This window comes from Arvicanthis niloticus, chromosome 4 (genome assembly GCF_011762505.2).
Source record: "Arvicanthis niloticus isolate mArvNil1 chromosome 4, mArvNil1.pat.X, whole genome shotgun sequence".
NCBI classification, from domain to species: Eukaryota; Metazoa; Chordata; class Mammalia; order Rodentia; family Muridae; genus Arvicanthis; species Arvicanthis niloticus.
Genome location: NC_047661.1, coordinates 100977888 through 101049976, shown reverse-complemented (window position 1 = coordinate 101049976; position 72089 = coordinate 100977888). Strand labels below are relative to the sequence as shown.

Here is a 72089-nt window from a genome sequence, read left to right as displayed (position 1 = left end):
ATGGCAACCGACAACAAAAAGAGAGACCTTGTCTCAAAGAAGGTGAAAGATGAGGACTAAAACTCAACATTGTCATGTGACTTCCACAGGCATGACATATCTCTCTCTCTCTCTCTCTCTCTCTCACACACACACACACACACACACACATACACACATCTCTGTACATGAGTACACATGGTATCTTCTATAAGATTTATTTATAAGCCAACAGCTTTTGTGTCTGTAACGCCAGTACTGGAGAGGCTAAGCCAGCAGGGTTTCTATGAATTTGAGGCCAGCCTGGGCAACATGGCAAATATCAGACAATCCGGGCTACAGTCTAAGACCCTGTCTCAAAAACTAAATAATAAAAAATTAAAATATGTTATTTATAGTATGACCATTAGCGTAGTCCAGGTGCTACATGTCTTATGAACACGTTGCCAGGTAATCTCTTCAGACAGAGGGCAAACTCCAAGCCTCTTAGTTTCCTCACAGTCGTATCTCTTGCTCTGTTTTATTAGTCTCCTATTAGTCCAGCTGCAATAAAACAAAAGACGTTATCACCTGAAGTCAGGTGGCAAGCCTCTTGGTAGAATGATTCAAGTAGAAAGAAAAAAAGACATCCAAAGTGCTTAAATATTGAAAAACTAACCTGCTGAGTTGATTTTTGTTACACACACACACACACAGAGTTTCAGGGCTGATCTCTTTGGGGTTTGACAACCAATAGGTGGATTATTTTCTGGGAGAGGTTAATTCTCCTTCCTTTGTGTATATCCATGGAAGAATATATGTATGTAACAATAATAAGCAAAAAAAAAAAAAAAAAAAAAAAAAAAAAAAAAAAAAAAGGGAGCTATCAGCCTTGGGGTGGGAGGGTCTGGGTGGGGATACTGAAGGGAAGGTACCCAGGAAAGACAAAGGGAAGAACAGTACAATTCTGTTGCAGATAATTTTTACTGGAACAATTTATATCACTTTTGTGTTAGCAGAAATCTACAACTGCAAGTACAAGTAACCTATGAAAATGTAAGTCTTTGAAAAAACTACTGAAAACCACAAAACGCTAAACAGGGCCTTTTTTTTTTTTTTTTTTAAAGAAAATGATGACATGATTTTCCATTTTGATTGTGCTATAGGACTATCTTTAGAATCTGTGGGGTTTGAGGGGGGAGTTGTTTCGTTTTTTCATTTGTAACATTCTAATATTTTTATTTCCAAAATAAATCTGATAAAGATCACAAACCAGGAACAGAGTGTGAAAGCACCTATAACCTGCCACCTCTATTTGGCTCCAGAGAGTACAATGATATTTCTCCCTAAAGGACTGATTGGATACACTGTTGATTTGAAGCAAGCTCTTTAAGAATCTCACTTAGGTATTTAACTAACTAATTTATTTATAGTGATGTAGATTTTTAGACTTAGGTATTAGATAAGGTTTATTGGATTTACATACTTGATTTTTATTTAGATTTATTTAAATATCTAAATGATTTATCTGGGTGTCTATGAAGATAGTTTATTCATTTCTGGATCGTCCTTGTGCAGTGCAGTTTCTCAGGAGCCATTTCTCCCTCACTCTGCCTCGTTTATCTCCATTTCCCAGTTTCCTTCATGAAAATCAGTAGATTAATTACACCTGAGGAGAACACTGGCTGACGATAAATGCATAGACCTTGGTAGGTTTTCTCCTATCAATTTACTAGATTTTCCCAGGAAATACTGATTTAAAACAAAACAAACAAAGAAAAATAACTTTAAAATACTGTGTTTGGGCTGGAGAGATGGTTCAGTGGTTAAGAGCACTGACTGCTCTTCCAGAGGTCCTGAGTTCAATTCCCAGCAACCACAAGGTGGCTCACAACCATCTGCAATGGGGTCTGAAGCCCTCTTCTGGTGTGCCTGAAGAGAGCAATGCTGTACTCATATACATAAGATAAATAAATCATTAAAGAAAAGATTTTTTTTTTTTTAAGAAACGAAAATATGGGCTGGAGAGGTGGCTCAGGGGTTAAGAGCACTGACTGTTCTTCCAGAAGTCCTGAGTCCAATTCCCAGCAACCACATGGTGGCTCACAACCATCTGTAATGGGATCTGATGCCCTCTTCTGGTGTGTCTGAAGACAACTATAATTGTACTCATATACATAAAATAAAGAAATCTTTAAAAAAAAAAAAAAAAGAAACGAAAATATTGTGTTTTGCTACAAGCCTGTATTTTCCACTACATTCTTTTCTCCAAAACCCTCAGGGTTTGAGTTGGATTGAGCAGCTCCAGAAGCGTTGGCCCAGAAGGGCTATAACTGTGAAACTTTGTTTCATGAAAAAAATTAGTAATGCAGACTGTCGTGGGGGTGAAGCTGAAGCAGGGCTCTGTGGAGAATAGACAGAAAAGTATGACACTGAGGAAGAGAGAGAAACTAAGGAAAAATCAGAAAAACGTTCAGAGAACTGGGAGATTTTCCCAGTGAGGAAACATCCCTTAGACTTCCTTGGTGTAGGGTTTTATAGGGATATGGCTGTAACTGGACAAAGGCTGAGGTATCATCTGTTGAGATAAGCTATTTCTCTGAAGTATCATGGGCTAAGCCAATGGAGGACCTGCACACCCCCACCCTAGTTCAACCAGGGAGATAATCTCATGCTGTTTGTGTGCTGTGCCCCAGTTAGAGTGGGTGAAGCCTCCTTCTTCATCCCTGACTCTGGTTTCTTTAGTCTTGATCTTGATTATCAGCTAGACATTACTAGTTGCTGCCTACTGCTCCCATCTATCTTGCAGGTATTCCAGTTACAGCCAACTATGCTAACCTTTTCTTGCTCTCACAGTCACCAAGTAGCGACAGTGCTGCTAGTTCACTAGAAGCCATCCTCACATCTAACCTGATCTATTATAATTAGCTGTTTTGAGGAGAGGATACATGAAAGCATACAACAGCCTTGCACTAGGGGGCTCCGGGATAGGGAGACAGCTGCCAGTCCATCACTGGCCAGGAGCTCTGTCTTCCTATTCTCTGTCTAGTTTGGTTATATTATTCCATCTACAAGGCCTTATGCTTGTCTTCCCTCATCTTTCAGACCTTCCTGTGTGTTCTGCTTTAGTTTCTGTGCTAAACACCACGACCAAAAGCAACTTGGAATGAAAGGTTTACTTTATCTGACACTTTCAGGTCCATCACTGAGGAAAGTCAGTGATGATACTCTAGGCAGTCATCTGACCGTCACAGCATCTCCAGCTTCCCAGGGCCTGTGTGGCAATTGAGATTTCACTTTCACCAATGACCTCTTTGTTCTCTCTGCAGGGACTTTTACCCTGCCACACGCTAATCCCAAGGCTGCCACTGCACTTCAGACCTTTCCGTGTTAGCTTTCATCTTTCTTTTAATCCCAGCCTCTGTTATCACCACTTGCAACTTGCAGTTTTCACTTCCTTACTGTCTACAGAAAACTCTGTCTTGCCTCACCAGTAGGATCCATTGACCTACCCAGTTGCATTAGACTGAGGAGTTTGAGTGAATTGTCTCTCCAGCCAGACAAGTTTGGAAAGGTGGATTTGAAGAAATGCACTTCCTAAGGACTCTGGTGACTGCTGGTCACATAGGTTTCATTTGTAAACTTTGGGGGCATGTACAGCTCTGGCCTGGGGGAGAGCTGGACAATGGGAATTACACATGCTTAGGGACCATCACTTGCCACAACACACAGTACCTGGCCCTGGTTTGGGAACTAGTTTGTCATGTGAGTGGACACCAGTGGCAGTTACAACACAAGTTATGGACTCGAGCTCAAGGTTGGGTCGGTCTTAGTAGGATTCTGTTAGTTCACCCTTTTTGAGTTATATAGGAGTAACTAAACCTCCTAACATGGCTATGGGGAAAAACATGGATGACTACTTGATGCCACATACTTTAAACCTGCTTTTGTGGTTAATGTTTTATTTGTTACATTAGAGAAAAAGAGGTGGACTGTTCTGATAACCTACCCAGCATGCAGAAGACCCTCAATTAATCCCCAATTACACTATCCCCACCTCCACAAAACAACAACAACAACAAAAACCCTACAGAAAGAAAAAGAGCAAGACTGGGTTAAGAATAAAGTGTGACTTGGTGTGGTAGTGCACACCATTTGGGAGACAACGTCATGTAGATCTCTGTGATTCTGGGGCCAGCCTCATCTATCTAGATAACAAGTTTCAGGATAGCCAGAGCCACATAATAGAAAGACCCTGCCTTGAGAATAAATAAATAAAAATAAGGCGAGGAGGAGTTAATTCATCCAACTGCTCTTACTAAAAGCAAAAACCAAACAACAAAAACCAAACCAAACAAAAAGCTGTCATTGCCAGTAGAAACATTTGGTTTTCTTATATGATACAACAAGGTTCAGGCATGCCTCTGTGTGTGTGGTGTGTGTGTGTGTGTGTGTGTGTGTGTGTGTGTGTGTGTGTGTGTGTGTGTTTAGGGGTCCTTGTGCATGTGTATTCAGTACCTGCAGAGCCCAGAAAAGGGCACTATGTCTTCTTGAGCTTGAGTTACAGGCAGTTGGGACTTGCCCTGTGTGGGTGCTGGGAACTCAACTCTTCTTCTTGCAAAAGCAGTACACATTGTAAACCACTGAGCCATCTCTCTGTGTACCATTGGCAGGTTTCTAACAGCTGACTTTACATGGGGCAGAGGGAGGAGTTCTAGGTACTATGTAAACTGATTAGTAACTTTTCTTACCATCAGTAAAGAGCTTTATTCTCATATTGTCCTTGCTGTTTCTAGATAAGGGAATACTATGCTGTCTAAAGGACAGTGGGTTAGTCCAACAGTCATTTACTAGTTTAGACTTGCTATAGTCTACAGAGTTGCATCCGCAGAGACAATGTCACTTCACAGAGATGTTACACAGGAATGCTTTTTAAAACTACTGTCTACTGCTTTGTAAGCACTCAAATAAATAAATAAATAACAAAAGCAGTGGGACAGTGGGTGTTTTGTCCATTTCTTGTCTTTGTGTTAACTCATTGTTTGTTCAATATAATTAGCTGAAAGTTTATTCCCTCCCACAGAATGTGTTGAGTAGCAATTTCACAATCCAGAGAGAGATGGAGCTGGCAAAGGCAAGCTGTGATAGACCCTTGAGGACACACTACCAATTATAGGGGGGAAAAAAATCCCCTGATGGTGTTTACTCAGGGCTCTGAAGTACCATAAACAACCGGTGCATAATTAAAATTTCAGCTACTTGGGGAAGAGAACAAAATTTCTTTTTCTTTCAAATTAGAAGGTGTAGGAATTTACACCAAATCGAATGTTGCTTTGCCTTTGAGACAGAAAACAAATTAAATTTCACTATGAAGAAAGGAATTATGTGTTGATACTTCTGTATTTTCCCTCAGGCATTTGACCTTTTCCCTCACTGGACTAAAATTATAAACTACATCTTTGGTTTGTTTGTTTGTTTGTTTGTTTGTTTTGTTTTTTCTAGTTACAGAACTTTACCAGGTTTTCTCAAGAGATAAAAATGAATGAATTACACTGTACATCTTCCTGTCCCTCTGAATCTTACAAATTAAGGTCTCCTTTCCTTCTCTAAATGCCCTTCCAGAAGATTCCAGCCTGTGGCGATGATTGAAATAATTGCCCTTGTTTTAAAAGTGCAGGACTACTCTTCAGATAGATGTTCACACTGTTCTGCTCTGATTCAATTACTTACCCGCTCTGGCCCCCAAAGATTACTGTAGAATTTAAGTTAGAACCAACTGACTGTGAAACCGGTCAGTTCTTAGAAGCTATCCTGTTGGCATGCAAAGGGTTAAGTCAGTAGCCCCAAAGCTTGGCTCAGAAGTGTGAAGAGTAATACCACTCTGTACCAGAAAGTGGGTTTTAGGAGGGAAAACGTTGTAACACCTGGATCTCCACCTGCCTGCTGAGGGCAGTGAGGAACCCCAACCAGGCCACAGAAGTTTTGCCTGTCAAAAGACACCAAGCCAACCCTTACTCTCTGTAAAATAGATGTTCAAAACTGGATCTACATTTCTTGCTTTTCCATATTCTCCACCTTGACTACCTCCTCGTCTGTCTTGGCAGCCACTCCAGATGAGAGCTCAGTCACACTTTTGCTAGGACAGATGTTTTCAGGTATTTGTATCTAGCAAGGTATCTTAGGAGGACAGAGTCCATCTCGGAGGTTTCTTTCTTCACCGGATTCTATTATCTGTCAAGTGCTTTTATGTTTTCAAGTAGTATCCGTAATTCGATAAGTTCCTTTGAGAGAGACTGACACAGCCACCGGACCTCCTCCCTATCTCCCAAAGCCTGAGCATTGGCTTAAGATAAAAACCCTTTTGGTCTGACACCCAAGAGAGTGGGAGAGAAGGTTAAATTTTAGACCAGGAAGGAAGTGAAGATCTAACAAGTTGAACCAGGTGCTGGTGGAGAGAGCAGCCTGCCTGAGCAGCTTTTCCTGTGTGTGGCTGGCAGTTTTCTCGAATAGTGTTGCAGGACTTGCTAAAGAATTCATTTGACCAAGCCCTTTGGGAGAAATAAATTAACCGAATTCACCCACTTGCTGCTTTTGACTTGCCGTGGGGCTTTGTTACCACCTTGGTTCTCTATGATTCCTCTTTTGAATACCAGCCCCCACCCAAAGCAGTGTTCCTCTCTGCCTTTTCCCACATCCCTGGCAAGATAACTTTCCTAAACAACTTACTCAGCCTGAAGGGATTCTCCCCTCCTGGTTTCTATTTTCCTCTTCTGCACACATGCGCCATCATTATTAAAATTCCTCTCTGGAAAGCTGTCGTTTGTATGATAGGCGTGCCACCTTTGAAACTTTCTCTTTAACGATGGAATAAAAGGCTGGGGGATGGTATGAGAGAATCAAAGGATCTGCTGCTTATCTTTCTTTGTGGGTTGAAGAGAAGACACAACACAGCTCCCTGCAGCATGGAGGTTGCCCCAAGTCCCACTGACACACTGAACCTCTGTGCCTGTCTTTATTCGCTAAAGTATTGCAAGAAAAACTGCTTTTTGTTTTTGCGCCACTATATCAATATTGTCATTGTTAATACTGATCATACTACAGAAAAATGAGGGGATTACTTATATTCCTCATTGTTTAACTTTCTCTGCTCATAATTTTCTGAAATCATTAAAATGGGTTGACGTAAAATAACACGAAAAACTTAATAAACATATTTTATCTTTTAGTTAGGTAGTCGATTTGTATTTTGTCTACAGAGCGGACAGCCTGGAGTTTCTATGAAATGAATTATTACAGCCTTCCCATACACACCTAACATTTATACTATCAATTCTGTAGAAAACCACTGACATTTAAGTTGTAAAACATGTATAGTGTGACTGTAAGATTTTTTTTATGTTGTGTTGTTTATAAAAACATTTTAAAATGCAGCTGCATGTAAGAATAATGTTCTAACGAATTCTTTGGTAATCTCATATAACTTTTTTTGTTGTCTTTTCTTTTTAATCACAGTGACATTCCAGTCATATGGCCTATTGACGTCATAGCTGAGAAGAATCTTCATCATAGGAGCTCTGAGGAATAGCAATGTATTTCTTTGAGTTATCTCAAATCTGCTTGTTGGATTTCAGTCACTGTGTTGGTGGGGTTCGGTTAACCTGACAATGAAGCACAAGGAGAAATTTTGTTAAGGATTTCAATAAACCAGAATTTGAAAAAAAAAAAAAAAAAACCCACACATATCAAAAAGAAAACCAAACAACAAAACCATGTGTTTCGTTTGAGTTCTAATACCATGGTGCAGAAAAGCAACAGGAAGTGTACACAAATGTACAAATGTGCAATCTTTCAAGCCAAACCGAGTCTCCCCAAAGTTAAGAAGACTAGCAAATACAATGATAAGAAATCACTTCCATTTTGTCTTTTTGGTGAGGAGGGAAGACCATAAATATATAAATAAAAATTAACTGAGAACTCCTCAAGCGGTCTGTTGAGCAATGGCTTAAAAGTATGGTCTTCGTTTTATGACATTTGGGTAATAAGTGCCCCTCACTGGCTCAACCCTCAGCTCTGACAAATGGACTAGCGCATTTCATCTTATAAAACCAACCTGCAGTCTCTGCAAGGTAGATGTCTAACAGGAGGATACGGGTTTTAGTGGGGTTGAGTGACATGCCATTCATTGAAAGGCGGGACTATTTCTCGAGATGTACAGCACCTCCATGATGGCTGTGGGCGCATGAGCAGGCCTCAGCGGTCACACCATTGCTGCTCTCTTCACACAGGAATGTAACTTCAGTGTGACTACTGAAGTGGAGACAAAGAAAAAGCAAAGTGCAAGAGCTCCTGAGTCTCAGACTCTGGGCTTGGTCTGATGTCTTTGATGAGTGATGAAATATAGTTGAGTCTATGGTCCTTTTTTTAAAGAGAGAGCGAGACATCTGTAGAGGAAAGCATGGAAAATATGATCAGCTTCTGGATTATTCTTGTAAAATATAGCTGATGTCTTTCTCAGACAGCCACAGTGGTCATGACCTGTACATTCTTTTCAAAATACATCATTGTGTCTAGTGTTAGGATGTCGATGCAAAAATAGATAGCACTTGCTGTGCCAAATTAAGGGTCCCCTTAGATATCTCTTCAGCGTATTGGTAAACAACACTACAGTCTGTGAGTGGAATGTGCATTCCCCATCGCCAGGATTTGTGGGAAATAAGTTCAGAAGCTGATGTCATCGCAGCACAAGTAGGCGTCCAGTTCCTCTGAGTTCTCCTTTAGTTCTCCTGTATGATTTACGACGCTCCTGCCATAAACTGTGTGTTTATGTTTTTCTAAAGAAGTGGGAGACACTGGAGTGGGGAGCTTCATGTATAATCCCTCTTTGTGTTGATATGTTCAAAGTGTAAAAATAGTCCTCAAATTTACAAAACTACTAAGAGGGAAGAAGAATGGGGAGAAACCATTTTTGTTTTTGCATAGAGACAGGGTTTTACTATACAACCGTGGCTGGCCTGGAACCTTTTACAAAGACAAGCCCGACCTCAAACTCAGAGGTTGGCGTGCATCTGTTTCCCAAAGTGTTGGCACTAAAGATGTGCACCAGCCTACCCAGCAAACAAACAAAAGGAAATTATTAGATAATGAATGTAGAAAGAATGAAAATTAGGAATCACCACCTTTTAAATGACCAATACAAGGCCTAGTAAAGGAGCATAAAAGGCTCCTCCAATCTTGGAGTGGTTAAAATACTGTCAAGAAAGAGATCCTTGTCAGCGTCAACCAAAGTATTGGGGAAAGAGGGTGCCAGTGCATGTGGTTGTAGGCATACACCCACCCCCACCCCCCACACACCCACACCCACACACACCATCTTAGTCCCTGGGAGGCTCAAGAAGTAAGAAAATCTCAACAATGGACACATCTTGTGCTCAGACTTAAGCTTTATTTTGTTTTTATTGGCCTGTTTTTTCATTTTTTGAGACAGGATTTCACTATGTAGACCAGGCTAGCCTCAAGTACAAATAAATTGCCAATAAGTCTAGTTATGTCAAAATGCAAAGTCAAAAAACCACGAGAGCTAAAGAGGTAAAATTGGGTTTGGAATAACAAAATACAAACCCATGTAACTTATGAGTTAAAGAAGTAACCACCGGGGCAAGAGAGATGGCTCAGTGATCAGGGGCACTAGCCGCTCTTCCAGAGGACCTTAGGGCAGCCCACAACCCTCTGTAATTCCAGTCCCAGGGGATCTGACGCCCTCTTCTGGCCACTGAGGACACTGCACATATGTGGCGAACAGACATACATGTAAGCAAAGCAACCATACACACAAATTTTTAAAAAAAAACATTGTTACCATATTTTTAAAAAGATTCTGAAACCATAGAAATAAAAGGATCTGGGTTGTTGGATGTACAGAGATTTGTGTACATCACAGAACACAACCTTACAAGTAAATCGCCAATTAGTTATTTTAAAATTTGAAGTTAAAAAGAAAGACATGAGAACAATACCCAGCAGTGGTGATGCACACCTTTAATCTCTGAAGTTGGGAGGCAAAGGTAGGTGGATTTTTGAGTTCTAGGCAGCCTGGTCTATAGAGTGAGTTCCAGGACAGCCAGGGCTACACAGAGAGACCTGTCTCAAAAAAAAAAAAAAAAAAAAAAAAAAAAAAAAAAAAAAAAAAAAAAACAAAAAAAAAAAAAAAAACAAAAAAAAAAACCAAACAAACAAAAAAAACCAACCAAACAAAAAAAAACAACCAAACAAAAAAAACCAAACAAACGAACAAATAAGACATGAAAACAAAGAGACCTAGAACACAATAGAAAGTTGATATTTAAAAATGCATGAAATAAATTCACATATCCAAATCGGCAGGTTATATTGTGATTACATTAGAAGAATTACAAAAATTTAAATATTTATGTTGCTAAAATTCCTCCCCAGAGCGAGAGTGGAAAACAATATCTACCCCTCCTCCAAGGTTCCAACTACAAACCATGGCAAGAGCTCATCAGAGTCCAGTGAATTTACTGGGCTTTCTCACAGAGCCTAGATGAGGAGTAACTTACAGGGAGTGTGGACGCTCCTCCCCAGTCAGCCATGCCTGGGAAAAGTTACCAAGCAGGGATGAGAGTTATCCCCTAGTTGCACAGATGGAGCCCAGTTCTAGATTCCTGGGCCTCCATCTATCCCATTGTCTTCCCCAGGTCACATGCAGTGGTGCCAGGTGGGAGGGAACATCTGGCAAGGGTCTCATGCCTTTCTGCCCCTCTATATGGGGGCACACATGACAACACCCAGTTGGGATGAACTTTTCAAAGTTGGGGGGACAACAGCTGGATGCCCCGAGATGGCAGTTTCTTGGCTCGAGAGACAGTTACTCATGGCAACTCAGAAAATAAGAACGTATGCCTTCTGCAACAGTGCAGACAGATATGGGGGAAATTATGATAACCAAAACAAGACAAATACAGCATGATCTCATATGTGGAAGCTGAAAGCGTTAAGCTCGCAGAAGCAGACAGTGTTCAGAATGGCAGCAGACAGACAGACAACTATGGACAGATGGTAAATGATGTAGAAAAGCATGTCAAATGTTAACACTCAGAGAATCGTAGGCATGTCCTCTGACAGCTGGATGCTTGTTGAGCTGTGAATTTTCCTGAGTGTTCTGTGAAGGTGTGAACATTGAGAAATACTTTCTAAGCACTGTGTGCTAGGAAAATCAGGCTCTCCTTCTCCAAGGAAATTTTTCGTTCTGTCAAAGATGCATGATCAAATTGCTGCAGCGTGTGCTAACAGATGCATACATTCAGACATAAAAGTGTGCAGAATGAGAAGAGAATTTTACCAGTCAAATATTATATCCATTTATTATGTAAAATATACACAACAGGAAAAACTTGGAGAATTATTACATGTCACAATGATTGCTGTTAGTAACACTTCATTGAAGTTGGCTTTCACTGTTTATATCATGCAGGCATGCTATCGTGTGTGTGTGTGTGTGTGTGTGTGTGTGTGTGTGTGTGTGTGTCCAGACATGCATCCCTCATCTCTCCAGTGCTGGCTTTGCCCCCTTCACTCACATCCTCGTGGAGTTCTTTCTTGGCTGCTAACTTTCATTTTAATGGTTCACTGTATCCATTTGCTTCCCTCCAATGTTGAAATTTTCTAATATTTTCAACTATTCTTCATTCTTTTTTTTCTAGCAGCTTGACAACTGTTATTAATGTTTTTTTCTTGAGGACAAGTTTGTTGATCAGAGAGTACAGCTATCATATGCACATCTTTTGTCTTACAGAGTGACTTCTTTTTTTTGAGATTATATATATATATATATATACATATATATATATGTATATATATATATATATAGTTAATCAAAGGCTTTATAAGTTTGATAATGCTCAATAACAATATGCCCATACAATCAGCAGATCAGCAGTGTAACTCAATACCCAACCTAGATATATCAACTATCTTAGACTGGCAGAGACACCGGAACATCCGCCTCCATGTTCCCCCCCCACCCCCCCATCACCTAGCTCCTCTTCTCCTTCTCTTTCTCTTCTCCTTACTCCTCCCACCTTAGCTACTCCTACATATCACCCTTCCTGTTAAAATAAAATTTTCTCTCAAAATGCAATTAGAGCATAACTATACCAATTTGTGTCTGTAAGGTACAAGATAGATCTAATACCCAGTCCATCATTTTGTTGACTAACCAGAACCTCTGTCATCTCTTCTACCTAAAAGACTTAGTTCTGAACCTGGCTTTTTTTTTTTTTTTCTTGGCTTTAGAATGAATGTCAGCTGAAAACCATCCTCTCAAATCTTTTTTCTCAAAGTAAATAGTCGGGATTGGCTATGAGACTATAAGTCTTCAACCCTGTCAGAAATCCAGAATGGCTAAGTTCACTGACATTATGGGAAGCACAAAGCATAGCTTCTAAAACTTAGCCAATTTATAGAGACCGCTGAACACCTGGACAGTCCCTATACTACAAAACATTGGAGCATCTGATCTTCAGCCTTCTGGCCCAGGATCATCTGACAGACCTAGTGATGCAGAATTATAAAGGGCTGATTACTCTGTCTTGGCAGATATAATCAGTCGACTATTCTGCAAGTGTGTCCTTTTCTGGACAGTAATTTGTCTGTAGATGGAAAGAGGCAATTCTTGTCTAGTGGCTGTCTCACCACAACTGGAATAACTCCAAAGATGCTCAATTTCTTCTTAGAATCCAAGACAGGAAGCTGTCAGGAGCAGACAGGTCTCTAATCAAAATGAACATTAATACAGAAATGTTTGTAACGTCAATTCTGTGGACTTCTGACATTTTGAAAACCAACTATCCATGTAAGGCAATCTGGGCTGTTGTCTGTTAACTCCTCTGAGCTATTTCTAAATAAAATATAGAATACACTCTGACAATAAACTCAGAGCATGAATTTGCTATAGGCCCTTAACTCACAGGCTAACCATCTCAAATCACTTAGAAAAGTTAAAGAAGGACTGAGTCTAAGCCTTGTATTCCTAAATGTGTTATACAGGCACAATGCCTATGAGAGTAACAATATTAATCTCACTTTTATATCAAATACGAAACTCATGCCAATGGAAACCTTAAATTTGAAATCGAAGTAAATTTTGTACCATTTAAGAAATTATAACTTCATCTTAATAACAATTATACATATTTCTACCAATAGGTTATGGCTATGCAATAAATCCTAGCTAATCCTCCCTGTTCTAACAAAGCCACTACTTTTCCCTAGAAAGACAGCCCAATATTAACCACCTCAGTCCCCAAGCCCAGGGAATAGGGGCACTGACACTTCATTAACTTCTTCAAGCTGATTATGGGTGTTGAGATATTAGAAGAGGGGCAAGGGGAAGAATAAATTGATAAGCCTCTGATGCTGTGTCTTCACTGCACCCAGCTGGAATTCCAGGACATCAGAGGTTCAAGCAGGTGTGCTCAGCTTGCTTGATGAGTAGATATACCAAGGCTGTGTTTTCTGCAATATACAATTCTCAAAACAAATTTTAGTATCAAGATAATGTTTTGTTTGAATTCTGGAATCTAGCCTTCTGGCAGCCTGCCTCTGTCATGTCTAATCCATATAATTCTGGGAGTTTCAATGAGGGTGTGCTCCCACCATCCTCCCATTCCCCCTCCCTGCTCTCAAATTCCCCAACACTAGGGAATCCAAACTTTCAGGCACCAAGGCCCTCCACTTACACTGATGCCTGGCAAGGTCACCCTCAACTACCTATACAGGTGGAGCCATGAGTCCCTCCCTTTGTGTTCTCAGGCTGGAGGTTTTAGAATGGCTACTGCAGCTTTTTTCTTAGGGCCATTTGCTTGAAAAATTGTTTTCCAGCCTTTTACTCTAAGGTAGAGTCTGTCTTTGTCACTGAGGTGGGTTTCCTGTATGCAGCAAAATGCTGGGTCCTGTTTACATATCCAGTCAAGTAGCCTATGTCTTTTAATTGGGGAATTGAGTCCATTGATGTTAAGAGATATTAAGGAACAGTGATTGTTGCTTCCTGTTATTTTTGTTATTAGAGGTGGAATTATCTTTGTGTGGCTATCTTCTTTTGGATTTGTTGGAAGAGGATTATTTTCTTGCTCTTTCTAGGGTATAATTTTCCTCCTTGTATTGGAGCTTTCCAGCTATTATCCTTTGTAATGCTGGGTTTGTGGAAAGCTATTGTGTAAATTTGGTTTTGTTGTGGAATATCTTGGTTTCTCCATCTATGCTAATTGAGAGTTTTGCTGAGTCTAGTAGCCTGGGCTGGCATTTGTGTTCTCTTAGGGTCTGTATGACATCTGTCCAGCATCTTCTAGCTTTTATATTATCTGGTGAGAAGTCTGGTGTAATTCTGATAGGTCTGCCTTTATATGTTACTTGGCCTTTCTCCCTTATTGCATTTAATATTCTTTCTTTGTTTTGTTCACTTGGTGTTTTAATTATTATGTGATGGGAGGAATTTCTTTTCTGGTCTAGTACCTTTGGGTACTGCCTCCTTTGGGTAAGCCTATGGTGAATTTTCTTGATAGATGATTGACATCGCTGGTCCAACCTTGTAAGTGGTGAGACCTCTGCGCTGTCAGAAAGCAAGGCTAAGCAAGACACGGAGAGCAAGCCAGTGAGCAGCACTCCCCCATGACCTCTACCTCAGTTCCTGTCTTGAATTCCTGACCTGACTTTTCCAGATGATGTCTGCAAACTGTAAGATGCAATGAACCCTTTCCTCTCCAAGCTGCTTCTGGTTATTGGTGTTTTGTCACAGCAATAGAAGCCCTAAGACATTTGTCTAGAATGAGTGAGGTCCTAGTTCATTCACCAGTACAGAAAAAACAAACTTTAATTGTTTAAACTCTAAAAGAAAATTTTGATTTAAAATGGATCTAAAAGGAAACATTGTATTATTTTTTTCTTGTTTAATTATTTTCCATATAGCTTTCTCCCACAGAGTAGGTTTTATCATTTCTATATTAAATTGGAAATGCTTCTCTGTGTTCGTGGAAGTAAATGGAAAGATAAATTACCCAATAGATTAACAGTTACAAAAAAAATTTACCTCATCCTCTTGAGGAAAAAAAAAAGAAATCAAGGTTTAGAAAAGTTTAAAGGGGAGTGGGCCTTACAAACCTTTATAGGATGGGTAAGTGATGAGATTTTTTGTAGGATAATACAGCAGCATCCAATACTTAAATGTACACGACTCTCTTTACTATTTTAAAGCAATGTGCAGACCAGTGTTTCTTGTCCTTGAAGAGCAAGATATGGCCTGGGTGATGGGGATGTGAAAAATTCTCAGCAGCTGATTTACACTTGAGCACTTCGATCTCCCCTGTCATTCAAGATTCTCATAAGCATGGTGAGAAATAGCAAAAATGATGGACACTGTGATCGGCTGTTGCACTCTGTCCCCAAAGTACCCCTGGCAGATGTGTTAATGATTTGTGCGACAGGGAAACAGTCAGCAGTGGGGCGAGAGAGTCAAAGCGAAAGCTTGTATAATCCTCAAACAGCCAACCAACCACTGAATAATTAAGGCCACAGCAGATGAAATATATGTGTAGCAAACCCCTTCTGCTCATCCCTTTCATCATATAATGTAGAACAGGTTGTGCAGAGTAAGTCTCTCCACAAATGGTCCACAGTGGATGTACTGGCCATTCAGTGGGGATGGATTTTAAATGAATTCAATGGGCTGAGTACAGAGAAGAGTGTAGGCAATTAGATGCTAAATAATTTTCCAGTACTTAGTGTTTAAAACCTCCTCAGAGAGTCCCTTCATGTTACCCATATTCCCAGTAAGAAGTGGTAACAAATAAAATAGATTAACTACAACCACAGAAAGCCTTCAAAACAACCATGCAACGTTTCATAAATGGCAAAGTGAGAGAAATAAAGTTGGTTTTATCTTATCCAATTGCAATTCACCATTTTCTTAATATGCAGAGTTGTCTGTGGGGGGTTTATAGCTAGGCTTGCCAATTTTCAATCTCTCTGAAATAGATGTTTTTCTTTTTATATTCCAGGAAAATTTTCCTAATAGACTTTCTAAAATTTTGTATTCAAAATGTACATGCATGTCTGTTGGTGTTCCCCGTGTGTGTGCTTATGTGTCTCTCTGTGTGTTATGTTAATTCCACTGAGCAGTTATAAACATGAAACGATAAATTTCCTGTCTTCTAAGAGCTGTTGATTGGAATATATGGAAGTTGTTTGGAGTTAAGAGCTCAAAAAATTATGTGAAATAATTAGTACTGTGTGAAGTGTGTAATTGCATGTACACATTCTTTTCTTGTGTTTTGTTTACTGAGATAGTGTGGGGCCATGGAGCTGTGGGACAGGGGAGCTGATCCAGAGCAAGAGTAGGGTTGAGGATGGGAAAGCAGAGCCTGAACAAATCAGGACTCACTACATAGCCTTGACTGACCTAGAACTTGCTATGTAGACCAGGCTGGCCTCCAAGCACACTAGGCCCACATTCATTCCTCTGTAGGAATGCAGTTATTCACAACGTGTGCTTATGGAGGTCAGAGGGCAGCCTTGGGGGCTGGTCATCATCTTCTGTCTGTCTTGAGGCCGAGTCGCTGTTGTTTTCCTCCTGCATACGCTAGGCTAACTGTCTGCCAAGCTTCTAGGAATTCACCTGTCTTGTCTCCAATCCCCACCTCTCCTTAAGAGCACGGAGATTACCGACTTTTGAACTACTGTGTTATACAAGTTCTTTGAATTCAAGTAGCCCCTCACATTAGCCAGAGAGCCATCTCAAAACCCGAGGCCTGTTCCCTTTGATGCTGCTCTTTATATCAGGATTCATGTCTCCCCCTCTCCCCCTTTCCCTTCTCCCTCTCACTCTGGCCCCACTCGCTCCAGCCCAAAGTCCTTCATTCACTTATTTTTTTAATTTTTTTTATTGAATATTTTTTAATTTAAGTTTCAGATGCCATCCCCTTTCCCCATTTTCCCTCCCTAGAACCCCCCTATCCCATCTTCCCTCCTCCTTTTTGCTTTTATACCATTTTAATTACATGCAAGTATTAAGGTCAATTCTAGGTTGAGGAATTAGCAATACAATAGAGGCAAATAGTCATGGAACAAGCAAGACAATAAACACAAATAGTTAAAGAACAAGCAAGGCAATAAACAAAATTCCATGAACACTTCCATGATCACTGTTTCTAGGGGCTTATCAGGATGACCAAAATATCTGAGCCAACTTCCCTGTCCTAGCCCAAAGTCATTTTCGTGTCTGAAGCCTATTTCTTTGTTCTAGCCTAAGATTTAGATTCCTGCCTGAAATTACTTCTTTGTTCTAGCCTAATGTCAGATTCCTCTCTCCTTCATTCGTTTATTACATGTAAGTACACTGTAGCTGTCTTCAGACACCCCACAAGAGGGCATCAGATCTCGTTACAAATCGTTGTGAGCAAAATCATGTGGTTGCTGGGACCTGAAGTCATGACCTTGGGAAGAGCAGTCAGTGCTCTCAACCACCAAGCCATCTCACCAGCCCCAGATTCATGTTTTATATGTTTAAATGCTGTCCATTTACTTTGCTTCTCAAAGTTTAAACGTTTTTACTCTTCAACATACATATTTTATTTTGTGATTTTTGTTTTGTCTTAAAAGTAGTACTCCTTAAGTCTGGAGAGATGGGTCAGAAGTTAAGATCACTGTCAGCTCTTCATAGATACAGGTCCAGTTCCTAACGCCCACGTTGTGGCTCACAGTTGTCCCCTGTGAGGCCCAGGAGAGTTACTCCAGGCCACTTCTCACCTCTGTGGATACCGGGTACACACAGCCATGCAGACAAAACACCCATACAGATAAATACATTTAAGTCTTTAATTAAAATTTAAAAATAGAAATCCTTGAAATATTAAGCATGTTTGGAATGTAATCAACTATTCCCAAGCCGTAGGAGGGGCACCTGGATTACGGGCAACATTAAACATAAATTATGAGCTTGTTCTATCGACTCTAGACACTAAAATGACCTCTAGTTAAACATAGCAGTTTTAAATGTATCAAATTAATTATTTATATTTTCAATGTATCTGCTCTTATCTCACTGGCTCCCTTTGTAATCTTTGGTTGTTGCTGAATTGCCTTTCTCTCTTGTAGACTCAACATAAATCCAACAATGCTGATAATGTATGTCATCTGCTCATATCATCTATTCCACGTTCAAGTTCCAGGAATTCCCTAATGTGAATGTCCATATAGGAGACTGTTCAAAACTGGTGACTATACTAGGATATCGATTCTCAAAGACTCATGAACAAACTTAGCATTTAAAATATAGAGGAAACTATAACTAATTATTACAGAACTTATCTCAAAATATAATGCTAAATGCTAAAATTTGAAATCATAAATTTGTACTCCAAGTTTATCATTTTCTGGCCACCTATATTATATTTATTCTATTTGCACTAGCTCAAATTTCTTTGGAGAGAAAGTGCTACCTCCCCAGTATGTGTAACCTGAGTCAGATTGTGAATTAAGTTTTACATCCTTCTGTACAACTAAAGGGCAGCACAGATTGTCAGTTGCCCACAGTAGGAGCATAACTAGAGAAAGGAGAGTGAGGATTTTGGCATCAAAGGCTGAAACAGAAGTGGAAGTCAGGATGCTGGAGAGTTGGCTCAGTGCTTAAGAGCACTGACTGCTCTTCCAGAGGTCCTGAGTTCAATTCCCAGCAACCCCATGATGGCTCACAACCATCTGTGATGGGACCTGATGCCCTCTTCTGGTGTGTCTGAAGACAGCAATGGTGTACTTACATAAAAAAAATAAGGAAGAAGAAGAAGAAGAAGAAGAAGAAGAAGAAGAAGAAGAAGAAGAAGAAGAAGAAGAAGAAGAAGAAGAAGAAGAAGAAGAAGAAGAAGGGAATCAGAGAGTGATAAATTCAGTAGAGATCTATGTACATGTGGCTGTCAGCAAATAGGAGAAGAGCAGAGACTGTGAATGTAGTTTCCTGGTTGCATTCTTTCTTACATGAGGTTGTCTGACTCCTTGGTTCCCTACCTCCTTTTTGTGTGAGTAACTGAAGATTGTGTGGATAAGATCTGGGGCTGTGTCACAGTAAAACAAAGCAAACTGGGGTCCTTGGATGACTCTGTAGAGCAGACTGCTTTCCTGACTTGAATTGTAGCCTGCATGAGAGAGATTCACTATTTTTTGGACTATTATTGGCCCCAGTACACAAGGATAATTAATTACATCTCTTCCTTCTCAAAACTTTGAATTATAAGTAGACTAAAACCAAGGAGGGAGTTAACCAGCCCAGATTCTAAGAAGCCCTGAAGCCTGAATCACCTTCTCCAGAATGCTAGTTTAGTTCCTATCAGTTTCAAAACTAAGCTTTTGCAAATGTTTGATTGATTCTGTGACATACCTGTTATCTTTCCAACAGACCCTGTTTGTTTAATTTTGTCAAAATTCATTTTGCAATTAGGAGCAATACATGTGGGGCAATAAAAATTTCATATTTGAGAATATTTCCTAACGTTAAATTTTCTAGCACTGAAATTATTGACCCAGTGTTTTTGGTAGGTTCTCTGCCTTTTGATTTAAACATCGTTCTATGCAATTACAGAGACAAAACTATACCCAAAAGTTTTTTCTACTTTTCTGGAGATGGCAAAAGTAACTATTTTGATCACATGGTGGGCATTTTAGAAGAACAGTGAGGCACGTTTTATTCATATGGCCTTCTGTGGTGGTGAGCAGCGATTGTAACTGTTTCAGTGGAGTAATTATGCCCAGGTCTTTTAGTAAAACGATGCTGCAATGTAAACCTGAGGACAATAACTTGATCTCCAATACAGAGCTGGGTATGCTTGTGTATCTAAGGTAGGACTGTGTTGGCAGAGGTGGGACCAGGCCTAAGGAGGGAAGGCTGGAGTGACAAAAGATACAGCAGACAGAATGGAAGAGCAACGTTCACCTTCCAGTGACTCACAAAGCCGAGGCTCTGGCTGTAGCCATGATGGGTGCCGCAGATTCTTTGCCTATTGTTTTCAAATCTAATTTGTAGTTTCTTTAATAAATCAAAAGGAAGTTGTCCCATTTCTTGTGTATTTAAGCTCACTGTTCTGCTTTGGAGGTCCAGCTGCTAACAATGAACTCGGCTGTGGATTTTAATAAACACATGTTTGAAATCTGTTTCACTCTCTCCTTTAACTTTGTCTGGGAACTTCTGTTGAACATTGTGACAAGTGCATTCTTGTAACCCAGGGGTGTTAAGTATAAAACCAAGACAGAGGTTTATTCTGACATGTCCTTTTTCTCATATAAAAGAGTACAAGCCGAGGCACGGTGGCGCATGCTTATGATTGTAATCTTGGATCACAGAGGCAGGAGGATGAGTAGTTCAGGTCATCCTCTGTTATAGCTCTCTGCATGGCTACTTTGAGAGCTGCCTAGGCTACCAGAGGCCTTTTTCTCAACAACAGCAAAAATAATAGCATAAAACAAACCAACGAGAGTAAAAACAAGTTCATTATTCTCTCACTGAGACTTGCTTCCTTTGGAATGATCTGAATTACTATTGTCCAAAAGTAATTTTATAATGTGGAACATTTAATTTGCTTATTAAGAATATGGTGAGTTTAGCCCATGTTAAATGAAAACCATACTAGTGAATTTTCCTGACCATCAAGTCGACCACTTAGCTGAATGAGTTTAGTCTCTTTCGTATCTAAGCTAAAACTTCTTAATTTGTTTACAAAGAAACTAAGACTACATTACTTTTCCTGTAAACATCGAGATTTATATTTATTACCTGCACAGACGTAGTCAAGGATTTAACACTTTACCCCTTTTTAAGGGAATGATAAAAATATGACCTCTGAAAACCACGAGAGATTTTTATTTTTGTTTATTTCATGTGGGTATGTGTACACATGCACCTGTTCCATGTCATTGTGAGGATCAGAGGACAACACTAGTGAACTCTCCTGCCACTTATAAGATCCTGCAGTCAAACTCAAGGCCCACTTGCAAATAGCAGCTGATCCATCTCACCAGCCTCAAAGATTTTTTTAAAAAGAGGCTTATTTATAGAGTTTTAAATAAGTGTGTACATTAAATTTTATGAGATCTAAAAAAAAATATCTGTACTGTGTATCCCTTCATATTAATTCATTCAAGTAAGGTACATCTATTAAGCACTTGCTGTATAGCAGGCAGTAAGTAAAGCCAAGGTTAAAAAGAGATGTCCTATATTCATACTGTTTAGAATCTAGTAAAAAAGTGTCATACAGTAACTACAAAAGTGTGTACATATGATCTGCCCACACATATGCATCCTACATATGTGACTTTTCTGTCTTTATGGTAAAATACCAAGGCAACTTATAGAAGGCAGACCCTGTTTGGGCTTATGGTTCCACAGAGCTAAGAGTCCTTTATGGCTTGGAAGGCATGGCAGCAGGTAGGTGTGGAAGGCGGAAGAGGAAACTGAAAACTCACATCATCCGTTGTAGCCACAAAGCACAGGCAGAGAACTAGAAGTGAAGCCAGTCCTTCTGTGACATTCTCAAATCCCGCCCACCCCTCTACCCCCACACCCCCTTCTCTAGGATGTAGTTTTCCCAGCCAAGCCACACCTCCTAAAACTAAGCCACACCCTAAACTTTCCCACGCAGCCCTACCAACTAGGGACCACGTGTTCAAATACCTTGAACCTGTAGGGGATGTTTCTCATTCAAACCACTGTATGTCCATACATAAATTATAAGTCAGATGGTATTAAAAGTTATGAAGAAAAATAAGGCAAGGCATAAAAACACCCAGGAGATTGTGTAGGCCTTTATTCTTATGGATTATTTATTTTTGATGGTCAACATAATTTTAAAAAAATTGTTATCATTTAGGGCCTTTATTTTTATGGATTATTTATTTTTGATGGTTAACATAATTTTAAAAAATTGTGATCATTCCAATGATTTGTGTTTGTTAGCTTGATACAGACTAGAGTCATGTGTGAAGAGGGAACTATAATTGAAGATTTGCCTCCATCAGACTGGCCTGTAAGGCATTTCCTCTATTACTAATTTTGTAGGAAGGCCCAATCCACTGTGGGTGGCACTACCTTTGGAAAAGTACCTCTGGGTTGTATAAGAAAGCAAGCTGATGAAGAAGAGTGTTAATTACCCGAGCAAGGCCTTACTTTTCCTGTGAAAATCACTTTATATAATCTGGAGTATGGGCATGTAAAGGACTACTGGAAATTGTGTGGGTGAAGTATTTCTGCTTTGTCATCTTAAACACACACACACAGAGCAAGCCCACGGGGACCAAGCCAGTAAGCTGCACTCCTCTGAGATCTCTGTTCTGTGTCCAAGTTCCCTCCTTGAGTTCTTGACCTGACTCCCTCAAAAATAAACTATGATGTGAAAATATAAGCGGAATAAATTCTTTCCTATCCTGGTTTGGTTGTGGTTATTTTTTAAATCACAGCAATATAGGGGAAATTAAGATAAATATCATATTAATAGTTCTAATAACAAGGTCCAGCAAAATAGCTACCAAATTTAGTGTCTCATACACACACAAAATCAGAAACTACAGGTCCAGCAAAATATCTACCAAATTAATGTCTCATATATACACATACACATATCTCAGAAATTATATTATTTGTATTTGAGTTAATGAAGAATTACATATATATGTATATAATAAAAGAAGAATTTGCCAATATATGAATTATTAAATGAGGGTAAGTAAATATGATTTAACTTTTGACAAATTAATTTGCTAACTAATCATATTCTTAAGATTTTATTTGTAAATATGTTTAGGTTTCTGAACACATTGTTTTCTGCAGAAACAATATTATACTTGAGGATATCCAAGTTTAGTACTAGCTGAAATAAAGTTTATCAGAATTAAAGTATGAACCAATATTGTTTCTAATTATAGTATTAAACAATTTATATAGAACAATTCATACAAAATAATCTTTTATTTTTGAGGGACTATGGTGGTTGAATGAGAATGGCCCCCATAGGCTCTTATGTTTGAGTATTGTTCTCCAGTTGATGGAACTATTTAGGAAGTATTAGGAAGTATAGTGTTGTTGGAGGAGGTGTGTCACTGGGCTTTGACGTTTTAAAAAACTTGGGCTATGGCATGTGTACTCTCGCTGCCTCCCTCTTGTGGTTTCAGATGTGAGCTCTCAACTGTTCCTGCCACTACGATTCGATTTCACCCCATCATCATAAACTCTAACCCTCTGAAACCATAAGCCCCATTAAACGCCTTTGTAAAAATAAGCTGCCTTGTCATGGCGCCTCATTACAGCAATAGAAAAACTAACTAGCACAGGGATGATACAAAGAAACTTGGGTTTATTTATAACAAAACAAAGAGAAAGAGCAAACACCACACTGCCTCAAGGGCTTGAGGACATTGGGGGTTTTCAGAAGGTGCTAGGTTTGACTATCAAGTGTCATCATGTTTGCTCCATGTTGCAAAAGAAATGCAGTTTTTCATCTGTGTTTATGTGTATGTGTGTGAATCTGCTGTGTATATGTATGAAATGCAAACAGGTATTTGTAGAATCATAAGACAATCTTGAGTATCAGTTCTGGCCTTCAATTTGTTTGAGACAAGCTCTCTTGTTAGCCACTCCATACACCAGGCTAGCCCATGAGCCTCAGGGGATTCTCCCATCTCTGTCTTCCATCTTTATAGGAATGCCAGAATTACACATTCCCACTATGGGATATGACAATTTGCAATCAACTCCTCACACTTTTGTGCAAATGCTTTCCTCACTGAGCCATCTCTCCACCCCCAAAAGTAACAAGTTATGGGGGGTTTTTTTGTTTGTTTGTTTTTGGTTTGGTTGGTGTTTTGTTTTTTAACAATTTAGTTGCGAATTTGTCCTCATAATCCAGTCTTAGAAGTGTGATTCAGAGGGATCTTGTCTTCTGATGTATGGAGACACAAATCAAAGCCCAGTTCAAAGCTTGATTGCAAACTGGCCCTCTGTGTTTAAAGCCTCCCTCTGCTCTTTGCTGGTCATGAGTCCTTAGAAGAGTTAATTCAACTCAGCACTCCCCATCTGCACAAGGGTTATTTGTAACTACCTCAAGGCTGTTGAGAGAACCAAACGTTAATGTGTGCCAGGTCTGGTAAATAGTAAGCTATTAGTGTGTTGCCAATTTATTCCCCTGCCCCTCTAGATAATTACCTGTATGAATTTGTGCATCGTGGTAGCATTTTTATTATCTAAACTGACTAAAACAGGGACTGAATTTAGTTCTGAGACTCACACTATATCACGCTCGATTCCAGCATGCTTCTGACTCACACATTCTTAATTTTCTACCAGAGAGCGTCCTTGTCTTTTATATTCCTTGAGCTAATCATTGTCCAGCTCACTAAAACCGCTGCCTGTGCTCACAGCATCCCACCACACTTGGAGAGATTAGAGATGGTCCACAGTAAAACCTCTAATTGTTTTCAGGAGTTTTGATAGATTTCTGTCCTCTAAAGAGCTTACTTACAGCAGTCTTCAGGGTCACTCTGGTGTTTAATCAGAATTCAGTGGTTTTCTGCCAATTCTCAGTGACCTCTAAATGCCCCACTGTAAACAAGGGCACTGGGTTTCATTCAGCACGTAGTTCCATTTATTTTCACCTGCTCACTAACATCTCCTGTGCACTAGTGGGATGCTGAATGTTAGTGATAGAAAACAAGGCAGCCTCCCCAGGAGCTGTCACTGTACTCTTCTAAGCATGCCTCTGTCACTGTGTCAAGTGTAACAGTTAGCTGTAGTTCCAGGACAGGAAGTCTTTGTAGCTCAGACTGCACTAGAATAGAACCTTGATCTACAGCTTCCAAAATGAACCTGGTTTTTGTAGGGCCATTAGAATTCTAGTCAGAGAACGGCATACTAACAAAATGTTTCTCTGTCCTCAATTACAGGACCCGCTGTCCTTCCTCAACCTTATTAAGCATTTCTGTGCATCCACAGAGGCCTTCTCCTGGGCTTATAAACTCTATTATCTCATTGACTGCATCTTGCCCTCCTCTGTTCTCCTCTGTGTTAGCGCCCCGAGGAATCTGCTCTCCAGTCCTTACCACAGATGTTTGATATATGCATGACCAAGTTGTGGAAGGCAACTTGGCTTTGAGTAGAAGCTCTGATATATCAAGCTTCCAGGTGCTTATGAGCTGTGCAATGAAAAAGATTTTTTATATTTATTTACTATGCTTTCTTTCCAGAATTCACCTGTGGGTACCTGGGCTGTTGTGAGTGCAAACAGGGCTCCACCCACTAAGCAATTCTCCTTTCCAGGCCTTGCCAGGACTCTGACATATGCTCATACTTGTTTGAATTCTGTTGTGAGGACACTTGGCTCTGCATACTTATAAAAACAGCACTACATTAAAAAATGTGTGTGATTCATTACACAATACTTCTACTTTTAAACGATGCATTTATTCAGCGACATGATCAGGCTATGGCATTTAGCAATCCACAACATAGGTGAAGAAGTCTGCATTAACACCTTTGGTGGAATGTTTTACACGTTTTAGATGTTTTGCATCTTCAGGATGCAAGCTACAATTACCTGTTATACAATCCATCCCAAACACAATCCTACAGATTTTTTTTGACTAAACAGGGAAGTGTTCTCTAAAATGTGTCTTTTTTGTAGCAGCTAGGTCCTGCTAGTACTGTGCTCGGCTGACATCAGAAATCTGTTGCAACCTGGAGCTTCCATGGCATTTCTCCACTCTCCTACGCTGCTTAACTGTTTCCTGGTTGTAACTAGAACCTTCTTCCACTGCCACAGAAGCTGCTGGTGCTGGTCTACGTTGGCTTTGTGACTTAACAAAGACTTGGCCTCCACCACAGTAACAGTCAGAGCTTCTGTCCCCAAAGTTTTCTTCCTTCGTAAACTTGATTATTGCAACTGTCAAAAGCGTAATAGAGTCTACCACCTCCAAAATGGCTTCCATCACTACCAAATTCATTATAGCCATCCCCCCCCTACTGCCTTCTCCACCACCATGGGTGCCCTCAGTTTCTTCCATGTCCAAAATTGTCAATGCCACCAAAACTGCACCCACAACCACCACCGTTTCCAGAACCAGTTTTACCTGTTTGGCTTGATGAAAACCTAGGCATCTCTTGCTTCCATGGGGTTTTTCTGGCATCACAGTTGTGACCATTCATAGCATGGTATTTCTGAATGACAGTCTTGTGCAAGGCCCCTCTTATGATTTCAATCATGTCAACTCTCCCACACTGTTCAACGTCACCTTGAGAGCAGGTCACAGTCTCCAATGTCTTCCTCAATACCAACAGAAACCTTTTGCCCAGGGAAGAAGATATCTGGTCTTTGAGAATCTTCTCTTTACACAGCTCTCCCTGGTTCTGCAGATCTTCTATTTGGTTTGTGTGATCTGGCATTCACAGCTGTATCACCTCTTCCACCGTGACAAAAGGGACAAACCCAAGTGCCTAGAGAGCCTGGTATTTGGATTTCCCACAGTCTCACAGTCTATAAGTATTCCTTGATGCTCACAATGGTTCCTCAGACTGTCATTATGTCAAAGTTCAGCACTCTGAGGAAGAGCATCTGTAGCCAGATTTTGCAAATGGAATGCACTGGGACAGCAGATGTGGGATTTGCCTTCAGTCGCTACATTTTCTAGTGGTTTCTCATATAGTTATGGATCATCACATAATTTTAATTTTTATAAAAGATAGTTAAAAAGTTCCATACCATACTTGCACTGTGATCACACCAGACCCCAAACCACCCTCTCTCATTCCAGATAGGAAACTAAGTATGCACACATGCTGTAAGCACACACCACCCACCAACTGTGTCTTTGGGCTACAACCAGAGCTGGCATAAAACACAACTGGACACACTCCAAACTGAAGTACTTGGAAGTTTTAAAGCCTGAAATGATGACTTTTTTTCAGTTTGCAACATTACTTTTTAGCAAACTAATTCCCAAAGTACTAGACGTAACAGGGTCTTTGAGCTCCGACGATGCTCTCTAGTGTCAGAGAAGAAATCGGTGAGTCTTTACCTATAAGACTATTGAAAAGGTATGGAGTAATAAGTTACATCACGCAGCAAATGACAGGGCAAGCAAACGTTGCTGTGTGTTCTGTTTCTTTGTCTTGATTCCACAAACGTGATATCTAATTTTCACAAGGAGATTAGATTAACCACCACTAAAGAATTAAAGCAATTTAAGTTATTTACTCAATTGTTTAGACAAAACATTTGAAAATATAAAGTTTAAATTTTTTTCTCCTATGTATCCAGGAGATTGATGCATTTATAAATTTTTACCAGTCTTATCATAGGAAAAACTGGGAGAAAAATAAAGTCACATAAAGTATCTCTAACTCACAATAATTAGTTACATTTGAACACTTCCAGTTTATTTGGAATTGTACATTTTCTACAATATCAATGTACATAATAAAGTCTTTTAAAACACATGTGTCTCATGGCAGAAATTTTAGAAAAACTGATTGTCTTAGTCAATAGTCTATTGCTGTAAAGAGACACCATGACGACAGCAACTCTCATAAAGGAAAATACTTAACTGGGATTTGCTCACAGTTTCAGAGGTTTAGTCCCGACCATGGTGGAAAGCATGGTTGCATGAGAACAGGCCTGGTGCTGAAGAGGTAGCTGAGAGTTCTACTCCAGATCAGCCAGCAGTGGGAAGAGAGAGAGAGAGAGAGAGAGAGACTGGGCCTGCCTTGAACATTTGACATCCCAAAGCCCACGCCCAGTGACACACTTCCTCCAACAAGACCACGCCTCCCACTTTCTTCCTACTTGCCTGTCATCTTTCTATGCCTGCCCAACTTCTTCTAATCAGGACAGACATTGATTTTATAATCCCTAACACAAATCATACCTATCACCAATGGTAGTAAGAAATAACAGTAATAAATAAATAAAGTAATAAATAACATTAGTAATAAATAACTAATGGTAGTAATAAATAACAGTAATAAATAACAGCAATAGGACTCTTGCTGACCATAAACTTTACCATCTTTTATTCCTTCTGAAGTGTCAAAGAGGAAGCCTCTTTGTGTCCCAGAAAACATTTCACCTCTAGGAGTTAGAAAGGAGGTTCTTTCCTTTGGAAGATTCCAAAGCCTTAATTAAGATCTTTCCAGTTGGACTTCTAAGGCAGAAATAGTGGTCAGGTGTGCTGGGAATAGCTCCTCCCTCTGCCCAAGGGTGAGTGACAGGCACAGTATATAGGCAAAGCAGCTGCCTCTCTTTTAGGCAACTTGTTTTCTCCAGATCCTTATAAATATTGCAATGTTTTATGTTTCTAGGGGATAAAAATGTCGGAAAGAAACATATAAATATGTGGCAGAAAAAATATGCCCAGAACATTTGTGTGCTGACTTCCTTAAGCTGGCAAAAAACTAGATATATTGCATCAATCAATCATAAAATTTACAAAGAAGAAACATTTGAAATTCATGTATTTTAGCCACACTACTAGTAACACTTTTGATTAGCTCCAAACATCTTGGTATATGCAGTTTAAAGGATATTATTTAAAGTAAGTGTTCAATATTCACTGAAGAACACGTTCATGCTTCTAAAATGTAAAAGGAAGAAAAAATGGAAAGATTCAGAAAACATAGTTATGGGAAACACTTTGTTTTTTAATTCAAGAGAAACATCCTTGAAGGCTCCATATAAGGATTAACTGCCAAACAGTGGCCTTTAAGTCCCACAGTCTGTATTACTTGGCCTTTATTTCATTGCACTTAGCACTGCTATGGTTTATCAAGAATAATTTAGGCAAAAATGGCATAATACTTACAAGACCTTATTAAATAGCCTATGGTTTCTACCACTAACACAAATACAATCAAATAACACAGTATAGTGTGCATATAAAAAAGCACTCAAAACCAATAGCTTGCTGAATACTGTTCTCACAACCAATGATAGTTTTTTTTTTTTTTAAAAATATATAACTAAAGGCTTATTCTGCGAGTGTATGCAGTGAAATAACAAGACAAGAAAGTTAGCTAATGCTTTTAAAACCACTATCAGGCAAATGACATGAGTCTCAACAAAGGCGACCTTCTGATAAAGTGACTTTGCATTTTCTAGATTTACAGAACAATTCTCTCTGAGTATTAAATAACCAGGTTTTATTTTATTTTATTTTATTTTATTTTATTTTATTTTATTTTTGCTTACTTTACCCTAGACTGCATCAGGCAATTTAATTTCAAATATGTTGGTGGGAAGATATATTTCAAGTAAAGATTTGTATTCCTCAGCTATCTATGTGCCCTCTCTAGAAGGGCATTTACGTTGCACCAGAATCTGTTTTAAAATCTGTGCATGCTTTTGCTGGGAACATTACTTAAGCATTCCTCCTGAAAATTAGGATATACATGCATTACCCATGATCACAGGGCTCTCAGGTACACAGAACTTGAGACTGTCCCCTGAGATCAACGGCTCTCCTTTATTATATTTCATTACTGTATACCCAGTCCTCTCAAGCTCATTTGCCTGGTCCTTCTCATCTCAGATGGCCATTTTAATATAGTCTCCCTAGGTCTTGAGATATATTGTTTTCTCTATGGTGCGTGTGCTTTGAATGTATATTACTTTAGGTGCCGGGTGCCAAGGGAGATCAGAAGCGGGCATTGCATCCTCCAGTGCTGTAGCCACGGATGGTTGTGAACCATCATTGTAAGGAAGGCACAGGGGTGGGTGGGACCAATCTGGCTGTATCATCAGAAAGCTGCTCTTTCACCTTTAATCAGAATGGGAAGCAGAGAGAGAAAAGAATGCTGTCGCTCAGCTTGCTTTCTCCTTTTCTGTTTGCTTCATACGGGATCCCATCTGTCTGATGGTGCCCCCTACATGCAAGGCATGCTTTCTTCCCTCCATTAGTTATCTCTGGAAACACCCTCTCAGACACAGACACATCTCCAAAGTGCTAACCCCTCTCATGTTTCTTAACCTGTTCAAGCTGACGATGAAGATTAGCCATTGAATCCAAAGATAACACAGCCCGACACTGCACAATGGAGCTACACCACATTAGTGCCGATAAGGTGTAAACAAAGCTAAAGGGCTGTCAGTCATGCAAAAGCAAAGCAAGTAGAGTTAATAAATAACTAGGCCACTGGCTCATATACTCACCATGACATTCCTTTGTCATTATTTTAGAGAGTAATTTTAAAAAACCTACTGAGACAGTATGTTGTCATATCAACAGCTTCATGAATCTCTTGTTAACTATGTCTCTTGATTGTATAGTGATTGACCTATACAGTCTAGGTCTGTTCAATCACATTCTATGACTAAGACAAAAATCCCTACTTCGAATGCATTTTGCTGCTTTTGTTGAGATCAAATAAAATCAATTTCACTAAATATTATGAATTAATACTATCATCAGTGCATGAGGTTCAATTTCTCTTCACCCCAACCCGCACTTGGTGTTAGCTAACTTTCTTTGTTGATTTCATTTAAAATTCCCTAATTACAGATGAAGTGGTACACCCCTTCATGTATATTCTGGCTGTACTGGATGATTTTGTGTCAACTTGACACATGATAGAGTCATCAGAGAGGCAGTAGCCTCATTCAAGGAAATGCCTCCATGAGATCCAGCTGTAAAGCATTTTCTCAATTAGTGATCAGTGTGGGAGGGCCCAGCCAATGGTAGGTGGTGCCATCCCTGGGCTGGTGGTCCTGGATCTACAAGAAAACAGGCTGAGCACGCCAAGTGATGCGAGCCTGTAAGCAGCGCTCCTCTACGGCCTCTGCATCAGCTTCTGCCTCCAGGTTCCTGCTCTGCTTGAGCTCCTGTCCTGACTTCCTCCAAAGATGAACAACAGCGTGGAAGTGTAAGCCAAGAAACCTTTTCTCCCCAGTTTTCTTCTTGATCATGGCGGTTCATTGCAGCAATAGAAACCCTAACTAAGATACTGGATATTTAGGACTTCCTTGAATGTTCTATCTTTATTCTTTGTTCAATTATTTCATTTAAAAAATAGATTTAGTAGTTCCTTGCTGTTGGAAGCCGACTTTAGCAGAAAGCGGCTAGATCAACTTTGCAGCCATCTGGAACCATATACCCTGACGAAAGATTTGGTTTTCAATAGCCTACAACAGCTAAAGCACACTCTGATATCCCACATATTTTGTGTTGCTGTTTACTGCCCCCAGCTGCAAGGTGCACGTGGTAGTCACGCCTGCAAGGCAATGCAGTTCACGTGCTGTCCACGTGCTATCTACACCATACATGCTTATAAGGCGCATGTGCTATCCACGCCTGCAAGGCATTGCGGTGCACGTGCTGTCCACGCTATAGACGCCTGTAAGGCTTACGTCATATCAACACCTGCAAGGCACGTGGTATCCACGCGCCTACAAGGCACGTGGCAAAAGCCTATAAATAGCTCAGAATTCCCTTCAATAAACGAGACTTGATCAGAATCTCTGTCTTGTCTCCATTCTTCGCGTCTCTTCCCCTTTATCCCCACTCTCTCTCTCGCTAGACCCTGACCCTCGGACCGGAATGGGCAGTACAGGCTGCAACAGTTTGGCGTCCAACATCGGGCTCCAGTAAGCGCAACACCTTGCTTATATATCCTAATATCAATTTACTTATATATAATTTATCTACCACTGAATGGAAGTTTGGAATTCTTATTTAGTATTTTTAATAAACCATTAAGAACATCACAAGGAAGGTGAGAAATGGCAGTCATTTAATAATAGTGCCCTGGGGTGCCTCCTGTTAAAATGAGAATGAGGTGCCAGAGCTCAGCAGCTAAGCATGCTGGCTGCTCTCACAGAGGATCCCTGTATGTCTAATTTCTAACATTGCAAAGTGATTGAAACAATCTACAGCCACATGAACAAACAGCTCTTCACTGTGCGGGGGGGGGGGGGGGGGGGGGGGGGGGGGGGGGGGGGGGGCGGGGGGGGACTCGCTGGGGGAGTCCGGTGGCGGTCTGGCAGCGGGGGTCCCGCGGGCTTCCCACACCACTGTTGGCGGAGGGTCTCACATTCACGAAGCCGCTGTGGACAGGCCGGGGGCTGCAGTTCAAAGTTCCAAAGTCTGGGAATCTGGCGGCAGGTGCAGGAAGGCCCAGGCGACACGTGGAGTCTGGTTTTTCAAAGCTTTTATTGTTCATGGCTTGATGAGTGGATGTAGATGGTGCCCACTACCCGCAAAAGCCAGGGGAGCCTGACTTTTATAGGGAGGGGGAAAAAGAGAGGGAATAACTTAATTAGCTATGCCCCCCAGCCTTTAGATAACTCATTAATATTTTAATCTCTGGAGGTGGAAACCTGCTAATCATGCCCTCTACCTGAGTGTTACATGACTGATGGTGCAGGTTAAATGGAGTTACCTTGTCCAAGGCCTGACACTTCACTGTCCTCAGTTGTTTGAAAATCAGTGAATAACTCCTTTCTCTTTGAATAAAAATCACAAGGGAAGAATCTGGTTTAAAAAGAGAGAGAGAGAGAATTCAGTGTTTGACACCAATTCCAGCACTTGGCAGAGAGGAGGCAGAGGATCAGAAGTTCAATGCTATCTTTGGCTATATGGTGAGTCTATGCTGACATACATGGGTCTCTGTCTTCAAAGAAAAGAAAATTGAACAACAAAACCATAAAAACCCAAGAAGAAAAGACTTAAAAACTAAACAATAACAACAAAAACAACAAACCTGACCTAACCACATATAGGTAGTTATTTTGATAATCCCCAAATTTTAAAGTCTATGTACAAACAAAAACTTTATGTAGTAAAATCTACTTTTCATTCTAGTGAATCCTAAATGCTCACTGTAATAGATGACTCTGTTGACATTTCAAACCCTTTAGAAAACTACATATGAACATTTTTTGGGTTTTGTTTTGTTTGTTTGTTTTTTTGTTTTGTTTGAGATGAAGTGTCTCTACAAAGCTCTGGCTAGCCTGAAATTTTCACTTTGTAGACCTGGCTGGTCTCAAACTCACAGAAATCCATTGCCTCTCGACCTCCCAAGCACTGGGATTAAAGGTTGTGTGCCCGCACACCTGTCCTGAATCTTAAACTAAATGTACACTACAATTTCCAGTATCTTTCAGAAAAATGAATGGTATCTGTGGTGGTTTGAATAGGGACGACCCCCAAAGACTCATGTATTTGAATGCTTGGCCTATAAGAAATGAAACCATTAGGAGAACTGAGGTCTCAGAAGCTCAAGTTAGTCTTCACTTCTGCTGCCTTCGGATCCAAGATGTAGAATTCCCAGCCTCTTCCCCAGCACCATGTCTGCCTGCATGCTGCCATGACAATAATGTACTACACCTCTGAAACCCAGCTTCAATGAAATGTTTTCCTTTCTATGAGTTGCTATAGTCATGGTATCTCCTCACAGCAATAGAAACGTTTTTTTTTTTTTTTTAATTGGTTATTTTATTTATTTACATTTCAAATGTTATCCCCCTTTCCAGTTTCCCCTCCACCCTCTGCTACATATGCAGCTGGAGCCATGGGTCCCTCCATGTATACTCTTTGGTTAGTGGTTTAGTCCCTGAGAGCTCTGGGGTGGGGGTGGGGGTCTGGTTGGTTGATATTGTTGTTCTTCCTATGGGGTTGCAAACTCCTTCAGCTCCTTCAGTCCTTCCAATAACTCCTCCATTGGGGTCCCCATGCTAAGTCTGATGGTTGGCTGTGAGCATCTGCATCTGTATTGGTCAGGCTCTGGCAGAGCCTCTCAGAGGACAACCATACCAGACCCTGTTAATACAATATCTCTTAAGAATCAGTTAGCAACCTGTTTTGTTTTCTTTTCTTTTTGTTTTGTTTTTAATTGGATATTTTATTTACATTTCAGATGTTAACCCCTTTCCCCATTTTCTCCCCACCCAGAAACCCCCTATCCCATCCCCCTCCTCCTGCTTCTATGAGGATGTGCCCCCAACCACCCACCCACTCCCACCTCCCTGCCCTCGAATTCCCCCACACTGGGGCATCCAGTCTTCAGAGGACCAAGGACCTCCTCTTCCAGCTATGCCCCACAAGGCCCTCCTCCCCTACATATACAGCTGGAGGCATGGGTCCATCCCTATGTGCTCCCAGGCTGGTGCTTTAGTCCTTGAGAGCTCTGGTTAGCAACCTGTTTTCTAGTTGTATTGTTCTGTCATCTTTCACAGGATCTTAAGTAAATAAATCCCAACAAGACCAGAAAGGTCTTTGTTTCAAGTAAGGATGTGTCTACGATGTTCTGTTTATATAACACACCCAATTCTCAGCTTATACATTACACACAGACTCTATATATGTATAAGTTATGATATACTTAATTGATTTTCTGAAGTTTTGAACCTATTGAGGTATCTAAGAGTCACATTTAACTGACTTGAGACATTTTTTTCTGCTTAAACTCTAAATTCATCTTTGAATTTAGTGACAATATGATGCCCCAAATTAGTGAAACGTGCAAGGGTATCACTAGTGACATATATCAAGGGTAGCATTTTTTTGTGACTCAATGTCTTTGACACCATCATATAATAACTATGAGGTTCCAAACACTAATATACACACAAAAAAATCTTTCAGAACTTATAATACATAGAAGCAATTTTACTTTGCATCCTGGTAAGGTAAGTTCATGTTCTATCCTTTTAACAGAACAAGATGCAAAGCTGTGAAAATCTGTCTGGATTTGTCTAGAGATGCCAGAGAATTAGTGAAGTGGAAGATACAAATTTACATGGTTTTTGAAGCAAAACCACAATAATGGTACCTTTGCCATTATTAATTCTGAAGTTAGAATCAAGATATGTATGAATCATGACTTATCCTATGTTATATTTGTGTACTTCAGGCACTGTTAATAAGCAATGTGACTAAACTAAGAACTGAGTTTGTCAGCTGAGCAGTGATAGAGCACACCTTAAATCCCAGCGCTTGGGAGGCAGATGCAAGTGGATCTCTATAAGTTGGAGGCCTGCCTCGCCCACAGAGTGAGTTCCAGGAGTTTTACACAGAGAAACCCCATCTCAAAAAAAAATGTTTTTTCAATTTTTCAGAAATAAAAATAAATCATCTTTTGTTAATTAGCATTATTGCAAATGCAGGTGTAGACTCAAAACAATTTTTTTTAAGTAAAAAGATAGAAGTACTGAATATGTAACAAACATTTAGTGATTCCAAAGTGCTGGGTGCTTGAGATGCAGCCAGCAAATGATAGGAAAAGGCAGTTCTTTGACAGACTACCTCAGGGTAGGGACACGAAGTAAATAACTTAGTAAAGGTGGGAGATGCAAGGTGAGGAGAGTGAAGAGAGTGACGGGGGCTGCTTTCAGTGCAGTGCAGGGAAGCATCTTGGGATAGTCAGCATGACTCAGTAAGAGATGTTAGCTCTGCAGACATTAGAGGAGAGATCAGCACACGCAAGGTCCTGAAGAGAGAGTGTCCTTGGTGTAGTTGGGACATGAAAAGAAATGAGTGTGAGTTTGCACCAGGGTGAGAAGGAGGAAGGTTGGAGCATCCTGATAACAATATACACTGTAGATGTACACTGACCAATATACACTGTGGATAGGCCAAAATGTGGCAAGATCTCACAGACTGTGGTAGACACTTAATTTTATTTTAAGTGTGATGGGAAACCTTTGGAAGGAGTTAGGTTAAGAGGTCACATGACATGAGAGGAAAGACTGATTATGTGAGCAATCATGGTGGTTTGAACCTTGGGAAAGCTGTAAAAATCGAGAGAAGAATTGAGGGAGATGCTTTGAAGGTGGTGTTGACATGACGAGGGAATGAATTGGATGTGGGAGATGAGGGAAGAGAGGAAATGCTGATTTCCACATGTAAAATGTTAACTGTTACTTTATGCCAAAGGCATGATCCCAAAAGTAAAACCTGCCCTTCCTCCAAGTAAAATCTTTCCCTCTGAGAAATTTTCTGAACCTGGCTTACCGCACCCCCTACTTTTACCCCCTCCCCCTTAAAAGCAGTAAAATAGTAAAGGGAGAAGGCATAGAAATCATGCACTCACCAAAGAGGCAAGCACTAGAATTTACACAGAAACTCAGAATGGAAGTGTTGTAAACCTGAGTTGGAGTGACAGCTGTACAAAAGAATGTATTTACTAACTGCAGACTTGTGTATTCAAAAGGAGAGATATTTAAATTATACTTCAAACAATCTTGAAAATGATCTTCTTCCTCTTCTTCTAGCCCCCCCCCCCCATCTTTGCCCTATCTCCTGAATAAACCCCACTTGGAACTGTAAAAAAAAAGAAAAAAGAAAAAGAAAAAAAGAGAAAAAAGAAAAGAAAATAATAATAGAAAATATAGCAAACTACTAACAATGGCTCTTTCTGGAAGATGTAATTATGGAGAACAGAAATCTTCTCTGTATTTCTGCATTCTTTAAACTCTTTTAGAATGAATATATAATGATTGCAATGGCTGTAATTTTCTATCATTTCTTTACCCTACAAACATGTAAGGCACAAAACATAAAATTTCTAACTGGGTCTGTGAAAGGAGGTACCTTTGACCTCTTTTCTTTTCTTTTTTCTTTCTTTCTTTTTTTTTTCTTCTTAGAATGATCAGAACTTTGAACCTACTCGGTGGTGGGGGGCGGGAGAGACAATTCCAATAACAGAAACAGCACACAGTAAAGGAGACAGAATTTTCTCAACACATAACCAGCAGGTGCCTATTCCTAGGTTTCTTTGATATGGGAGAATAAACTTTAAGGTATTTAAACTAAAGGAAATTGGGTCTCTTACTTGCAAATGAATGTAATCCTATTTTTTTAAAAAAAAATCTTTAAAATCTGCAGTGAAGTTTCTAAACAAGTCAGGTACAACACAGACATGACATTTAAGGAAGACGGGGAGATGGCTGTGTGGTTAAGAGAGCATCTGTTGCCGAAGATGCAGGGTCAGTTTCCAGCAGCCACATGGTGGCTCACAACCATCTGTTACTTCAGTTCCAGGTGATCTGATACCTCTTCTTACCTCCGTGGGTACCAGGTAAGCACATGGTGCATATACATATAGGCAAAACACTCTTACATGTAAAGTAAAATAAGTAAATAATGTACTTTTTTTAAAAGATGATTTTCCAAAAAGAGATACACAGATGGTAAATCAATTTATACAATTATGCTCCACATCGCTGAGCATTAAGGAAATGTAAATTAGAACCAAATAAATTATCACTTTAGATATATCAAGAGGTCTAGACTAAAATGAAAATAGAATACCAGATGCCAGCAAGGGCCTGGAAGAATAGATTATGCATACAATACTGGTGAAGATATAAAATGATATGGATGTTCTCTGGGGAACAACATGACAATCTGTTTAGAGACTAGACTCTCACTTACACAATTAGAGTACATATTTAGAGTAGGTTCATTCGGAATATTAAAAATGAGAAACAAACTATATCCTTTGCTGGTTAAATGGTGAAACAAACCATAGCACCTGTGCTGATTAGCTTTTTGTCATCTTGGCACAAGCTAGCATCAGTTTGAAAGAGGGAGCTACAATTGAGAAAACACCCCCATCAGCTTTGCCTGTGGTCAAGCCTGTTGTACATTTTCTTGATTGATGATTGAGGTGGGAGAGCCTAGTCTACTGGGGTCAGTGCCATCCCTGGGATCCTCAGATAAACAATAAAACTGAGCAAGCCGATAAACAGTGTCCCTCCATGGTCTCTGCTTTAGTTCGTACCTCCAGGGCCTGCCTTGAGTTCCTGCCTTGGCTTCTCTTGATGGTGGGCTGCAAAGTGTGAGGTGAAATAAGCCCTTTCCCCCTTTTTGGTCATGATCTTTACCACAGCAAGAAAAACCAAACTAAGCTAGAAGCAGGTCCCAGGATCATGGGTATTATTGATTGTAACAGACCATGGCCATGTTAATCTGAGGAAGATTATGGAAAAAGTTTGGAACTTTGGGCTAGAAAAATGACTGAGTTCTCCAAGCTTAACATGCTATTGTGGGAACTTGAGAGATAAAGCTGATGGTAGTGTAAACAGTCGTGGTCTGGTGACTGAGAGGAAGCAGAGGGATAACAAGGACCCAGGGATAAGCTACAAGCTTCAAAGGCATGTCCCTAGTGACCTAATTCCAGCTAGGCTCCCCCTCAAAGTTTCCATCTCCCAAAATAACATCAAAAATTAGGACCAAGCCTTCAACCTTGAAAATGTGGGAATCTTTTGTAATCAAACCAAAACAAACTGCTTACATTAAATCCTCTTACTTCACAAACTCTAGGCCCAGGTGGGCCTCGGGCCCCATTAAACAGAACAGGGGCATCTGCACAGGCAGGGATGCATCCTGCTCCTGACCTCCATCACACTCCTGACCTTCAGGGCCTTCCTACCTCCCTCCCCACTCTCTTACCCGCCAACCCCCTTACCCCTCCACCCCACTTTCCATGTCACACCCATAACCAGTTTGGAGATAGGAAAGGAAAAGAAGCCTGCATTCTGTAGCAGAAACAGAAGGAAACTTCATCTTTGGATTCTTAAATAGAGGCTAAGGATGAAATAACCAAGTATCTGTTTTCCGATTAAATGAATGACCCAAAATGCAGTTTACTCAGTTGGTTAGATACTAGCTATGCAGAAATTAGGACCCGATTTAGATTCCCAGAACCCATGTGAAAGAAAGAAAGAAAGAAAGAAAGAAAGAAAGAAAGAAAGAAAGAAAGAGTAGGAAGAAGCCAAAGCAGGGCATGGCACTGTCTCTACAGCACCAATATTTCAATATTTACAGGAGTGGAAAAGGCAGAGGCAGGCAGCTCCTCAGAGCCTGCTAACCAGTCAGTCTAGCAAAACGGTGAGTGCTGGGTTCAGTGAAAGACTGGACTCAAAAAATAAGGTGAAGAGTGATGGAGGAAGACATGTGTCAATGTATGGCCTTCTCATGCACACACACACACACACACACACACACACACACTCACGTGCACATTTAGACATATAAGCAAAAGTGCAAACTCGAAGGAAGGCTGCTCACATTTTCGTCCAGGAATGGGACAGAAGCGCTCCTTACAACAGAAAGCAGAGAAGCATTAATTTGATGTAACAAGAACACTGTAAGTCCTATATGTACAATATTCTAAATGCAAAGGTATTTCCTACATACTTAAACATACCTTTCTGAAGTATACATTGGCAACATACATGTATGGGCACACACATGTGATCATTTATCTTTGTGTGACTCCATCATTTTCCAGTAATTTTCAGTCTAGACTAAGTATAAGCATAGTAGAATTTCTCCATTATTCAATTTCCCGTTTGCTGAATAAAGTACTATACTCATGTTTGGCTCTTTGTATGACGGTTTTGATGGAAGAGGAACAGCAAAACAATTACAGCTGGAAGTTTAGGTCAGAAGCCAGTCCCTATCAAGGATGAAAAAAAATGACACTCCCCCAAGCTCCTGTGGCAAACAGCCATGCTCTTCTCCTCAGTTCTCACAAGAAGTAGCATTTGTATTTATTGTACCTTTTTCCTATAAAGGGTCGTCAAAGAATCAGCGAGGATAACTCCAATCGGAAAGGATTCTGAATAGCTGACAGCTGGCCAACAATCAGGAACTGCTCCAAATGCCCAGAGAACAGTGGGAGCCTGCACTGCATGGTGACCCGTGATTGCCTTTGGATACATTTTCCCATAATCAGAAACAGATTTAGTGTGTTAGCCAAAGTTGACATCAGTCTTTCTGAAGATTGCTTTTCTCATTCATGTGAAACTCAACACTTTAGGCTAAAGCAGTATTTGTGCTGATGATAATAAGAAGGTACACACTGTTTAGAATTATGCATTCCATCCATCTTTATGGCGGTTTGTGTGTCACTTGCTCCATTGCTGTGTTCAAAAATCTGACAAAAACTTAAGCATTCGTTTGGGTTCATGGTCTAGGGGCATAAATCTATCATGGTGGGGAGACATAGTACCTGGTACAGCTTGGTTCATGATAGATGATGTGTAGCACCTGATTTCTTCGGGGACATCAACCAGGAAGCAGAGAGATCCGGCTGAAAGCAGTGCTGAGCTGTAACACATGAAGCCCATCCCTTCCAGACAGCCACTTCTTTAGGCTAGGTCCAACCTAATAATTCAACAATCTCCCCCAAACAATGCCATCAGCTGGCAGTCAAGTGTTCAAATCCGTGAGCTGATGTGGGCCACTTCACATTCAAACTAACAGTTTGTCCCAGAGCCCTTGGGCTCATGTCTATCTCTAATGCAAAGTTCACGCAGTCCAACTTCAAAAGCCCCCTTATTCCGGGCACACACTGTTCAAAAGTCCAAAACCTTTTCTGAGATATGAGGCAACAGCTTAGCTGGGAACCCCTATTAAACAAAACAAAACAAAACTAAGATCTCCAATATACAGTGGCTCAGAGTAAATATTCCCATCCCAAAAGAAAATAATGAAAACATTAAAGATTGAACGAAAGTATAACCTAAACCCCACAGAACAAACCCTGTGTCCATATCCATCACCTGAGGTACGTGATGACATCATGTAGGCTCCAACAGCCTTGGATAGTCCTGCCTGTCTTAGTTTGGTTTCTATCACTATGAGAAAGGCGACCACCAAAAATAACTTGGGTAGAAAGGGGTCTCTTTGGCTCATACAACCTAATCACAGTCCAACATGAAGGTAGTCAGAGAAGGAACTCAAAGCGAGAATTAAAATGGAGACCATGTGAAGCGGGACTGGGCTGCATCTCAGGCTGACAGCAGACCTTGACATTGTTGATTGTCTGTGTTCTGAGTCTCACGGACGATCAAAGAAAGAGGGTCACTCAAGGATGAATTAAGGCCTTGCTGGCAGCAGGGAGACCCAGTCTCAGTGGACTGCATGTCAAAGAGCTGCACAAAAGCATATGTATTGAATGTTATACAAATGATATTGTTTTCAGTAAAACAAGTTCCTCATACCAAAGCCCTAATCTGATCTATACGTTTCCTGAAGGGAAAACACCACACCCCTGCAACTTCAGCCCTTACCATGTTCTGTTCTCAGCCCTCAGTAATGCAACACATTCCAGGTGGGCCAAGACTGTCCTGTGACCAGAGTCGTGAAAAGGCTGTAAGGCTGGGGGCATGAGAGCATCCAGGCAGACATAGTGCAGGAAGAGCTGAGAGTTCTACATCTTCATCTTAAGGCCACTAGGAATAGACTGACTCTTCAACACTGGGCAGAGCTTCAGAGCCCACCCCGACCCAACAGTGACACACTTCCTCCAACAAGGTCACACCTACTCCAACAAGGCCACACCTCCAAAAACTGCCACTCCCTGGGCCAAGTGTATTCAAATGAGCACACACACACACACACACACACATACACACACACACACACACACACACACACACACACACATACACACACACACACACACACACACACACACACACACACACACACACCGCAACAACCAGGAAGTAGAGTATTCAGGTTGGAAGCAAGGCTTCACTATATCTGCTAGACCCACTTTCGAGCAACACACTTCCTACAGGTAAAACCAACCTCCCAAAGATTCTATTGCCTCCCAAAGATATGCCATTAGCTAGGGACCAAGTATTGAAAGTTCTTTGGGGGACATTTCACATTCAAACCACAGCAGTTTAGTTATGTATACATGTACATGTACATGTATGTCATATATGTATACATATACCGAACGCATGCTTAGTGCCCATGTAGTTCAGAAGAGGACATTGGATCTCATGGAACTGGAATTACAGACGGTTGTAAGTCTCTATACGGTGCTGAGAACCAAACCTAGGTCCTCTCAAAGAGCAGCCAGTACTTTTAACTACAACTGTCTCTCCAATACATAATAAAACAAAACAACAAGAAACCCCACAGTATTCCCCTGATACAAATCTCTAGATAACTGTCTTCTCTAGATCAAAGTTCAGGAGTACTTTGTAAATTGAAGTACAAAACTTTTATTTCTTTCTTATGTCCAAGAATTGTACAAGCTTTTAAAACCCAGAACAGATCATTGAAAATAAGCAGGACTTGAAATTGTGAAATCTCTTCAAATGCAGGTTTTATTATTGTGCACCACAGACTTCATGTTGTTTTTCTAATTGCTTTTGCCATTTCAAACTTTGGTTTAGAAAGGAAACAATACTCAACTGTTAAGTAAGAACTGAGCTACAAAAGCAAAAGGCAGTGCTAAATATTCAGGCTTTTAATTTGAATGTGTAATAACACAGAACCACATGTTCTGTAGACATCAGAATGCGACTCAAGAAGTAGTTTATTTATAAATTATTTCAATTCTTACAGATGTTGGACAGATTCCTGACTCCTATGTGCAAGTTACACATGCAGCTGTCTTAGTATCCTTACTTCATTATTAATTACTATTTTGTAATGCATACAGATATTAAGTCATTGTCTGTTTTGAGCTGCTTTAAACTGTTGCTACAGACTAGTTCACTTATAATAAATAAAAACTTATTGGCTCATGATCCTTAAAGTTTGAAAATCCTAGAACAAAGGATGGGCCTCTTGGGAAGGCCTTCTATCCATGGGAGAAAACCAGACAGAAGGAGGGGAGGAAGAAAAAGGAGGGAAGATATTCCCTCCAAAACCCACACTTTCACAATGAGCCACTTTTGCAATGCTCCATTGATAACATGCTGTCCCTGTGGCTAGCCACCATTCTCTGTTCCCATCCCTCAGTGATGTCACATGGAATTACATTTTCAATACCTGTTTTTTTTTTTTTTTCTTCAGAGAAACACTCAAGTGTAGCACACAGTGACCTGTTTGGAAACCACATTGCTTTCCTTTTAATTAAATGTTTAGCTTTACTCAATCTTCCATCCTAATGACCTTTGTAGCTGCTGCAGCAGAAGCGCCTTTAGGCCACGTTTTTTCATTTGCTATTAGTTCTTTGAGGATTCCCTATAATGCATTTTGATCATATTCATTCTTGCCGGAGGCTTCTCCCAGACCCACTTCCCCCTCCACAGCCACATAACTTTGTGTCCCCACTGCCCCCACTTCGAGGAAACTCCATCCATTACAGTTTGTGATGCCCATGTGTTCTTGGATGTGTGGCCTTCACTATATGGTGGTCTATACATCAGGGACTACAATCTTAGAGAAAACTGCCTCTCTCTCTTCGAGCAGGCATCAAATGACAATAGCTTCTCAACTGGGGAAATTTCTCAATGCAGAAATTTTGTCGGTCCGGTCCTGAGCCTACAAAGGTCCCGGGCATGCTGTCTCAACTGCTGTGAATTCGTGTATTCAACTGCCCTGTTGTGTTCTGGAAACAGCTTTCTTGTTATCATCTATCATCTCTGGTTCTTATAATTTTTCTGCACCCTCTTCTACCAGAATCCCTAAGCCCTGAGGAGGGAGGGTGATAGAGATGTTTATTTTAGGGCTGAGCAATTGATACTCTTATTCTCTGGACACGGACCACTTGTGGGTCTATGTGTTAATTGCTATCCACTGCAAAAAAAGAAGCCTTTCTTATGAGGGTTGAAAGATACACTAATCTGTGAGTATAACGATTAGTTGAAAACTATTGAAAAGCTACACAAAGTGAGTTACAAGAAATCCAGGAATTAGGCCATACTGTGGACTTTGTGTTTCTCTCTGAAGTGCTTTATTTTGATCTCATAATATAATTTGTATCAAGGACATTAACACTGACAAAACCATAAGCCCCTCTTTTTTGTTTTATTTCCTTTTGGTGAGCCAATTAGAAAAAAATTTTACAATCTCACGGTTTGTCATTTATTTGCATAGTATGCCCTTTTACTCTACTAATGGGATGAATGTTTAAAGCTTTACTCTCTTGAATTTATTTTACCTTATGCTAAATAACTCTATACTTTGTTTCCTCTAGTGATCAAGAAAAGTATCTTCAAATACAAACCAAAGTATCCTAAAATTACAAAAAGATACATAGAATCAACTGATCCTAATGTGTGATATTTAAGAAATGGGCGTTGCTGCTGGTGGGCCAGTTGACCAACTACAGCATTGATGAGGTTACTTGTCCAGTAGAGCAAGTGCATATCACTGACAGTAAGACATGCCTGTGAGTATTCCTGTGTAAACATCAGCTCGTGTTAGAGAGAGGACTGATGGTATATATGGAGATACCAGGATGGGGATGTCCACAGACGTGTGGATATTGTTTAAGTCAGGACTCACACTACCCCACTGTAGTGACTCACACCCTGCCTTTCTCCTGACACCATATGTTCTTCATAGTGAGTCACTAAACTGTGTCACTGGGACAGCTTATTTAAGTCAAGTTTGAAATGATAGAATTATGTTTTCCCATAAATGCTAGGAAGACTCAGACAGAGCAGATATGACTAGACCAATTAGGATGTGAAACAGGTGCTGTGTGTAAGGAGAGAAGGTTCGCACTCAATCCCCTTGACAAGGACGAAAGAGGCCGTTGGCCCTGACAACACACATATAGTTAAGGCACTGTCACCTACTTAGTGATATCTAACTACTGTATTTATTAGACAGAATTCGGGAACCCAGAGGCTGGGGACCCTGTGGAAGAGTTAGGGAAAAGACAAAAGGCCTTCAAGGAGATGGCAACCCCACAGGAAGACCAAGTGTCAACTAATCTGGACCCCTAGGGTTGTGGAGGGGATATGGTAGGACTGCCTTCTACAAAGGGGAGGGGTGGGGGAGAGACACTTCAAGGGGGAACCAGAATGGAGGCAGCATTTGAGATGTAAATAAATAAATACATTTTAAAAAGATATGAAACAGGATCAATATCAGGTTATAATAGAAAAAGTGATATCTCTCTCTCTCTCTCTCTCTCTCTCTCTCTCTCTGTGTGTGTGTGTGTGTGTGTCTGTGTGTGTGTCTGTGTGTGTGTACTACACAGAACAGATACAGAGGCTGATGGAAATTGGAATGAGTCTCATTTAGATAGTGGTTCATTATTAATCTCATTACTTGAAATAGGAAATGTTGGGAGGAGTAGAATTGATATCTTTTGAGAGTAAGAATAACCAATTCATTTAGGTTGTAACTGTATTAATATTGTTTGATTCTGTGTGGCTTGGCCTAGCCAATGAAGTCATGATCTCAAAGCCTGCAGTGACTGCACTGAGCCTACACAAAACTTAACCTATCAACAGTCAATCGTGGATTGGGGCTTAACAGTCAGTCATGGACTGGGGAAGAATTCATGGGGCTCAACAGTCAATCATGGATTGTGGAGGTGCTCATGGGGCCGTACTCTCCTAATGAACTATTGGCTGTCTCAACAGATTCTGAGCCAGGGATAGTTGTAGGGAGCCGCAATATAATCTGCCACCCCAAGTTGGCGCTAGCCTCGTGTCTTCTCCAGATGTAAATGATCTGTGCAGCTGCTAGGCAAAAAGGCGTGCCAAAGTCACTGAATGTTGGGTGGTGAGCGAACAGCCAATCAGAAGTGAATACGTCACTCTAGACTGTACTTAAGCCAGGCCCCTTCCACAGCTCTCCCCTTCCAAGCCTCTCTGCGTTTTTCCACGTGTGTGAGACAGATTAAAAAGCCTCGTTTTGCAGTAACTACCCGATCTCTGCGTCTCGTGCTTTCTCTCCCACGGATGCAAGGCTCAGGGGGGCGCGTTAGAGATAGTCACTGTCTCTAGTTATGTACCTACTGAGAAGCTCACCAGACCCCAGTAGATAGTTTTAAACCCATGGTCTTATATACAATTCCGGTTAAACTCAGTGGGTCTCAAAATAGAACAAATCAAAACAAGTAAATAACCACAAAGACATGAATATGGATATGCAAAGCAGAATAGCAAAAAGAGAGCAAAAGAAACACTGTATACAGACATTGATATATATATGTATTTATGTATGTATATATATACATATATATACATACATACCTGGAGAAAATTCAAAAAATACAATCAGAAACCATAATATATAGAGAAAATATCTAAATATCTGTAGGGTGAAAAAGTACTCAGACAAAGCATCATGAGACACAAAACCCTCCAAAAATGCCATCGTGTTGTCCATCTGGGCCATGGAGCCTGCTCTTCAGGTTTGTATGTCCAGTGAGACTCCATTGAGAAAACTAGTTTTTCCTTTGACAGAGTTTTTTAACTGGAGAAAGCTTCTAGGTTATCAATATAGAATTGTGTCTAGCTCCCCTCTCAGTGTTGAGAGCCCATCTGGCTTAGACCTGTGCAGGTCCTGTGTATGCTGCCTCAGTCTCTGTGTGTTCATGGGTACATTGGTCCTCTTGTGTCTAGAAGGCCTTGTTTCCTCAGTGTCTTCCATTCCAATCAGTTCTTATACTCCTTCCATCTCTTCTTCCATAGGACTCCCTAAGCTGGTTGTAGCTGTGACCCTAACAGAATAAGCAACCCTAGAGTTTAGGATGAGAAAAAAATCCACCCATTGATTAGTCTCTGTGTTCTTGGGAATCAGGATGTGAATATCCCCACAAAATCATCTATGTATGGTTGGTGACTATGCTCCTGACACATGTGAGGGACCATGAACCTGGTGACCAGTGAGGAAGGCATCTGTTTCTGTGCTCATCCAAAGAATACAGAATGTGGAAAATCAACTGGGGGAAATCCATTACTGTGTATACATTATGAGCCCCAAATGCTGATAACAGAGCACAGGAGCAATGGAGGGTGTGCAAATCCCACTGAGGGTATCCATCCACTTGGACAAGGTGGTATTTCAACAACAGTGTATGTAGTCTTTCAAACTACCCACAACCAAGGTGTGAACACTGACTACACAACTATGTCTATATTATGACTACAACAACCAGAGCAGGAATCTCACAACCAGGGAAGAGTGTATATACATCAGCTTAGGGGTATCCATTCTGGTATCTATAAAGAACCTAGAGTTGACCATGACACTTACAACCAAGAGAGAATTTCTAAATCAACTTAGAGGGAATCCATCACAGTATCTATCCACGAACACCAAGGCTAGATCATGAGGTTTATTTTCAAGTGAGACTGTATGAAGTTGGCTTGCAGGATATCCATTACTGTCTCAATCCTGCAAGCACAAACAGGGAATCTCAAACTTCAAGTCTAAGGAATAACATGTAAATCAGATTGGAGCTATACATTACTGTGTCTATATTACAATCTGAAACGGCTTATTGTGGGGCTCACGATCAAACAAGAGTGTGAAAATCATCTTGGAGGCGAATGCATTATCAGTTGCTGAGCTTCTTCCAAATAGTGATATGGAAAGCATGGACCTCCCAGGCAGGAAATCACATGTTAGTCAGCACCCATCCAGGGAGTACAAAACAGCAGAGATAATAAAAAGATTGATATTTTGTCCATTTATTTTTACACTTCTCCTGTCGTTAAGAGTCAAATTGTTGTGATAGTTTTCTTTAAAAAATCAAGTAAAAAAAGAAATTAAAACATTGATAATTTTTAAAAGTTTAAAATTAAGGCCTTGACCGTCACAAAGACTTAAGCCATGAATTTTACTATATAAATCACCTTGGATAAAGATTATATAAACCTTTATGCAAGTCACTCTAAATAAAATTTCTGTGTGTATCAATCATTGATGGTCGAATATTTAGGTTTAGGATTGATCAATGGCTTAAATGCTTTATGTGCATGTAGATTTATGTCTTGATTCAGTGATCCACTATGAAATGATGAGAGTACATGGCTAATGTCTAATATGTGCTCCACATGCCTGACTTGCAACCCCCTGCATGAGAGGGTCACATGAGGCGTCTTATGCTGTGGACCTCAGACCTCTAGTGGTGTCGTCATTGTCTGTGACTTATACCCCTAAAACCTTGTCATTATTGGCCGTGAACTTCATTTTTGTCTCTCTCTTCTCCTGCTCACACACACTTGTGACCCTTACATGTACAGAATCTACAGGTGTACTGATGCAGTCTTAGTTCTTAAAACTTCAGTGGTGGGGGGATTGTAAGAAGTGCAACAATTCTCTGATGGATCCCATTGGCTTCATAAATACTGTAAGACAGTACAGATCCATTGGTTTCAGGCCCCACTTCCATGCAGGAGATCCAATTCACATATTTATTTTAAATGGATAGCATGTATTGGAATGTCCCCCAGCTTTGAGCTGATGGGATAGAAGGAGGAGCTGGCATGTTCATGTATTTTTTTGATCTTTGAGCCTTCATAGACTCCAGAGATCACCACAGTACTTGCTGTAAGAAATTCTCAGTGAATATCTAGTTCCAACAGTCACGATTAGCAAGTAATACAGCTGAATTTTAAAGAGATACATGTGAACACTAAATAGTCCAAATATTTTACAGTATACTTTTTGAAAATTAGCATTTTTGTCATATAATTTTACTATTATGCAAGGATTTTTTGTTTGGTTGTTGTTTTCGAGATAGGGTTTCTCTGTATAACTCTGGCTGTCCTGAATTTGCTCTGTAACCAGGCTGGCCTCGAACTCAGAGATCTGCCTGCCTATGTCTCCCTAGTGCTGGATTAAAGGCGCGCGCCACCAATGCCCCCCCCCCACCTGTTTGTTTGTTTATGAATGATAGGGTTTCACTATGTAATTACCATTCTGTTTGCATTTATTTATTTATTTATTTATATAAATTAATGACAGTGTTTCACTACATAACCACTGCTCTGCTTGTTTGCTTATTTATATAAATGAATGAATGACAGGGTTTCATTACATAGCCCAGGCTGGCTTCAAACTCCTGGATCCTCCTGGCTCAGCCTCTCCTTTTACAAAAGCTCGCTAACTTGCCAAGGTTACTCCGCTAGTTAGAGTGAGATCCAATCCTACACAAGCTGGTCAGTACTGCAGTAAAAGAAACCCACAAGCATACCTCAAATGTTAAAAAGCCAGGACTGGCAGGCAGTTAATTGGTTAACGGGGAAAACGAAAAACTTTTTTTATGATCTGGAAAACAAAACAAAACAAAACAAAACAACAACAAAACAAACAAACAAACAAAAAAAACAACCGAGCCTAACTAGTCCTCTACAAAAGCGTTAAGAACTAAGAAGATAGCCAGAAAGCGGCTCCCGCCCCCAACCACCTCTGCATCTTTTACTGGGTCTCGTCATGTGACGTCATATCTCTGGCGTCCTGGAGGCGGGACTTCCTGTCCGGGCTGTTTCAGGCGCGCCGGAAACCCCCTCTGAGGACGTGAAAGTCTCCGGGTCAGAATCTCTGCGGGTCCGGTGTTTCCTGGTTTGGCAGGAGAATTTGCATTTTGGAGGGTGCGGAGTCTGTCGGGGCGGTGAGAAGCAGGAGCTGGGGCATGGACAGCCGCCTGCAGGAGATCCGGGAGCGGCAGAAGTTACGGCGGCAGCTCCTAGCTCAGCAGGTGTGTGGCCCGGTGGGAGGGAGCGTTCATGCGCGTGCGCGGCCGTGTGTGTGCGTGTGTGTGTGTGTGTGTGTGTGTGTGTGTGTGTGTGTGTGTGTGTGTGTGTGTGTGTGTGTGTGTGTGTGTGTGTGTGTGTGTGTGTGTGTGTGTGTGTGTGTGTGTGTGTGTGTGTGTGTGTGTGACACTCTCACTCCCACTCTCACTCTCATTTTTTCCCTCCCTCCTCCTGTCCTTTTTTTGTGAACTCACGTCAGCCCCTGTCAAGGTCTTTGTCCCGGGGCTTTTATTCCCTAGTCTCCTCACCTGCCTGTCAAAGTCATTATATAGAAGATCAACCGCTGCCAATCTTGGGCCTCCTGGACCCACCGTTGCGGGCACGGACTTGAGTGGTGGGGATTTGGTAATTGTCGGTGAGTGCTAGTAGTTGCCACAAGGACAAGCGGCAGTTTTAACCCCCTACATTTCACCTTCACTGTTTAAGCAGTGTTTTGCGTTCTTGCCTTTCTTCCAAGTCAGCTTCAAATTTTTCTTTTTTTTTTTTTAAGATTAGTTTTTATTTTTAATTATGTAGTTTTGTCTCTGTGTGCAGAGACAGATCTCCCCGGAGCTACAGGTGGTTGTGAGCTTCTCTGTGGGTGCTGGGACTTGAACTCAGGTCCTTTGGAAGAGCAATCGGATGTTCTTAATCGCTGAGCCACCTCTCTAGCCCAGCTTTACATTCTTGAGATTGGTTTTGAAGGAAGTTTGATTATTTTCTTGAGATCCTGTCGAAAGACTCATCGGAAGCAACCTAAGAGCAACTTTTAGATTCTGCACTTAAAACCCAGCCAACCAAACATTTGAATCCTTACTTCATAATTATGAGAGACAGGAGGTGTTACATTCACTTGTTCAATTAGGAGTAGGTTTTCAAGATTGTTACCTTTTCCCTGTCCTCACCAGAGAGAATTCGCTAAGATGTGTCTCTCCAAAGATTACTTTCCAAACCTTTCACTTTCACTGAAGCTAGTGGATGGGTCTGTGAGTGCTTGTCATTTAGTAGACCACGCATGCAGGGAGCACATACTACAAGTTGTTTTACTTAAAGTCGGAGGCTGTTTTCATTACACCATACAGACCAATATAGGTGATGGAGGGAAATGCTGTGTTTAGTGAGTAAGTTTTAGATTTCTTGATTCCAGTGAGTCTTTCGACAGGATCTCAAAAACAGTACAAACTTCCTTCAAAACTAATCTCAGCATGTGAAGCTGGCTTAGCGAGGCGGCTCAGTGATGGAAGTAGCTTGCTGTCATTTAACATGGCTAAATCTTGGGTTCCTCAAAGACCTTTGTGAAGGAATGACTTGTATTCTGAGATGAGAATTACAAATAGAGAGTCATGGGGAGAAAATTAGAAAATGTTCTAACTTTAGGTAGTGGGTGTTGTGTCTTCTGACAAAAAGATTTTTATGGAGGAGTTGAAACCGATGAGCATTGCAAGTATTGGAAAGGAGTTTTTATCCGAGAAGTGAGGGAGGTCATACGGAGTGCTGGAGAATAGTTTGTTGTTTAAAGTCAAAGCTGCTAATTTGCAGCACTGACATTTTTGAATACCTTCTGGCTCTGGAGCCAAAGGGGTCACTAAGAGCAGATTTTCTTCTGCCATTCTTGTGCCTAATACTGAAGAGTTCCTCTGCTACTCTGTGTTCTTCCTCTGACTTTGAAGGTTTTCTGTGAATTGGCTCTATTGAGCTCAGCCTTTGTCTACATTTGCTGCATGCTGCAGAATTTCTCCAGTGGCCACTTAGAGTTGGCATTACTATTTTTAAGCTACTAGTAAATTTTATTAAAAACTTAGCTCTAATGAAACTGAATGCATTTCTGTGAGAGCATGAGATAAATGCAATATATAAAGTGGTTCATATGAAGTGCTTTGCTTTTTGTGTTATTGCTACAACACCAACTTGTGTTTCATTCAAAGTTGGCTAAAGGGAATCATCTTAATTTCAAATATAACCAAATGTATAAAATATTCTCCAGCTGACAGTCATTCTTAATTAAAATGATGTTCTTACCATTCACTTACAGTTTATCTTGCAAGCCTATTGATAGTATGCTGTGGGTGGTGTTGCATTTATAAAACAATACTTGATTTATGAAAGCAACACATTTTGGGTGTGTGATCTAACTTTGGATTCTTGCTTCCTAGTTGGGAGCTGAAAGTGCGGATAGCATTGGTGCTGTGTTAAACAGCAAAGATGAGCAGAGGGAGATCGCTGAGACAAGAGAAACTTGCAGGTGTGTTGAGTAACCTTTTTAGTGACGTGTTTATGGTGGAAAAGGCTTGTTGGTTAAATTTTCTGTTGTAACTTACTTATGGGGTTATTCCGGGGGAATGAGACAGTCATGCTATGTAGCCCATGTTGGCCTCAAACTTGCAGCACCTCTGCCTGAACCTCTTGAGAACTGGAATCTCCCATAAAGGGTTGATTTTTTTTAAATAAACAATTAACTATAGGTTTGAGTATGTTTTTAAGAAAACTGTGAAAATGGAGATTTTGGAAACAGTTTTTAATGTCAGGTTGAAATTATGAAATATGAAAACTCTGGGTTCCTATTTATAAAGTAGGTGAAAGTGAAATGTTACACTAAGAATTAGCTTACATTCCATAAATAATGTCAAATTATAAATTATAATTTATGAAAATATACTTCAAAAGTGGTATTCATCTGATAATTCAGAAAATATCTCATAATTTTTGTTTTCTAGATTATCAGTTGTATCAGTTTGGCTTACAGAGCATAGTATAAAATATACGTAAACTAGTATAAATGGTATATAGTTTAAAAGTTTCTTTTCATAATGCAGTCTTTATACTAGCTTATTTTTTCATTTGGTTACTTTCTTTTAAATAAAGCTACAAATTATTGCCTTTGACTTTGAATGTTTTATAAGCTGAATAAATAGAAATTTAATCAGGAAACATTTGACTTTGTTGCTATAGCTTGTTAATAATACAAGCAGACCTGTGTGTACCTTGTAGGCTCCTGTGAAATAGCTGTGGTTTAATTCTCAGGGCTTCCTATGATACATCTGCCCCCAATTCAAAACGGAAGTGTCTGGATGAAGGAGAGACCGATGAAGACAAAGTAGAAGAATATAAGGCAAGTAGGAAGTGAGATCATTTTATGTACGATTGAGAAAAAAAACTAATCCTTCTAGTAGATTCATCTCATTTAGAGGGTTGAACTTTAAGATGTGCTAAAATCCTTATGACTAACATTTATGTTTTCAGTTAAAGACATATCAGTTTGTTCATTTTATGTATGTGGCTTACATATGATTATATAAAACATGATATAGCTATTGGTAAATATTGGCAGTAATGCTCTTTTAGAACAGCAAAAAGATAAATATAAACTTTAGGTAGTATAATTGTAGTATATTTTGGGGGGCTGCAGCAGTCACTTCTGAGTGACATTGTTCCATATTAACAGCATTAGATAGTATAATTAAAGTATTTTGACAACTCATAGGCTCCACAGCAGTTGTGTAATCACTCCCGAAAGAACCCAAGCTAAACCTCACTTTTAAAAATAGAATCTTGTATTAATTCTTTAGAACCCAGAGCCTAATTTGTGCTGCCCATAGACAGAGTGTACCTATTCACTGGGTCACGGTTATCCACCAGGAACCATATCCTCAAGAAAGGAGCCTCCCCACCAAGCACCACTCAGCTCTTACTAGTTCTTTAGCTAGGGATGGGGGACTCATGTCAGGCACCATCTGTAACTTCAGTTCCAGGGGATCTGAGGCCCTCTTCTGACCTCTGAGAGCAAAACACTCATAAAATAAATGAATCAACAATTTTTTTTAAAAGTAAATCTAAATGTAATACTAATATAAACATATCTGAGGGGAATAAAACACCCTTAAGATGCAATAATTTATTGTATATACATAAGTGTATGTTGGGGGCTGACTTTTAGCAGAAAGCGGCTATCAGCTTTGCAGCCATCTTGAGCCATATACCCTGACATGAGATTTAAATTACAATAGCCTACAACAGCTGAGAACACTCCGATAATCTTGGTTTAGATACCTTGAGATTAAAGGTGTGTGAGATTAAAGGTGTGTAATTTAAGAGTATGATTTAGAAGTATAGAGATCAGAGTTAGAGACAAGACCTAAGGGCATGATTAAAGGTGTAACTTAGAGGCGTGGCTTAGAAGTAAGACATATAAAATGCAGAGGCAGACAGTAGGATTCAGACATTAGGGAGACACAGCAGAGAGAAGACATTAGGGAGACGAGAGAGAGAGAGATTCATACACATCAGACATTAGGTAAAATCTGGCCTCACCCTTGCTCTTGCTGAACCCCCGACCTGAAGACTGGAGCGGCAGCTTGGGCCGGGATACAGTGGCCGCCCAAACGTGGGTCGGCCCGGGCCTCAACATTTTGCCTGGGCTGCAACATTATTTTGGCCACCCCAACTTGGGGCTAGTGCGGTCCCCAACAAGTGTATATATAAAATACAAAATATATATAAACAAAATACGTATATGATGTGTATCTATCCATATATACGTGTATATATATTTTTGTTTTTTGAAATAGGGTTTGTTTGTTTGTTTGTTTGTTTGTTTTTTGTATAGCCCTGGCTGTCCTGAAACTCGCTTTGTAGACCAGGCTAGCCTTGAACTCAGACTTATACCTGCCTCTGACTCCTGAGTACTGGGATTAAAGAAGTACCACCACATCTAAATATATATTTTAAATGTTTTTTTGATCTTCCCTTTTCAAGGATGAACTAGAAATGCAACAGGAGGAAGAAAACTTGCCATATGAAGAAGAGATTTACAAAGATTCCAGTACCTTTCTTAAGGTAAAATAAAGAATTTTCAAGTCTTAGAGCTTTCATATTTGAGCTCTGTACTTTAAGGGACTTCATTTTCTTTAGGAATTTTTCAGTTTTTGAGAGATCTCTGTATGAAAACAAAGATCTTAAATTACTCATGAAATATTCTGATTATTTGGATATTTAGCCTATAATAATGGTGTATTCATACCCAATATCTGTTGATAAGTAATGTTTTCATTTTTCAATGTAGTTTTTAGTGTTTTCAAATATTAGTGCTTTTTTAAATGTCATACTTTGTACAGTTTCAGTAGTAAAGACACACAAAGTTAGTGTGTCTGCCATGAGAGTGCATACTGTTTATTTAATTTTGACCATTTCTTTAGGGAACGCAGAGCTTAAATCCCCATAATGATTACTGCCAGCATTTTGTAGACACTGGACATAGACCTCAGAATTTCATCAGGGATGTAGGTATGTCAGCTTTATTTGGTCTATCCTGCTATAAAGTATTGCTCCATGCATGTGGTTTATGCATTTTGTAGATTATTTCTAACAACTTTTTTCCAGGCTTGACTTTCACCCTTGGGTCTCAGTACTTCTACTCTACCTTCCTTGCTTTTAAGCAATGCTGTCTCTCTGTACTTTTAAACAACAATTTATATATCTTATAATTAACCCATTGAAAGAATATAATTTAGTGTTCTTTTAATGCATACAGAGCCTTCTTAGCAACCATTAGCAGTCCGTTTTAGAATATTTGCTTCTCTAAGGAAGCTCTGTATTCATTACCAGTGGGACCACATTTCTTCCTCTAATCTGCCCCTCGGGCCTAACCACTAATCTGTTTTCTTTCTTTGTAAGTCTGGCCATTCTGGACATTTCATATAATTGAACTCATACAACATGGGGCCTTTTGTGATTGGCTTCTTTGACTTAGCACAGTGTTTTCAAGGGTTATTAGTGCTGTAGCATATATCAGTACTTCTTTTTATTCTCAAATGATAGCCCATGTACTGGTGAATGTATACACATATACATAGGTTTTATTTAATCACTTAGGTTTGCAGTTATAGATTATTGTAGGCACTCATGTAAAAAGTATACAGTGTGTACTCACTGTTCTTTGAAAAACTCTAGTGAATAGAATTGATGGGTCACATAATTCTTTAAAATAAGTTTTTTTAAAGTGTGTTGATTCTGTGTTTGACTCTTTGGAGGTACCACCCCCAAAGGTTTTAAATCTGCCGTGCCATTTCACTTTCCTATGAGTAAAGTCTGCAGGTTCGAGTCTCTCCATCTTCTGTGTTACTGTCTGTGTTTTTTGCTATAGCCATTCCAGTGAGTGTTAAGTACAGCATTGTAAGTTTTTGTTTTGTTTTGGTGTTGTTGGTTGTTGTGTTGTTGTGATTTTTTTAATTTAATGTATATGAGTAATTTGCTTTCCTTTGGGTCTGTGTATCACTTGCATGCCTGGTGCCTTTGAAGGCCAGAAGAGGACTTCAGGTCCCCTGAACTTGAGTCATATTTGGTTGTGGTTGTGAGCCACCATGTGTGTGCTGGGAATCACATGTGTCCTCTGCAAAAGTAGCCAAGTGTTCTTAACCACTGAGCCATCTCTTCATCCCCATGATGCTTTTAAAATACAGTTTTGTTTGAGAATTTCAGTTATGTGCACTGTATATACACTCCCCAAGCTCCTCCTGTAACCCTCCCATTCATGTTCTTTTCTTTAGTTATTGTTATATGTACATGTATGTGCATTCATTTCGTGTTGCTTCTAAGTGCTTGTGACCAGAGCTAAGCACATACTATGTGGTAACTCATTCTTAGAGGAAACTTATTATCCCTGTCTCGGGCGGTTGCACCGAGTGCAATTTCCTATGTCCATGTCAACTGGTATTGTCATTATGCTGGTCTTGTTCAGGCAGTCATATTGTTGAGATTTCATAGGTATGTTTTTCCCTATTGTGCCTAACTGTAGGTGAACAGCCTGTTCAGGCGTGCTGACCCTCTGTCCCATCCGTGATTTTTCCCAAGCCTTAGATGTAATGGTTATTGTAGATTTATCAATTGGAGTTGGGTATCCCACAGTCCCCTCTTCACTGTCATTTGACCAGATATAGATCTCTGTAATAGTCTCTATTTGTTTAAAAATTTTTCTTCGATGTGGGGGGTGAAAGCTACTCTTACCTGTGAGTATAGGATTGTTTAGAATACAGCTAGAAATGATATTAGTTTAGGAAAATGATAGTAGTGGGTTCTCTCAGGTCTGTGACCGCTGGACACAGTAGTTGACTAGGTTTACAGTACAAGCGAGGCAAGAATTCCCTCCTATCAAGAGGGCGTTAAGTCCAACTAGATGGCTGTTCATTATCCCCAAAATGTGCCATTATTGTACCACTGGGAATCTCTTGCCAGGCCAATCACTGCTGTGGTTCATAGGCTTTAAAGCTGGGTAGCACTGCCATTTGCTCCCCTCCATTGGCAGCTTGAATAGCACCTTTGAATACTGTGAGAGCTGCTCCTCAGGGAGGAAGCTTCCAGGTCAGTTCAGCTTGATCCTCCCAAGTCCTGTGTCCAGAGTGTCAGTAGGGTCTTAACTTTAAGTATATGGGTGCACAGAATCTGTTTGTGGTTGTTTGTTTTTTGTTTTGGTTTGGTTTTGATTTTTAAAGATAGTGTAATTGTGTAGCTCAAGTTGGCCTAAACTTTGTATCTCCCAAAGTGAACATCCTTTTGCCTTAGCCTGAGTACCAATGATTATGAGCCTCTGCCATCAGACCCACATTCTATTGTGGTTTTGATTTATATTTTCTTGGCAAGTAATGATAAGCTTAGCATCCTATAGACATATTGGCCCACTTAAATATCTTTTAAGAAATAACCAATATATTTGCATATATTGTACCTTTTTTGTCTTCCTATTGAATTTAAAAAGTTGTTTGTATTCTCTGTAAACACACATGATTTATAAATATTTTCTCTCATTCTGCTAATTATCTTTTTAGATTATTGATAGTGTTATTATAGCACAAATTTAAATGTGATGTAATTCTGTCAGCTGTAAGCATCATCACTCTTGAAGAATTAATTTAAGTGTGATTTTTTTAATGTATTGTTTTTCTTAGTACTAAGGTGTGAACTCAGGGCCTCGTGTGTGCTAAGCAAGTGTCAAGCCCTACCTATTTTATTTTATCATTTGAGACAGGGTCTATGTATGCTGCCTGGACTGACTGTGAACTTGCTCTGTGGCCCAGGCAAGCCTCCAACTTACGATCCTTTTGTTTCAGCCTGGTCAGTGGCTGAGATTACACAAATATACCACCATGTCAAGCTCTGATTTTAATGTTTTTATGAGTAGAATTTAGAGATAGCATTAAAAAGTTACAATAAATTACATATTTATATTTGAATATAAACTCATTTCTTAAGATACCTGCTTTTCCAAGATAAAGAAACATATATGTAAAGTTATTATAAATTGAGAAAAGGTTGTATTGATGTGTTTTGAGTCAAATGGAGATTTGAATTAACTATGAACAAAATGCCTTATGTGCAGCAGTGAAAAAACAGAAACAAAACCCCCCACTCAGTACTTTTTTACGATGGCGTGATAAAAGGCACCTGATTTCTCCAGGATCTTAATGCCAACAAACAAGGAACAAGGCTGATTATAAACTACCTTGTACTACTGATCTGTTCATCAGATCACCAGGGAAGACAGGTTTCAGATTGCTGTAGGCTCTGCCTTCTGTTTTGCAGATGATGAGGGGTTGGCTGTTGTGTTCAAACCTAACAGTGCGGTCTTCAAACATTTTTATTTTAAATGTGATCTAAATCACCAAGTGAGGGAGCTTTATGACTCCTTTCTACTTTTACTCCTCCTGTTAAAGGCTTTGAGCTTTTCAAAGGTATATTAATTATTTTTAACTAGGTGTATATGCCTGTGTGTGGTGTGTTGACATGAGTGCATGTGCCCGCAGAGGCCAGCAGAAGGTGTCAGATCCTCGGGGCCTGGAGTTCCAGGCAGCTGTGAATGAACTTGGGTCCTTTGGAAGAGCAGCAAGCACTCTGACAGCTGATCCATCTCTCCTGCCCCATCCTTTTAGTTTTTATGTTAAGATGTTTATGTAATTTATTTTCTTAACAGTCGTTCTTACGTGTAAACATGAACTACTTACTAATTCTAATTTAAAGTGACATTGAAGGAAGACTTGTAACTTTTGTATTCACCAGTGTTAACTTCAGTTGAACTGAAATTGAGAATTGACTATTTTTTCCTCCTTAGGTTTAGCTGACAGATTTGAAGAATACCCTAAACTTAGGGAACTCATCAGACTAAAGGATGAGTTAATAGCTAAGTCAAATACTCCTCCTATGTAAGTAGTTCATGCTTTTTCTTTCCAACTCTGACTTGCATTATCACTCTGTTTACTCTATAACTTTATTCTTTTTTATTTTTAGTAAAATACATTATTTTGGAACTAAGTCTATAGTGGCTTTTTATTGAACTTCCTAGGTAGTTTAGGAGACTTGTGAATTCTGACTCATAGTCTTCATCTGTAAGTTAGAGATGCCCCGATCCTGGGGCTGGGGGTTCTTGAAACAGCCTTGCAAATGCCTGGGGCTGGGGGTACTTGAAACTACCTTGCAAACACCTGGCTCATGGTGCTTTGCTACATGTCTTGCATTTTTGCTTCAGAGTTGGGGAATCACTGTACTACATGGGCAGGCCCTCTCCTCTAAGAAGAGCTTGATGGGAACAAGTCTGGTGCTCTCCCTGTGAGCTGAAAGACAGGGAAATCCTTGCCCTTCAGAGATGACGATGACTTCATTATAGCCTGGGACAGAACCCACAACTAACCCTGTATAGAGATGAAAGGAGAGAAGCCACTGACTGCACAGTTGCTCTCTGACACCATGTGCATATCATGGCCTGTATGCCACTCCCCAGTAATGATAAATGTTGTCTTCAGAAGTGTCCTTGAACTTAAAGTACTTCCATACTGTGTGAAAATAACTTCATCAAAGGCTAGTAGTAATTTTCATTAGGTAGTGTGAAAACACTGTTAATATAAATATTTTTATTAATAAACAAGCTAATAATCGAAATCATATCCATATTTAGAAATTCTGTATTCCTAAAGGAGGAATTTGAAGCTTAGGTGTCATTTTTCTAACCTAATTAAATAATTATATTCGTTTCATTAATAATAATATATAATATAAAAATTAAAATAGGTTAGAGATCACATGAATGTAGATTTTCAGTGTAAATACAAGAATTTATTCTGGATATACATGGAGAGTAATAGTTTTTTTTTTTATCCTTTGTTGTAAATATCTCCGTGTCCTAAGGAAGACATTGATGATAATATAAAGTCTGCATGCAGTAAAACAAAAGATCTACTAGAAAAAAACTAATTAGTAATTAGCTCATGATTATCTTGAAAATAATGTTTAGCAATAGTTATTGAATAATATTGGGTAAGGAATTTCCTTCATTGCCACCAGAGATATTTCAAAATCTCCACCCCCCTCCCCCCCTTTAATAGGTACTTACAAGCAGACATAGAAGCCTTTGACATCAGAGAATTGACACCCAAATTTGATGTGATTCTTCTGGAGCCTCCTCTGGAAGAGTACTATAGAGAGACTGGCATCACTGCAAATGAGAAGTGCTGGACATGGGATGATGTATGGTGAAACGTTACACATTGTAATGGCATATTTACCTCCTCGAGAATACATGCTTATTTGACCAGAAAGCGGGGTTATGAGTACACTTTACCATGGTTTCTTAGGAGCTTAGTCTTCTGTTTGACAGGCATTAAGGTTTTAAACATTTTAATGAGGTCAGTGAGATCCTCTGATTGGCATGAAGGCTGGACTAGAAGGCAGTAAGTACCAACTGCAGGAAGGCAGGAGACTTGGGAATACACACATGTAAGAGAAGGGTCCTGCAGATACCCGGACCAAAGTGGCCCTCCTACCTCAGTCACCCAAACGGTCAGTGGTTATAGGCATATGACATTTCATTTTGTCAGTCACTTTGGGCTCTTTTAGCTTCTGATTAACTCTGCTTCTTTTATAAGCTCTGTAGTAAATTCCATCATTCTGTAAATGTACTTTCTATGAACTCTCTCTTGAACACATAAGAAAACAAGTATATGTTTATGTCTTTTTGCACATGTATGTGTGTTGATTGTATATAGAATAACAAAACAGCATATCAAAGTAATTTCAGGCATAGAGTTTATTTTCTATGCTATTTCCTAGAATATCTGAAGAATACATTTGTACAGATCCTATAAGTCTCAGTAGTTATTCTTTGGATTTATGATAAATGGGATACATTTGGTACTATATTATTTTGATTTCTTCCAGATTATGAAGTTAGAAATCGATGAGATTGCAGCACCTCGGTCATTTATATTTCTCTGGTGTGGTTCTGGGGAAGGATTGGACCTTGGGAGAGTAGTAAGTTGCTCTTTGTGTTTTGTTCCTAGTTTTTTTTTCAGGTGGATTCTTAAGTTAATTAGGAAAAGAACATAAAATGTTTTATAGGCTACAAAGATTAATGTACTTTGCCTTGTATTTTTTTGACTAATTTAAAATAACAAGAATTAAAAACATAAGGTACTTTATTTTGAAGTATATAATATTGTATGTGATATTTGGTCACAGTAACAAGAAAAGTAACATGTAGATATCTAAATGATTTATTTAACATCTGTATTCTGCCTATATTTCTTCTTGCGTGTGCTCTGAAATCTGGTATCCCTCTATAAAACTTCTTAATTCTGGTTATTTTAAGTATTTTTTTAAAGATTTAACTTTGAAATTATTTCTAGTGTTTGCGAAAGTGGGGTTACAGAAGATGTGAGGATATTTGTTGGATTAAAACCAATAAAAACAATCCTGGAAAGACAAAGACTCTAGATCCAAAGGCAGTTTTCCAGAGAACAAAGGTATTATCTTTTTTTTATCTTGCTTTCTTTATTTTCATTCTCTTAAGCTTTTCTATATCACTACATACTATGAAATAAATTTCAGCAGTAATGCTTTTATGCTTGTAAAGTAGTGTGAGCATTACAGAAGCATACTCAAGATATCTTAAAAGTGTCTTTCTCAGTCCTGGACCAGTGCACACTGTGCTGCTAGACAGTGGGTTTCTATATATTGTAAACTGATGTAATTCCAAGTTAGGTGTATGCTCTAATATACCTGACTCACAGAAGTTTCCCTTCTGTACACTGAGGAAGAAGAAATGACATTGGGACTCAGTAGCTGAAGTCATTCTTGTCTGATCTCACATTGTCTTTCTATACAAGAACTAAGGGCTTCTGCTGCATATGACTCTGTCTCAAAGTGTAAGCTGAAGGAGCTTTTGCATATTATACTTTGGAAGCCACTAGAAGGAGCATCTGTCTTACTAGGTTTTTTTTGGACTAGATCGCTTATATGACAGCATTTAGGAAATCTACAGGTTGGTGACACTGTGGAATTGCTGAGAAAGAGGTGTACAGCCTAGAATTCCATCCTCCTTCCCCTGAAGCTTACCACAGGTATCCTTCCTGTTACCACACATATCCTTCCTGTCTGCCTAGGCTTGAGTTTCACCTCCTTTTATAAATATGGTATAGTAAGTAAGCACTTTTCTTAATTATACGAGCCACCTGGGCAAATGTGTGAGCCTGGGAGGCGGGAGGAACATTGGAACCCCAAATTTATTGCTTATTGGTGTTAAATTTATGACCTAAAGGTGGAGTGCTATCTTAGGATAACATTCCTTTAGCCATTGGGGTCTGTACTAATGGGTAGATTGTGTCATAACTGAACCAATGTGGAACAGAACTACAGTCAGAGGAAGGTGAGAAATTACATGGTTTGGGAAATCCCAGCATACTTGTGTTGGAAGTGAGGTAGGATTTTGAAAGTATTTGAGAGACTGTAGAAGGGAAAAAAAATGTTTTTCCCATTTACTTGGCAGTTGTCTGACAGAGATCGAGGATTTCATGTCATAATTTTACCATCAAACTATATCCTGATGATCCATAGAAGTGAAGATTGTTTTAGAACTGTTGAGAAATGACGGTAAATGCTATGAGATCATGATTGTTGGTAATGAGAGTTCACTGATGTGCTTTGTTACAGGAGCATTGCCTTATGGGGATTAAAGGAACCGTGAAGCGAAGCACAGATGGGGACTTCATTCATGCTAATGTTGACATTGACTTAATTATCACAGAAGAACCTGAGATTGGCAACATAGAAAAACCGGTAGAAATTTTTCATATAATAGAGCATTTTTGTCTTGGTAGAAGACGTCTTCATCTCTTTGGGAGAGATAGCACTATCAGGCCAGGTGAGACCTCAGTTTTGAAAGAAGACCGTTGTTTTTTGTTTGTTTGTTTATTGGATATTTTCTTTATTTACATTTCAAATGTTATCCCCTTTCCCGGTTTCCCACTTGGAAATATGAGGATATTCTATCTCTCTTCTCCCTGTATCTATGATGTGTATTCTCCCACCCACTCCTGCCTCTCCACCCTGGTAATCCCCTACATTAGGGCATTACAGGACTAAAAGCCTCTTCTCCCATTGATGCCCAACAAGGCCATCATCTCTACATATGTGGCTGGAGCCATGGGTACCACTATGTGTATTCTTTGGTTAGTGGTTTAGTCCCTGGGAACTCTGGGGGGTCTGGTTGGTTGATATTGTTGTTCTTCCTATGGGGTTGCAAACCCCTTCAGCTCCTTCAGTCTTTCCCCTAACTCCTCCATTGGGGACCCAGTGCTCACTCTAATGGTTGGCTGTGAGCATATGCCTCTGTATTTGTCAGGCTCTGGCAGAGCCTCTCAGGAGACAGCTATATCAGGCTCCTGACAGCAAGCACTTCTCGGCATTCACAATAGTGTCTGGGTTTGGTGATTGTATATGGGATGGATCCCCAGGTGGGGCAGTCTTTGGATGACCTTTCCTTCAGTCTCTGTTACACACTTTATCTCCATATTTCCTCCTGTGAGTATTTTGTTCCCCCTTCTTTTTGTTTTTCGAGATAGGGTTTCTCTGTGTAGCCCTGGCTGTCCTGGAACTCACTCTGTAGACCAGGCTGGCCTTGAACTCAGAAATCCACCTGCCTCTGTCTCCTAAGTGCTGGGATTAAAGGCATGTGCCACCACTGCCCGTTTGTTCCCCCTTCTAAGAAGGACTGAAACATCCACACTTTGGTTCTCCTTCTTCTTGAACTTCATATGGTCTGTGAATTGTATCTTGGGTATTATGAGCTTTTGGGCTAATATCCACTTATCAGTGAGTGCATGTTGTATGTTCTTTTGTGATTGGGTTACCTCACTCAGGATAATATTTTCTAATTCCATTCGTTTACCTAAGAATTTCATGAATTCATTGTTTTTAATAGCTGAGAAGTACTCCATTGTGTAAATGTACCACATTTTCTGTATCCATTCCTCTGTTGAAGGACATCTGGGTTCTTTCCAGCTTCTGGCTATTATAAATAAGACTGCTATGAACATAGTGAAGCATGTGTCCTTGTTATATGTTGGAACATCTTTTGGGTATATGCCTTGGAGTGGTATAGCTGGGTCCTCAGGTAATGCTATGTCCAATTTTGTGAGGAACCACCAGATTGATTTCCAGAGTGGTTGTACCAGCTTGCAATCCCACCAACAATGGAAAGTGGTTCTCTTTCTCCACATCCTTGCCAGCATCTACTGTCACCTGAGTTTTTTATCTTAGCCATTCTGATTGGTGTGAGGTGGAATCTCAGGGTCATTTTGATTTGCATTTCCCTGATGACTAAGGATGTTGAACATTTCTTTAGGTGCTTCTTGGTCATCAGTATTCCTCAGTTGAGAATTCTTTGTTTAGCTCTGTACCTTATATTTTAATAGGGTTATTTGATTCTCTGGAGTCAACCTTCTTGAGTTCTTTATATACATTGGATGTAGGGTTGGTAAAGATCTTTTCCCAATATGTTGGTTGCTGTTTTGTCTTATTGACAGTGTCCTTCGCCTTACAGAAGCTTTGCAATTTTATGAGATCCCGTTTGTCTATTGTTGATCTTAGAGCATAAGCCATTGATGTTTTGTTCAGGAACTTTTCCCCTGTGCCTAGGTATTTGAGGCTCTTCCCCACTTTTTCTTCTATTAGTTTCAGTGTATCTGGTTTTATGTGGAGGTCCTTGATCCACTTCAACTTGATCTTTGTCCAAGGGGATTGATTTGCATTCTTATACATGCTGATTGCAAGTTGAACCAGCACCATTTGTTGAAAATGCTGTCAAAAAAGACAGTTTTATCATTCCTTGAGATGTGGATTTTAAGGTGTAAGACATAGCCTGTATAAAATAAAAGTTTTATGTATTTGATTCCTCTTCTCTCTACCTCATATGTGAGCAATTTTATCTTAGCAAATTGAGAAGTCACAGAATTCCCATACACTCCCTGCCCTACACATGGGTTACCCCTCCCATTATCAGTATTTCTCACATAACTATACAAAGCCCATAATTTATATTAAGGTTGGTATTGGTGGTATCTATGGATTTAGATAAGTTGGTTATAGTGTATGTCAACCATAGTGATATTACACTGAGAACTTTTTCTGCCTAAGTCTTCTGTGCTCCACTTAGTTTTTGGCACCTCATAATTATCCAAAGTTTTGTGTAGATTGTGATGTTTCTGTACATGGTCAGGATAATTTTCATATATATCACCTCAGTTCTTTGTATTGGGAAAATTTAAAAATCTATGCTGTTTGGAAGTATTCTGTTATTACTCTTAGCTAAGCTGTGCATTACTGTGTCCTAGATTCGTCATTGTCTGGTATGTGGCCTTCTTTCCCTCACTTTTATATGGTCTTTTGTAACCACTGCTCTCGTCTCTGCGTCTTCCAGATGCACAGTTTGTTTCTGCCTATAAATGAGAATATATGGTATGTGTTCATCTTTGCCTGACTTCAGTTAACATAATGCCCTCCAGTCCCATTACAGTCAGTAATAATACATTCAGTTTATCTATTCATCCTTCAGTGGACACCCAGGTCACTTCCATATCCTGCTTGTGTGAATAGTACTACTACAGGCTGGTTTTAGTTCCTTTAGATATGTACCCCAGGAGTCGGGGCTCTGGATCAAATGGAGTCCTCTTTCTAGTTCTTTGAGAAACCTCCATAATGTGCTCCATAGTAAGTGCTGTAATCGACCTTCCCATCAGTAATGAGTGGGAGCTCCCCTTCCTCAGCCTCTCCAGCCATACTAGTTCTTTTCCCTTTGCTCATAGCCATCTGACTGGTGAGATTCTGAGTGGGTCGAGATGATACCTCATTGTGCTTTTGTTTGCTTAGTTATTAATGGTGGTGTGTGTTTTTTCATAGCCTTGGCTGTGTGTATCTTCTTGTGAGGATGACTATGCTTACATTCCTAGGGCCTAAAAAGTGAGGATATTTTATATACGAGAAAAGCACATTTTTTTTCTCAAGATTTAATGAGAAACCAGTAGCCCCATTTTCATAAGTAGGAAAGACATGTGTATATACTTTATAAACCCAACCCAAACATTGTATATTAAAATATCTCTTATAATGGTATTCTAACAGCATAATACACAGATGAGGAACAGTAAGGATGATATGTAACAAAAGCTATAATCTAGAATGAGAAACAAGGTCCGTGCATATGAACCTTTTACATTATGACCAAAGGGTGTTGTATATTTAATACCAGAGGTGGTGTCTGTGTGTGTAACTGAGCCATCTTGAGAATGTGTTAAGGATTTGAACAAGTCCCTAAAGGACCACCAAAAGAGAAAGGAGATGAAAAATGTTTTCTGTTTTCCTCTCTTTTTTTCAGGCTGGCTCACAGTTGGACCAACACTAACAAATAGTAACTACAATGCAGAAACATACGCATCCTATTTCAGTGCCCCCAATTCATATCTGACTGGATGTACAGAGGAAATCGAGAGGCTTCGACCAAAGTCACCTCCTCCCAAATCCAAGTCTGATCGTGGTGGTGGAGCTCCCAGAGGTGGAGGGAGAGGGGGAGCATCTGCTGGCCGTGGTCGTGAAAGAAATCGATCCAATTTCCGAGGAGAAAGAGGTGGCTTTAGGGGGGGTCGTGGAGGCACACACAGAGGAGGCTTTACACCTCGGTAACTGTTACAGACACTTAACAATGTCCTCTCTGATCTTTATTGTGGAGACTTGCTTCAGAACTCACTCCAAGCTTGCACTTTGCTTTAGTTTCTCATGCTGCCAGAAAGATCTTAGCCACCACCACCCTACCCCCCACCCCCAGGTCCTTGCAGTTGTCACAGACTGTAGTTTTGCTCAGGGTAGGTGAGTCACATGTAAGCAACACTCGGACACTGACTTGACTGATTCCAGTGAAGGCTTTGGCTTCTTGGAAATAGTTGCACAGTGGTTTCGGCATCTCAGGAGTCTGGCAGGAGGGGTGCTGTGTTCCCTGTCAGGACTGGCATGGCAGTAGGAGACTGGGAACTTGGGAGAACAGAATTGAGAGAAGGAGTCACCTTTCATTGGGCCTTTAATGTTTTCTTTTCGAAACACTAAAAAGATGTAGTTTTTCCCCATACTTTTAAATTCTAAAAAAATAACATGAAGTATCGTTCGAGTACTGAAGACTTGGAGAGATGAAATGAAATCATTTTCTTCCATATCTGAATCTGAGGGGGCTGGAGTCCTCAGGGTAGGTAATGGAAGGGGCAGAGCTTCCTAGATTTAAAAACAAAACCAAAGCTTACCATAATGTAAATTAGCTGCTACAGGTGACTGGAATCATGCTTCTTAAGAAGCAAGAGAAGGCAGGCACAGATGCAGGTAGGAGGGCTGTGGTGTGATCTCCAACTGGATGGACCTTCTAAGATGATTCCTATTTAGCAAAGGTAAAAACAGATTTGCTGAGGGGAGAGGCTGGTTTAAACGGCTTAGAAAATAAATGCTTGATGATGAGGAAATGACATCTTTAAAGTTGTTATTAATGAAAATTTAGGTGAAAGCAATTACAGAAAACCCTTAAGGATACAGCTTGGAAGACAGAATTGCAGTTGCCTCTGATTAGAACTGTATGGTGCAGAACTCTCCTCTCGTGGGGCTGATGGCCAGATCTCTTGACTGTGGAAAGCTTCATACTGTTGCCTTTCTACACCTTAAGTCATGTTTGAATGGATTTGGATATGCCAGATGAGATAATACCATTATTGTTCTTGGTAACTCCTTTTTTATTTTGCTATAACTTTTCTAATAAAATTTAAACCTTTGAAAAGAGTTTGTTGTCCTTAAATGCAGTTACTATTATTAACAAATGAAAAGGGACCAACCTAAGGTGACACTCCTCCCTTGGTTTGCATTTGAGTAGGTGTCCTGTTCTACCTATCAGATACGGGCTTATTGACAGCCATGGTTCAAAGGCCTTTTATTTTAAATGCTTGATGAATTTGGCTCTCTCAATCAATTGGGGCTTTCTAGTACAGACAACTTCAGCTCTCACAGGTGGTTTGAATATTTACTGGGTTCTTTGGAGCTCTAAGAAGTGTCCCTTCCCTGTACATTGGACTCTTGTGTTTCACATTCTGATCATAAAAGACAGCAACAACCTGGTGTTCACTTGGCCTAGGCTCCTATGAGATCTGTTTCACAGTTCATCTTACAGGGGTTGGGGAGGGGAGTTGTAGTTTGGAACTTAGATCCACAGCTTGTCTTATATAGAAAAGCAGTACGATCTGAGTCAGTCAAGGGAGAAGGTAAGAATAGAATCCATCCATTTGAAAGTACAGTGTGGTGTCACTGCCTTTAGTCCCAGCACCTGGAAGACAGAGGCAGTGGATCCCAGTACAGTCCTGAGTTAAATAGGGAGGGAAAGAGGGGAGGGCTGGGAAGGAACCTTTAATTGGCTCCACCCTCTGGCCTTCAGGTACCTCATTAGTATGTAAATCTCTCTAGGGCCTGAGGCCTGTTATTCACCCCTCCATCGTGACTGAAAGGCGCAGGTTGAATGGAGATCAGACCTCCTGTCAGGAGCCTGGATTCACTAGAGTCTCTTGTATAATGACATCAGTTTTGAAGCTACAAACCTAGCTTCATAACATTTACAACATAAGAAACCATAACTTTCCTCAACAGAAGACTCACTTTCTGGATGATCATAGTGCCACTGCCCCCAAGGCTTCCATCATTCTCAGATACGAACATTACTGGTCATGCCGCACAGAAGAACAACCAGCTTCTTTAGTCTACATGGTTTGGACAACTTTTTCCAGTAAACATTTTTTCCAGAACTAGACAGACTGTTCAAATGATGAATACGTGTACGACTTACAAGGATCCTCTTTCCTGAGGATGCTTATCAGCATGAACAGTTAGTTGAAGAGGATTCAGAACCCTGCGAGTTTAACAGTGTAAAATACACAAATAACCAGGAGTGTGCTCCATAATAGAATAATTGATGTTTAGGCACATTTTATCTAAATTTTAAACACAGGAATATTTGTTTCAACTCACTTTCTCCTATTTATCTTCTTTTTTCTTTCAATGGTTTTCTTCCATTCCCAAGAAATTGGAGCAACACAGAGTTCCTTAATAAATGCCTTTGCCTTGAATCTCTATTAAAAAAAAAGGGGGGTGTGGTTGAGAGTTCATGACCTAGTTAAGGAAGATATTCTTTGTCATTGAAGACCCCCATACTCGGGAGACCCTCAAGTCTCAGGAAATCACGACCACCCAAAGATCACAAGAAACCATACCTGGATGCAATCAGCAGAGGCTTTATTAGGGAAGTTGGCCTGCGGTCAAACCACAAGCTCTCTCTCAAGAGCAAGGTTTGGCCTCAAGTGGCGGGCTAAGGGGTCTTTTAAAGAGGAAAACCGCAAACCAGGGGAGTGAGGACAGGGTGAGGTGTTGCCAAGGATATATAACATAAGAATAGCGAAACATTCCAGAGAAACCCACCCTGAATGGTTTACCAACTATTTCAGATTAACTATCTTCACTTCTTCCGGCTATAGCCCCACCTAGGTGGCTTGCATGGTCAGGAATGTGTCTTCCTGCCTTGGGCCTCTCCCACCCATAGGTGGGCCTACTGCCTGAGGCTTGAGGAATGTAATTCATCCAGCAAGTGTCCTGGGGTAGTGAAGGCCTGAAATCGTATTTTCAGTTCCGAGTTCTGGGACCTGCATTTTTCTGCCCAGGTCTAAGGGCAAAGAAATCTACACATATTTCATAAAATGGCCTTTATAATTTTTCACTCTACAGTCATCAGTAGCTAATGGTCACCCAGAAAAAAAGCAGTAAGTTTGATGTTCAGTTGAAATCACCTCAATTTTTAGAAGCTGACAAAACAATAGTTTGCATTCTTTGTTTATATTTTCTTCTCATGAAGTTTCTTTTAGTTAGGGGAGGATGCCATTCTTGTTTCAAATTCCGGCTTCTAAATACTGAGAGGCCAGATTTGCTCAGATAGGGGAAACAGTCATTTGGAAAAGAAACCATTACCTTTGAAAGTTTAAGGGTTTATGATTTGCCAAAGAATGATACCCCAGACTCAAGTAGTATGTAAATAGTGTTTTATTCTGCAGAAGTCCAGCATTCTAGGGTCTCCCATTACCAAGATAGAGAGACAACCAAGTAAGCTCGCAGGCCTGATTTAAAGCATATTAGGGGATTCTGGTGTAGGTGACCTATATCTTGTTCCATCTCTAGGGACATTCCATTACTGGGACATGGGAGCTGAGGTCTGGAAACTTGCTGAGGAAGTAGCCAAGAAAGTCTGGAAATTGTTGCATTGTCCTTACCTCAGGCCAGGTAGTGGGGCAGCTTCTGAGGGCAGGGCAGTTTCTGACTAGCTACCTGAAGCCTGGGGTTTTTTGTTTGTTTGTTTGTTTGTTTGTTTTGTTTTGTTTTTGTTTGTTTGTTTTTTCTAGTAACTGGCTTGTCTGGGTTTGCCTGGACTTGCCCAGTTTTTAGGCCTAGTCTTCTAAACTGCCAATTTGAAGCCTGTCATGGAGTCAGTCTAGCCTTCTCAAAAGTATGTTGTGAATTGGCTTACATTGGGGTAAACAAACCAATAAGACAAGATGTGGATTATGAAGCTGCCCACCATTGATGTGATTTGACTGTAAGGCACTCACCTCTCCAGTGGGAGTAGAGGTGTAGGCCTGTTTCTCTCACGAAACACCTGCCAGAGACTCATACATAAGAGCAAGTGTTCACGGTTGTTAAGAGCATAGAAGAGTGACCAAGTTATTAGCAAGTTATCTTTATGTATCTTTACCTTCTTTGAAAGCAGAGGACAAAAAGGTTATAAAATGTTTTCACTACATCTAGTTGTTTATGTTGTTAAATGATTAAGGCAATTTCTTAAATGGCTTGGGACACTGACCTTCATTCAATAAATTTATGCATTTCAAGACAGTTTCTGGATTATCTTTACTAGTCCAAGGTCTGAAGATATAGCTCAGTGGTACTTGTCACTCATGGAGCCGTGGGTTTGATCCCTAATACTATACAACCATAGTCATAATTGTTACAAAATTCAGAACAATGTAGACAGTAAGTGTGCCAGCCAGCTAACACACTTAAGTTTCAGCTCCATCCTGATACATAGGTCAAGACAGCACCTGAATGATAAGGGACTGTTCCTGGTTATGGCTGCCTCATTGAGCTCTTTTCAAATTGAAAGCTTGCTGCTTCATTTGATAACTGCCTCTATCTGTTCTCCCTGAGCTCATTATCCAGGTGGCTAAGCTCTCAGTAGTAAGTCTTAACCATTTACTCTATGAACACAAAAGTGTGCTTTCTCAACTCTAAGGGCACAATAAATAGTTCCTCAGTCCCATTTTAATTAACTAGACACTTCTATTTTAGTTTTAGATTATTTTATGTATATGAGTGTTTGCCTGCACAAGTACATGCATGCCTAGTGCCCATGGAGGATTTCCTGAAACTGGAATTAGGGATGGTTGTAAGCCATCATGTGGGTGCTGGGAACTGAGCCCTCGGCAAGAGCAGCCAGAGCAGCCAGAGCTCTTAACCTCTAAGCCATCTCTCCATTCCCTCAAGATATTCTTAATGACCTCTTTTAAGATTTCTTATATATCCCACACTGATGCTTTTTTTTTTTTTCTGTCTTGAGAGAACGTCTGTGACAACAAGGGACCAAGTAGTTTTCACTGAATTACCATCTTCCAGAGGTCTTAGAGCCAATTTCTTTGCTCTTTTTCTAAATTAATATAGAATAGTGGTTTAATTAACTCTCTCTTTATTTAATGATAGCCTAAATGGGAAAGGTAGTCTGCATTAGGAAAGCAGGGACAGTAGAGTGTCAGAGAGAGGGGATGATAGGGTATGGAAAATGAGCAGTGAACTGACATACAGAAACTATCTGACTTACCCAGTGCGGTAGGAGCAGTACGGAGTCCATTTTGGCACGAGGTCCTGTGCCTAGTCACCCTGCTGGGCTGCAGCATGGTCCCTCTGTCCCTTTGCATCTCCTGCACTGAGGCCACATTTGCTTTCACCCCACTGCTCTGAATGGCAAATCCCTTTACATTTTTTAACTTGCTTGCCACAGATGCCTCCATTACTTTTATTTTTTTTTTGACCTTTGGCTGTTAAACTCCAAGTCAATCCGAATGTCCCACTAGTCAGCTAGCACAAGTGCATTTTACTAGGTCAGCATATGGATCTGCTAGACTTAGTTTCATGGCATCCACTGACCTACAAATGCTGTGCTCACAGATGAAGTACTGAGCTGCTGCAAGGCGGCTTCATATGTAAAGGAAGCTAACAAGAGGA

The 72089-nt window shown here is 40.1% G+C and overlaps 1 protein-coding gene and 1 non-coding gene across 3 annotated transcripts; both read left to right on the top strand.

Moving 5' to 3' along the window:
• The first annotated feature begins 44439 nt into the window (after positions 1-44439).
• On the top strand, positions 44440-44569 carry LOC117708056 (U6atac minor spliceosomal RNA). The gene has a single exon (XR_004606771.1). It is a non-coding gene; the product is annotated as a U6atac minor spliceosomal RNA (small nuclear RNA).
• Positions 44570-49200: 4631 nt separating this feature from the next.
• Mettl14 (methyltransferase 14, N6-adenosine-methyltransferase non-catalytic subunit) lies at positions 49201-67565 on the top strand. Of its 2 annotated transcripts, none has more exons than XM_034499567.2 (11): positions 49201-49408; positions 51596-51684; positions 52464-52551; positions 54195-54275; positions 54635-54722; positions 58540-58630; positions 59807-59948; positions 60639-60731; positions 61106-61222; positions 62409-62619; positions 66130-67565. In XM_034499567.2, exons 1-11 carry the CDS (start codon positions 49343-49345, stop codon positions 66432-66434), a joined length of 1371 nt encoding a protein of 456 aa, XP_034355458.1. In that variant the 5' UTR covers positions 49201-49342; the 3' UTR covers positions 66435-67565. The 2 variants fall into 2 exon arrangements, with proteins under 2 accessions (XP_034355458.1, XP_034355459.1); XM_034499568.2 differs by lacking the exon at positions 49201-49408 and adding an exon at positions 49443-49818.
• Positions 67566-72089: the final 4524 nt, after the last annotated feature.

Coding starts and splice junctions, on each gene's coding strand:
- Mettl14 (XM_034499567.2), top strand. CDS start 49,343: ATGGACAGCCGCCTGCAGGAGATCCGGGAGCGGCAGAAGTTACGGCGG. Junction 51,685..52,463: donor GAGACAAGAGAAACTTGCAG/GTGTGTTGAGTA, acceptor TTTAATTCTCAG/GGCTTCCTATGATACATCTG. Junction 54,723..58,539: donor GAATTTCATCAGGGATGTAG/GTATGTCAGCTT, acceptor TTTCCTCCTTAG/GTTTAGCTGACAGATTTGAA.